General features: G+C 44.4%; 1 protein-coding gene across 3 annotated transcripts; it reads right to left on the bottom strand.

Moving 5' to 3' along the window:
• Positions 1 to 1,132: 1,132 nt before the first annotated feature.
• Positions 1,133 to 41,014, bottom strand: LOC140738234 (ADP-ribose pyrophosphatase, mitochondrial-like). 3 transcript variants are annotated; one of them, XM_073065362.1, is made up of 8 exons: positions 40,971 to 41,014; positions 17,967 to 18,221; positions 14,804 to 14,908; positions 13,480 to 13,566; positions 11,022 to 11,130; positions 8,518 to 8,661; positions 4,406 to 4,490; positions 1,133 to 3,757 (listed from the first exon to the last, which is right to left on the bottom strand). In XM_073065362.1, the coding sequence occupies exons 2-8, from the start codon at positions 18,149 to 18,151 to the stop codon at positions 3,612 to 3,614; spliced, it is 861 nt and encodes a 286-aa protein (XP_072921463.1). In that variant the 5' UTR covers positions 18,152 to 18,221; positions 40,971 to 41,014; the 3' UTR covers positions 1,133 to 3,611. The 3 variants fall into 3 exon arrangements, with proteins under 3 accessions (XP_072921463.1, XP_072921462.1, XP_072921464.1); XM_073065361.1 differs by lacking the exon at positions 40,971 to 41,014 and adding an exon at positions 27,247 to 27,318; XM_073065363.1 differs by lacking the exons at positions 8,518 to 8,661; positions 40,971 to 41,014 and adding an exon at positions 27,247 to 27,318.
• Between the last annotated feature and the right edge of the window lie 20,270 nt (positions 41,015 to 61,284).

The raw sequence follows: 61,284 nt of genomic DNA, 5'->3' as shown, positions 1-61,284 counted from the left end.
ATTTCAGGTTAGGGAACCTTCCCTGGAACAGAAGTGAGGTAGTAACTATATGGAAATTAGGGCAAATTAGGTGGCAAGGAGCATGAGGTCTGACTATTAGAGGCATTTTGTGAAAAGAAAGTGCAAAAGGACATAAGCCTAATAACAGTTAACAATGAGGGGAAACTATTCCTACATTTCTGAGGAAGGTTGTCTTTCTTAAATATTTGACTGGTGTCTCTTCCTCAGACTCTGCTTGACTGAGTTTTCAGCAATTTTTAAAATTCACCTTTAAATTCATTTTGGATCACTCTCTCATGGATGTCGAGGAATGGGTAATAAAGGGCCATTTTTATTACCCATCTCTCACGTCCATGATGGTGGTCCTGGGCCACCTTCTTGAAGCACTGTAGTCCTGGTGAAAGTGCTTCTGTGGTCCTATCGGGAAGGGAGTTCCAGTAATGACATATTTCCAGATCAGTATGGTGAGGCAAACTGGTAAGTGGTGATGTTCCCGAGTAATTGCTGTCCTTACCCTTCACCTCTGCCAAGATCATGGGATTGGGAAGTACAGCTGCAGAAGCCTGGGTAAGTGCAGTCTATTTTGTAGGCGGTACATTCTGCAACTACAGTGAATAACTGCCAAAAAGAATGAACGATCAAGTTGATCATCAGAGTGGCAAGCAAATGGACTGTTTCATCCTGAATGAAATTAAGTTGGTTAAGAGCTGTTGGAGCTACACTCAACAGGCAGCTGTTATCTTCCTGACTTATGCAGACATTGGGAAGCCTTTGGGATGTCAGGAGGTGAGTCGCTTGCTACAAGATACCCAGACTCTGAGCTGCTTTTGTAGCCTGAGTATTTACTGTACGTAATTGGTTCATTTGACTTTCTAGATATTGAGTCAGGGACTTGGAGATGGCAATAATCAGACCCTCTCATTGTAAGTAGTTAAACTGTTAAGAGTATTACTGTAATAATATGGATTGACAGTTTATCTTAATGTTCCAGTTGGCTAAGCAACAGACCACACTGCATGTAGATAGAGTTTGCTACTGCAGGAAATGGACAGTTGATGTTTCAAGTAGAGAACATTCATCTGGATTTTCAACAGGCAGTAACTAGATAACAAATTCAGGCACAGACTCAAAGTGATATTTCCATTTTCCAGCCCAGCAATCATGGAGCTAACTTTAATCACAATTCTGGTCATCTAAAAGTTGAAACCTGCAATTATTAGTTTAGAAATTTCCAGAAACAGAGAGAATGTACATTTAATTATTTAATGAAAGACAGAAAATAAGGAAAATCAGTTTGGGAGCAAATTTGTACTCCAATCTAAACACAAGATTTCACAGTATTCAAGGCATTATAGTGACAGACAATGTATGATTTCAAAAAGAGTTTAACTTCTTAAAGCTTCTTACCACACTCAGCCACACAGTTGTCTTCTCAAGGTGCTTCTCCCTCTACTGATCACAACTGGCTCTGTGCAGCAGACTTCCAGAAATATGTCCAGCTGGAGCTGGCTATTCTATACTCCATGGATACAGTATGTGTATTCTGAGGTCTTCAATACTCTCACATCTGTCTGACTAAACCTAGGTTACTTAAGAGTTTTTAAAGGATGAAGAGGGTCAGGCAAGGAAATGGAATATCATCCCCTACTCATCCTGAGCAACTCCAAAGCAACTGCCTGGGTAGCCCCACATGCCCCCTGCCTGGGCAGTGAAACATCTGTAGGAGGTTCTCAATGACAATAACCCAAAGTGATGGTTTTCAAAAGTGTTTAAGACATTATGTTTGAAGATATAAGGTGACTGCAGATGCTGGAAGCTGGAGCAACAAACAATCTGCTGGAGGAACTTAGCAGGTCGAGCAGCATCCGTGGGGGTGGGGGGAGAGGCTGAGGTAATTGTTAATGTTTCAGGTCAAAGCCCCTGCATCAGGAATCGCGAGTGTGGACAAGAAACAAAAGTTCATCAGCTGTTGTAAACCAGTGTGAGCAATGTTTTGACCACTGTCTGAGCTGAAATAGTCTCCCCTCAGTCTACACAATTAATCCAGGCCACAAGCAGACTGCCTCTCCTCTGACCTCTATCCCCATTCTCCCCACGTCACTCCATACTGACCCCACACTGAGAGTCCCTGACCTGTGTGATTGCACTACCACCTAGTGGGGAGAAATGGCAACTGCGGAAGCCTGGAAAACTCAGCTGGGAGGTCAACACCTGGACTAAAAGTTCTGCTCTACCTAGTTTCACAGCACATAATGGGCCTTTCAGCCGACTGGGTCCAAACCAATTGTCAACGTGCACTAACTTCATTTTATTCTCCCACGACCCACCAGCTCTCTGCAGATTCCACCACTCATCTTACTTCCTGAGGGGGCTCTGGTCATTCAGAGTCTGCAGTACTATGCTGCAGATGTTCTACGACTCAGCGGTGGCCAGCATTCTGTTCTACACCGTAGTCTGCTGGGGCAGCAGAGTGAGAGCAGCTGACACCAAGAAGATCGATAAGCTCGCCAGGAAGGCTGGTTCTGTTCTGGGGGTGGAAATGGATTCCCTGGTGGTTGTGTCTGAGTGGAGAATGCTGCAGAAGTGGACAATCCCCCTCAACCACTCCATGACATCCTGGACAAACAGAGGAGCACCTTTCCTAACAGACTGATTCCACCGAGGTGCACTACTGAACAACACAGGAGATCCTTTCTCCCTGTGGCTACAAGACTCTGCAACTCCTCCTCCTTATGTATATAAGTATATGGTTTCATTACACATCTGTGTTTTGCACTATTATTTTTTAATGCACATTTTGTATTCTTTCGTACCTCAATGCTTACATTTTGTATTTTAAAGTATACATTTCCAACTGAACAACCTTGCAACAATAATTTCCTTCAGGGTAATAAAGTTTTATCTTATCATCTCCATCGTCTTAGGGACATGGGAGGAAGCTACAACAATTAAAGGATACCCCATGTAGCCACAGAGAGAATAACAGCAGCCCTAATGGCAACAAAATGATAGCAGTATTTGGTTCATTGAATCCATTATTAACTGCTCTTCCACAAACCTATGCTTGTACCCAAAAAGTTTAGCATTCACATTCAAGCCAAATGTTGTAGTACAGTCTGAAGCTCAGTGCACCCAGATACATGTTTCTGATTTCCAGTTTGAGTAACTGACTTTGTCCAGATGTTCCTGCAGGACATGTGGGTATTAGTAAGGAACATGGGAACAATCTACTGGAGGAGCTATGAAACACTCACACTGTGCAACGGGCACCTAGTGTATAATGAGCTGGGATCGAAGTTCCTGCTTTGCCCTATAGGCTGTGAGTTGTGGAGGGTGGGTGTGTGTGAGTGTGGTTAATGCCAGCAAAAGAAAGAGAAATAAAAACAGCCTGCATCACACAAGAATACAAAATCTAAAGCCAAGGCATCAATGAATTTTGAACCAAAAAAGTAGAATTAAAGCTTCTCTCTGAATGCCTTCTTGGAAAGGCTCCTTCTCCTGTTGCTGTAGTGATCTTGATAGTGTTCGAGTTTGGAAAGGAAGAGGAAGTTACCACCTTTAGCTTGAGCATACTGTGTTGCTGGCTGTCTAAAAGTGGACAGTATTCACCTTCACCAATGAGCATTCTTTGCCCTTGCTACTTGATGGAGGAAGTCTGTGTGGCTGGCGTACAGTTTCTGCTTCTCCTCGATATCCATCCACTTTACCGCACCAGCATCGTCCCCAGCTTGAAGGTTGAGCTTTCCTACACTGTCACCTGAAGCAAGACAGAAGCCAAGTAACACTACAAGGTCATCAGGAGTTAACTGCTAGAGGGGTGAGACTGACTGTGTGGTCTGTTACTTTACGTACTAATGTGGAGAAAGTTATTAATCAGACTGCGTGAGTTTGTTCACGTAACTGTATTCAGAGTGGACGTGGTTACTGGAACCATGTTCAGGGTCAGTCATTTACTGTAAAGAGCAACACACACAAAATGCTAGAGGAATTCAGCAGCTCAGGCAGATCTATAGAGAGGAATAAACAGTTGACATTTTGAGCCAAGACCCTTCATCAGGACCTTGAGTCCTTGGCCCGAAACATCGGTTATTTCTCTGTAAAAAAACAACCCTAATCATTAACAAAAATAATGATCTGGTCTTAAGATCACTGCTTTCTCTAGGACTCTATTGTGATCCAATTAGCTATGATATTGCTGTGTTACTAACATTGACTACAACATGACCTGGGAAGTTCTAATCAGGAGGAAGAAAATTGGAAGTTAAAACCTCCATTCTTTCAGTTGCAACTAAGTCCAGAGGTTGAACCTGATTCCACAAGTAACAGGCAGTCTGAGTCCTCACAATAAAAAATAACATTTAAATTTACTCCTTGTAGGGACCACAGCCAAATCAGAAATAATTACCTGTCTCATCGTGGAAATTCATGGCCACAGTTTCCATCCAAGCATTATCAGTGTTTCGAGGATCATCAACATATCCTTTGTACACCTAAGGAGATGGAAATCTCACAGTCAAAGTACGCTTATTGTCTAGGTATGTAGTGTACATGTATCCATATACTACCTTAAGATTCATTTTCTTGCAAGAAAATAAAGAAATACAATAGAATACATGAAAAACTATAAATAAATATAGACTAACAAACAACAAATGTGCAAAAGACATAAGGCTCCTGTACCTCCTGCCTGATAGCAGCAGCAAGTAGAGAGGGTGCCCTCAATGGTTAGATGGCTGCTGTTTCCTGCAACATGTAGATGTGCTCAATGGTGAGGAGGGTTTTACCTGTGATGGACTGGTCTGTATCCACCACTTCCTCTCGAGTTTTGAGAAGTGATCATTTAAAGGGACATTTAGCTTGGATTCTAGCATCACTGTCTCACTTGCCCATTGCACTGAGATTAATTAATGAAAGCCTTGGCTACCAGGAAGTGAAGTGAGGGGTGGATAAACCAGTGAAGAAACAACAGGGAGCAGAGTGAGTGTCTATCAGAATCAGGGATAGCATCACTGGCATCTGGATTGAAATTTGCTTTGTGGCAGCAATACAATGCAATATATAGTAATAAAAACTATAAATTACAATACACAAAAAGATAAATTAATTAAGTAGTGCATAATGAGAGGAAAAAATACTGAAGAGGTGTTCATGGGTTCATAACCCATTCAGAAAATTGATAGTGGAGGCTGGTGGCCTTGAAAGAGCTGGCGAGGTTTGCAGCTTTTTCCAATCCTGTGCAGTGGCCCTTCCGTATCAGGCGGTGATGCAGCCAGTTAGAATGTTCTCCATGGTTACATCTGTAGAAACCTGCCAGTGTCTTTGGTGACGTGCCAATTCTCCTCAAACTCCTAATGAAATATAGCCACTGTCATGCCTTCTTTGCAATTGCATCAATATGTTGGGCCCAGGATAGGGCCTCAGAGATGTTGACACACAGGAATTTGAATCTGCTCTCCCTTTCCACTTCTGATCCTTGATGAGGATAGTGCATATTCCTTCAACTTTCCCTTCTTTATGTCCACAATCAGTTCTTTGGTCTTACTGATGTTGAGTGCAAGGTCGTTGCTGTGAAACCACTCAACCAGCTGATCTATCTTGCTCCTGTATGCCTCCATGTCATCATCTGAAATTCTACAGGCAATGATTGTATTGTCAGCAAATTTATAGATGACATTTGGGCTGTGCCTAGCCGCACAGTCGTGGGAGTAGACCAGTGTACTAAGCATGCATCTTTGAGGTGTGCCAGTGTTTACTGAGGATAGTTATTACCAATCCGCACAGACTGTGGTGTCACAGTGAAGGAGTCGAGGATCCAGTTGCAAAGGGAGGTACAGAGGCCTAAACTTTGGAGATTTTTGGTTAGAACTCAGTGTTGAATGCTGAACTGTAGTCAATAAACAGCAGCGTGACATACGTATTACTATTGTCCTGGTGATCCTAGGCCAAGTGGAGAGCCAGTAAGATTTAATTTGTAGTAGATAAGCAAATTGCAGTGGGTCCAGGTACTTGCTTAGGCCAGAGTTGATTCTAGCCATGGCTAACCTCTCAAAGCACTTCATCACAGTAGATGTAAATGCCACTGGGTGATCAGGAGACAGGACCAGAATCAGAATTAATAATACTAGCATCTGTTGTAAAATTTGTTGTTCTGTGACAGCAGTACATTGCACTACATAATAATAACTATAAATTGCAGTATAATGTGTATAATAGTTACACTAAATAAGTAGTTCCAAAAAAAGTATTAAGTTAATTTCATGGGTTGGATGTCCATTCAGAAATCCGATGGCAGAGGGGAAGAACCTGTTCCTAAAACATTGAGTTGTGCCTCCTCCCTGATGGTAGCAGTGAGAAGAGGGCATATCCTGTGTGATGGGGGGGGTCCATAATGATGGGTGCCACCTTCTTATGGCATCGCTCCTTGAAGATATCCTGGATGCTGAGCAATAGTTGTTGAGGCAGATCACCCTGCTCTTCTTGGGCACTATTATGACTGTTGCCATTTTGAAGCAGGTGGAAACCTCCGACAGCACCAGTGAGAGACTGAAGATGTCCCTGAACACTCCCACCAGTTGGTTGGCACAGGTTCACAGAGGCCTGCCAGGTACACCATCGGGGCCTGATGCCTTGCAAGGTGTCACCCTCTTGAAATATGTTCTGACATCAGCCTCCAAGACACAGATCACAGATTCACCGGATGCTGCAGGTATTCATATAGATGTAGTTTTACTCTCCCTTTCAAAGTGAGCATAAAGGGCATTGAGTTCATCTGGGAATGAAGTATCTTTGCCATTCATGATGTTATGTTTTGCTTTGTAGGAAGAAATGGCCTGTAGACCCTGCCAGAGCTGACATGCACTGGATTCTGTCTCTAACCTAATTGGAATTGTTTTGTCATTTTAAAATAGCCTCCCATAGGTCATACATGAACTTCTTGTACAGTTCCGGATCACTTGAATACCACAGATGTAACCCACAGCAGACTACAAGTGTCCTGGTTTATCCACAGCTTTTCATTTGGATATCCCCTCAAAGGCCCACACTCACCCACACAGGTTTTGATGAAGTCAGTGACAACTGGTGGTGTACTCATCCAGACTTGAAGATGAATCTGTGAATATTGTCCAGTCCACCAGCTCAAAGCAGTCCTGTAAATGCTCCTCCAACTCCCTTCACCATACCTTCTTGGTCCTCACCTCTGGTGCTGCGGTCTTTAATCTCTGCCTATGTGTTGGGAGTAGAGGTGATGGGACTTTCCAAAGTGTGAACGTGGGATGATACGGTAAGCGTTCTTGATGGTGTGTTGGCTCCTCAGGTGATATGCTGGTGGTGGTTGTTCACGCTGGCCTGGCTAAAATCTCCCACAATGACAGGGAAGGCATCAGGATGCACTTATTTCTGTTTGCTGATAACATTGCCTATCACTTGCGAGCTTGAACTCCTGGGTTGTTCCCTCTTCTTCTCCAGTTCTGATGAAGGGTCTTGTCCCAAAACTTTGATTGTTCATTCCTCTCCACAGATGTTACCTTACCTGCTGAGTTCCTCCAGCATCTTGTGTGTGTTGCTCCGGGTTTCCAGCATCTGCACAAGAAGGGGGAACAATCCAAGAGTACAAGCTGGCAAGTGTCAGGTGAAGTCAATGAAGAGGAAGACAGATGGGTGTTGGAGGGGGATGAAGTGAGAAGCTGTGAGTTGATAGGTGAAGAAGGAATCTAATAGGAGAATAGAATGCATCATAGGAGAAAGGGAAGGAGGAGGGGCACGAGAGGGAGGTGCTGGGCAGGTGAGAAGAGAAGGGGTAAGAGAGGAGCCAGAATGGGGAATGGAGAACGTGAAACTCTTTAATAAACCAGGTTCTCCAGGCAGGGCTCTCCACTATGTTAGAGAATAATTGATGCAGATTAATCGCTGCAATTAATCAATGACCATTTATCATTGTATTGCATGACCAGCAAATGGGTTTCATGTAACGTTCCCTATGTTTGTATGTATTATCAAGGAGAGCAATGGTAGGCTTACCACCCTTACACACTGTGTAAGCTGAATGGAAGGTTGCTTCCTGATAGGGTTTCAGTGTAGCATGCTTCAGTGGGGTCACAGTTGGTCTCCAGCCCATCTCAAGAACCTGCTGATATTTAACATACAGATTCAGCTTGGAAAAGGTATGGAAGCTGGCAGGAACACATTGGAGCTGTACCCTTGCAAGAATCAACCACACTGGTCCAGATTTAACAATTTCCTCTAACCTTCCCCAATATTGTAGTTCAAACTTTCCAATAGACCAAACATTGGCCACTGGAGCAAGCCAAGCAGCATCTGTGGAGGGAAATGGACAGCCTAGATTTTGTGTCAAGACCTTCCAACTAAACTCAACTATCTACTATAACAGGACCCATAAAATTCCCAAACATCCATAGAGAATGCAACTTTATAAGTGTGCTCTCAATAGAATGAGAGCATTATAGACTTCCCATCTGTTTACCTTCCATGTGTTAGATCAGAGACTATAACACTAACCAACTCTCCAGCTTGAAACAGGGAGTTGATTAATTCTTTCACTTTCTGCTTCTCGGCTTCTGATAGATTTAAGGAGTCCAACGTTTCCTCTCCAAACTCTCGTCTGAGTGTAGCTGACACCTTCTCGCCAGGGTCTACCATTCCCTGTCAGGAGACAAAATGCAATTCAGCCTCAGAAAGGGTCTATAGTTTTCACTCCTGTCCTAATCAGATATTAATCCAACTATTGAAGATACTAATTCACCCCACATAAACAGTCTCCAGACAGGCTAACTGAAACCAGTGTTTCTGAACTAGCAATCTTGGATTCAGCATTACGTTCAAAGCAGTTTAAAATGTTCTCTTCCCTAAGATTATACCTGAAAATGATCATTGCTAAGTCTAACAATGGGTGAGATTCTTAGCACAACACCAGCTTGTGCTGAGGGCTCCCATTTTTCAGGGAATTGGCTGGGGCTTCCTGAGCCACTGAGGCTATTTGACAGAAGCATAAGAGACTTTTATTTCTGTTGTGTGAGCTACAGACAAAACCAAGTGTCAGAGATTTTTTAAAAACACATGATTGCCCTTTCACAGAGCAGTGCTGTGGGTTTGAGGCAATATTTCTTCCATATCTGCTGAGTCATGCAGAGAGTTGGAACAGCATGGTAGTGTGACAGTTAGCGCAAACTATTACAGCGCCAGTGACCTGGGCTCAATTCCCAGCTCTGTCTGTAAAGAGCCTGTACATTCGCTCTGTCACCATGTGGGTTTTCTCCGGCTTCCTGCCATATCCCAAAGATGGGTTAGAAGGTTAATTGGTCACCCAAGTGTAAATGGGCACTGTGAGCTCATTGGGCCAGAGGGGCTTGTTACCGTGTTGTATCTCTGAATAAAATGAATAAATAAAATGTCTTTTTTGAACAACAGTAAAGGAAAATTTAAAAGGCATGTAATTTTAGGACAATTGTTCACTGATCACTGACACTGGTATTTTATAGCAATGTTCTTAGGGTGTATGGGGTGTCTAGGAAGGGATTGTGCCTTTGTGAAGGGGCTTGTCGTGTCCACTCTGGGGTAGCTCACTCACCTTTAGTCCCCACTAGACACTCAGCTCTCACTTGTGGCTTCAAGTTGCTGTTTGTTTGCTACTGCAGCCACACCACTTTGGTAGACCACTTTGACAGGCAGGTTAAACTAATTAAAAAGTTAGCCGGCAGGCCTCATACCCCAGTGAAAAAGGGACACGCCTGTCCTAGCTTGCAAAGTCAGCTCCAGCAGACTGGGTGCATTAGATCAACAGTGGAATCCAATGGCCAGGAGGGTTATTCTGCAATTCTCCATGGAGAGCGAAGGGCATAATAAGGCACAGAAGTAGTCTTGGCCATCCACAGCAACCAAGGAAGGCCCCAGTTGTGTTAATTACTTGTGCCACTGGACCCAGACTTCCGAAAGAGTGGAACTATCCTAGTGCAATGGCTTTTCCTCTTTCAAGACTTTCCCGCACAGGTTTCTTTGTGCAATTCACATGAGACATCTAATCGTCATCCTCGAATATGAAAGACAACCAATTAATCATTTTAGGACGTGGTTGGTATGAAGTTAATAACTCCATCATCATTGTACCAGGATGCAGGAAGGTGAAGAAGATGGGTCCTTGCCTGTGCCAACATCCCCCTCCACCTCCCTTGGGCAAGTCCCCAGGATCAGTGGTTGATTTGCACAATGGATGGTGTGAGGGGGAAATGAAAATATCTCAAGCACAGATCCTCAAAGTAATTAACATAAATAACTAAATGCTGGAAGGATAATTCCAAGGCAGTAAAATCCTGTGGTGTTGAAGAATCATGTCCTGGGAAGGTCTGGTGGCTCTGTGAACAAATGCAGCAACCAGGCAAAGGACTAAACTCTATTCCTTGGTCTGCGCTGCGTCAGCTATGACGACATCAGAGATGCCGCAGTTGTGCTTGGGTGCTCCTGACCCTGAGTCTGAGCAGGGCAGGGTTCACAGAAGCAAGTGTGGGACTGCGAGACTCCATTCATCTGGCACTGTCAGACAACTGCCGATTCCCACCAAGTACCATCAGGGTGCTATGATAAGGATAGTGGTTAGCGTAACGCTATTATAACGCCAGTGACTCGGGTCCAATTCCCACCACTATCTTGTGCATTCGTCCTGTGATCACACGTTCTTCCTCGGGGTGCTCTCATTTCCTCCCACATTCCAAAGATGTACAGGTTGGCAGGTTAATTGTTCATGTTGGTGCAATGGAGTGGTGAGGGCTCATTGGGCCAGAAGGGCCTGTTACTGTGCTATATCACTAAATAAACAAATAAGACAGCAGTCAGGTGAGGTACCGAAAGAACACTACGTCAGAAAATAGGCCACCATTCACCAAAGAAGGATGACATAAAATGGAGACAAGAAATAAAATAGCAGCAACAAAAGTGCCCAGAAGATGTTGTTAATCTAAGCCATCATGGAACACCTAGAATGTGAGTGAAGCCAGTGCTCACATGCTTACCCCAGGAATTGCCCATTCCTTGTTGTCTCTTCTGCAAATTGCCACAAACTGCAAGATTGGCTTCCCAGAGCAATTGTGAATCACCGTTTTTCCACCCTCCTTCTTCCACCTGGAAAGGAGTAGGAGAGAGCAAGAGAGGGAGAGACAGAAAACAGGGAGAGGCAAGAAGAGTCAAATGCACAGCAAAAGCAAGACACTGAAAATCTATCACCATGCACTGTCAAATCAATGCTACGTAATACTGTTAAAAACATTTGATAGTCCAAAATATACTCTTTATTACTAAAAACTCTCTTTAGAATCTCCATCAGACGGCAAGATGAAATTGTAAATCAGACACCACCTCCCTGAAAAGTATTTTCACTAAAGACTGGTGTATGTAGGAGCTAACACACTTCTCTTTCATTTGTTTGGAGGACATTGGATATCTAGCTACATGGTGTGGTACAATGAAGTCCTAGCTTTCATCCAGTGTTGTGTTAGCTAAGAGCAGACGCATCAGTAACAGCTAGCAGTTTAATCAATCTTGCGATATGATGACAACAAAAAAAGTTATTGATTCAGGTCAGCAACCTTCGATCAGAACAAAGAACATTAAAAATTACATGTTTTAAGTTGCAGTGTGGAAGAAAACAAAAAAAGTGTCTGTGATAGGGTGGAGACCATAATAGTCTTTGCATCAGGGGTCAATACTCTTTGCATCAGCCAACCTTCTATTCATGCTAGTATCCTTTCTGTAATATCTTATTTTGTTAAGCAGCCTCACGTGTGGCACCTTGTCAAAGGCCATCTGAAAATCCAAATTCACAACATCCAATGATTCTTCTTTGTCTATCCTGTCTGTTATTTCCTCAAAGAATTCCAACAGATGTCAGGCAAGATCTCCCCTTAGAGACACCATACTGACTTTTGCCTATTCTATCATGTGCCTCCAAGTATCCCAAAATCTCATCCTTAATAATAGACTCCAAATCTTCCCAACCACTGAAGTCAGGCTAACTGGCCTATAATTTCCTTTCAATACACATGAAATGCTGGAAGAACTCGGCAGGCCAGACAGCATCTATGGAAAAGAGTACAGTTGACTTTTGAGCCAAGGCTTTTCATCAGGACTGGAGAAAAAAAGATGAGGAGTCAGAGTAAGGATGTGGGGGAAGGGGAGGGAGAAACACAAGGTGATGGGTGAAACCAGGAAGTGGGGAGGGCTGAAGTAGAGAGCTGGGAAGTTTGATTGGTGAAAGAGATACAGGGCTAGAGAAGGGGGAAGCTGATAGGAGAGAACAGAAGAAAGAAAAGGGGGAGGAGCACCAGAGGGAGGTGATGAGCAGGTAAGGAGATAAGGTGAGAGAGGGAAAGGTGAATGGGGAATGGGGAAGGAGAGGTGGGGGGCTCTACCAGAATTTAAGAAATCTAACTATCAAGTCTCCTATTGCTATCATTCTCCTTGACTTTAGCCTTTCTTGCTGAAACTCAGCCACTGGCCGGACAGCTGCTGCTGTGCCCTGATAGGTCATTCCCCTCCCTCCCCCAGCAATATCCAAAGGGGTAAACTTGTTGTTGGGAACATGAGTCATAGAGCCCTGAAAATGAATCCGTAGATTGCAAAGTGTGCCCACTTTGGAGAAGTTTTCCCTCTCCGACAGTAGTTCTGAGACCTTCCTCTCACTGCTCCACCTCTGTGGTTTCACCTGCTCATGAGGTCTTCAATGATGTTCTTATTAAGATTCTGACCTGATGCAGGGTCTTGACCTGAAATATCAACAATTCTTTTCATCTGAGAGATCCTGCCTGACCCACTGATTTCCTCCAGTGGATTGTTTTCTGTTTAATTTCACTGTGGAATCCTGAGAATTGTACTGTGCCTGGCTGGCAATCTGCATTTGTTTTCTGTGATGTAGAGGAGAACACAATCCTCTGGACACAGTATTTAATGGTGTACTGTAAGTGAGTGGCTACTTCAGTGTCTGAGTGCCTGGATGGTAGGAAATTAAGAGATAAAAGGGCAGATGTAGAAACTCCTGCAGTTGCATGGGAATGTGCCATTAATAGGAGACCTGATGTAAGGAAAGAGTCCTTGGTAAATGTTAGAAGCGTGTAACACAAAATAAGAGAGGGAGATGGAGAGTGAAAAAGAGAGAGAAAGGAGGGTGGCAGGGAGGGGGAGTACAGATACAATGGAGCTGAGTAAACTCTGAAAACAAATACTGGAAGCATAGTGAGAGGTTTAATCAGCATAACTATTACCTTATAATGGAGTTCAGATTTAACTGAATGGCAGAATTGGCACAAGGGGTCAATTTCCTGTTACTGTTCTAATGAGGCTCTTTGCAAATACGAGTGAGTGAACTGAGACGTTACATTTCAATACATTACTTTACATTAATTTCAGAATGAGTTATTTTGAAATACAGAGAGATCTGTAAAGTGTGCCTTAATAAACAAATGAGGTAGCACACACCTTGTCACAATGGGGTCTGCTGCATGATTAGGGCCCCATCTTCCCAGGAGTCCTCGCCCTTTCAATCCAGTCCGTCCACAAGGATTCCTAAGGCATAGAATAACATGAAGGAGGACCAATTAAGTACCTCAGCCAACACTGGCAGCCAGTTTAAACAGGCAACCCCAAACTAGCACAAATCAAAGGAGAGTACAGGCCCTTCAGCCCACAATGTTGCGCTAATCTTTTAATCAAGATCAATCTAACGCTTCCCTCCCACACAACAGTTTTTTTTCATCCATGTGCCTGTCTAAGAATTTCTTAAAAGTCCCTGAGGTATCTGTCTCTACCACAACCCCTGGCAGCACGTTCCACACACCCACCACTCTGTGCAAAATAAAACTTAACCTGACATTCCCCTACGCTTTCCTCAAATCACCTTAAAACTATGCCCGCTCATGTTAGCCACTGCTTCCTTTGGAAAAAGGCACTTGTCATTCTATCAATGCCTCTTATCATCTTACACACTTCTATCAGGACTCCTCTCATCCTCCTTTGTGCAAGGAGAAAAGCTTTAGCTCACACAACCTTTCCTCATAAGACATGCACTCTAACCCAAGCAAATCTCCCCTGTGCCCTCTTTAAAGTGAAACTGTTTCACTTTTTTCCTTCCTTCCTTACCTAACTCAACCTTGCTTTGCCTTTCAGTATCTCACAGTCCACAGGAAGGTGTCCTGCTGTCACAGCAATTTCCACAATGCTCCATAAGCAACTCTGGAATGACATATGGCTCCTCTCTCTTCTAATAGAGTTTGTATAACATCATTCAGTGCCTTCCAGTGGAAATACACTGAAACATAGCAGTTCTCATCAAGATGAAAGGTGTTATGAATTGGGAATGAACTAAAGCATTCCATTACCCAATTCCCTAAGAAACACATTCTATAGAATTATTCTTCTGTAAGTGGTATACTCAAGCTGCCATGTTGCATTAGCAGTTAGGGGTAATTCAGAAAGAGACAATTTGTACCAAATTTCCTCAATGCCTTCCTCCAATGTTATAAAAAAAAAGCTGGGAAGAGTGCAACAGGCCTCCCAACCATTGCATTGAGGCTGTACAGGGAAATCACTGTGTTGCAGATGCAGCTTTTTAACACACAGGAACATAATTATGAACAAAGAGTCCTCCTCTTAAATCTCTTAACATTCAGCTTTTCATGAGCAGAATAAATAAAAGACATCATGTTTCATGAAGAGAGGAAGATCAGAGAAAGGTAGGCTTAAGTACTATGTGGGTCTGGATATACCTATCTACATTAGTTAACACAGAGCAAGGAAGTCACACCTTGGGAACCCATTTATCACTTCATATTTTCCTGTATAGGACCGTCGATCTACGTCACCATCCAAATGATTAAATTTCAGCAGCTTAATCAATTCTCGTTCATTTCTGTAAATTAAAACAAGAAAGATAAGAAAGTGAGTTAGAGTTGCATCACATTTATTGCAAAGATTTGCACAGGTATATGGATTGGAAAAATTTAGAGGGACATGGGCCAGATCTCTGTAAATGGAACTAGCTCAAAGAAACACTTCAGTTGGCAATGGACAAGTTACATTGAATGGCTGGCTTCTATGTTGTATTACAGTACAAGGGTAAGAAATTAATGAATGGGAGAAGTGAAGAAGAGGACGAGAAGTGCAGGTCTGGCACTATGTCCCATATTGTTAAGTATTATTGATCTTATTTCATATTTATTCTTTATCTTGTTATTTCATGCGCTCATTATGTATTGCTATTTATTTATATCTGCATTTGCAGTTTGTTGTTCATTGATCTTCTTTACAGTTACTGTTCTATAAATTTGCTAAGTATGCCCGCAGAAAAAGAATCTCAGGATTGTATGTGGTGACATGTACGTAGTCTGATAAATTTTACTTTCAACTTTGAACTAAAAGATCATACCTGTCCTAATCACAGATGAGTGGATATTCCACACTATTGAGAAATACAGTGTAGATTCAAGTCCCATTATCTGGACTGACATGGAAGTGCAATGCCAAATGACTCCACTGTCAGAGCCGCCTTTGTCCATTTGCCCTCTCAAATCAATGCAAAAGATCTCAAGGCATCAGAAGACCAAGGCAGCCCTACTCACAGTCCTGGCTAATGTTTATCCATCAAACCCCGTCTCAAGAGACAGATTATCTGATCATTTCATTGCCAACTCTGAGACCCTGCTGTGGGAAATCAGTTGCCACAATCCTAACTTTTTAACAGTGACTATACTACAAAGACATCTTTAACTTTTAACAGTCCTGAAGAAAGGTCATTGACCAGAAATATCAACTCTCTATCTCTTCCTACATAAGTTTCCTGACCTGTTTCATTTCAAATGTACTTCATTAGCTAAACAAAGGCTTTGGAAGGTCTTGTATTTATATAAACGATTTTCTCAACAAGTTCTTTCTTCTCATATGCCTCTTCAGTTGATAGCTCTATGGCCTGCGTTACAAGTGTTTAACAGCATATTGTGGGCAAGGAACTGGTAATCAAGTCATTAATTATCCAAAGCTTGTCACCACAGATGGTCAATTCAACAGTCAGATACAGCCAGAAAACAAGAGAACATAGACGCCGGAGCAAGAGTACACCATGTGGCTGTTCCAAAGGTAACTGATCTTTCATTTTAGACCCTGCCCTCTGTCAGACTGTAGAACAAGAGGCAATACAAAATATGCTTCCAGGTTTCAAGCAGATGTATTCATTTGGAATATTTCAAATTCATTTAAACTGATTCATACTCAATAATCTTAAATTTTGGTAAAAACAATTAGATCTGTTTCCTTCAAGAGTATTGCAGCATTCTCTTCAATAGCTGGCATGCAATAACAACATTTAAACTATATTTCATGTGGACAAATACACTGAAACACTTCCTTATCACACAACAAACAAAGGCAGGAGATGTTAGCAGTAACAAAAAGTTTGTTCAGAGATAGATTCAAAGACCGGAAAGGCTGCAAAAATGATTTACAAGGATGTTGCCAGGACCTGAAGGGATGAGTTATAAGGAGAGATTATAAAGGCTGGGCCTTTGCTTCTTGGAGTGTAGGATAATGAGGGTGGGAGGGGGTTGATCTGATACAAGTATTTAAAATTATGAGGGTCATAGATAAGGTGAGTGGTCTTTTATCCAGGGTCAGCGAATCTAAAGCTAGAGGGCATAGTTTTATGGTTACAGAAAAGTTTAATAAGACCCTAAGGATCACTTTTTTTTATTACACTACAGGTGGCAAATACATGGAACCAGCTGTCAGAGGAATTGGTTGAGGAAGGTACATTAGAAACATTTAAGAAGTACGTGAGCAAGAATATGAATGACAAGAGGGATAGGAGCCAAGTGCTGGGAAATGAGATTAGCTTGAATATATATCTTGGTCAGCATGGACAAGTTTGAAGGACCATTTTCCGTGTTGAACAACTTGATGATTCTATAACTGGATGTGAAGAAGGGAGTTGTGAAGTGAAGGCATTTAGGGATGAATTCCAGAAGGTGGTGCCAATGTGGCTGAACGAGGGTGATGAAGCCAGGAGTATAACAGGATCATAGGAACACTGGGTCACTTGAGTTTGTTTAATTAGATCAGGGTTGGTCTGAATTCTGGTACCAGTGATGTGCCTTGGATCATTATTCCTTAGTATCAATTTCAGCATGCAAATAGCATAATCTGCAAATGATAATGAATGTCAATAGGACAGGGGCTGAATCTGCAAATGATAATGAATGCCAATAGGACAGGAGCTGAAGACAAGCTTTATTAGAGAACTAGATCTAGATGCTCTTTGTATGAAGAGTCGATCCAGTTGAGAGCGCAGCTTAAGAACGAGAGAAATGCAGTCTTTTCAGTCTATGCATGTAGCTGGGAAGTTAAAAGAAATATGGGTGGCTAAGATACTGAGACAACAGTTTTGATTTTCCTAATATTTACTGAGAGGTAATTTAGGTTAACCCAGGTATTAACCAGTCCGGTGCCAGAGGATTGACCCGATACAGTTAGATATCATCAGCATAAAGATACAGCTGAGCTCACCCCTGGGGACAATGTCACCAGGACATCAGAGATTGAAAAGAGTCAAAGGATGAGTCAAGTTAAAAACTCTGGAGCAGACTACGATGGGGGAAGAAAAACATACTGCGGAACTATAAGCTCTGGCTAAGTGAAATCAGACTAAGTTGTCCCACTGCAAGAATACAGTGAGCCTGACCAGATCAGAATTCGAATCAGGTTTAATATCACTGGCATGTGTCATCAAATTTCTTAACTTAGCAACAGCAGTACAATACATAATATAGAAATAAATATGTAAGTCAATTACAGTAAGTGTGTGTGTATATGTATGAAATAGTTAGATTAAAAATAGTGCAAAACAGATAATGATCAGCTGTAGTATAAAGTGTCTGTGTGAAATGGAAGCCAATCACACGTCACACTCATCAGCATACCTGTAAGGTGGGTCTGCCCAGGGTGGTTGCTTCAACAGTAAGGAGGCAGTGTAATCGACCGGGTCATAATCTGTCCACGGAACGTCCCAGCCCACTTTATTATCAGGGACAAGGAAACGGCAGATTTCAGAGCCCGGATACACCTCACCACGTGCTTTCACATGAAGGAACTCGAGAATCTCCATGAGAGGCACAACCCCCACGCACCTTGCTTTAAATAGAGGGCGGTGGTGTAACTGCTCCAATGCAGCCAACCTGCCAAAACAGCCAACTGTCAAGTAAAGCACCACAAAATGCCACTGAATTACCATTATTTAAACATTTATTTTAAAACCGTGATTATCAGCAGAGCTTTAAGCTTTTATATTAAATACAGAAGGTTTCTTAATATGACATTAGAGTATTAAATTGTGAGCCGTGCCAGGATTTGCAAGTTGTCATCTCATTCTAACCAGCATGACCTGAGTGGAGATGAGGTGTTATTAGTGTATTGGTAGTTTTGATAATGGTTGAATAAATGATCCAGAGATGCGAACTTAAATCCTGCAGCTAGAACATTTAACATTAGATAATTAAGTAACAGGAATTAAAATAAACATGAATTTACCAACTTGTCAAAAAATAAAGCAATACATGGTATGTTACCATTAGAAGGAAGACCCATCTTTAGCCATCTGGCATATGTGACTTATAACAGCACTCTGAAATGTCCCTGCTCCAAATTCTGCATCCGCAGCCTCTCTCTCTCTCTCTCTCTCACTGTCAGCATTTACCTGGTTTAGCCCATTTACAATTGACTTTTGTACTTGTAAGCTCCAATGAGTAGAGTCCCAACCTGCTTAACCACTCTCTTCATTTTAGGGATCATTATAGTGAAGCTTTTCTCAAGCCCTATAATGAAATATTATCTTTCTTTAATTCAGAGAAACAAAATTGTCTGCAGTCCTCTCGATCGATGTTCCCTCTAATTTGTAGTGGCCAATGTGCACAAAAATCTTGTGCTGTGCAATTTTTTTGCCCAGTGACAACACGTACGCACTGAATTTTTAAGAGGAAGTAAACCTGAAGCTATTCTAAGGATAATAAACTACCAAGTCCAGCTTGTTGTTCATTGTTTAAAATAAATAACTGTCAGTAAGAACTTTGATTTCCTCTGGGTTTGATTGTTTTTGCCCTCGTTCATCTGCACTCTCACAAAACATATGCAGCAAGCCTTTAGCAGGTAAAGAAGGACTGTCTCAACGGAGCTTTCTCACACTGTCCATCTGTGATATGCTTTCTAAATAACATTTTAAAAAGTTAAGTTTCCAAATATCACTCCACTTCTTCCCACTTGCAAATTCTCCAGCAACTTTAGCATCGTGACAATACATGCAGTTAACTCCAGTTTCTGTATTGTACATAAATATTTCTCGTAGCTGCACGTTCCTGACCTCAGGAGCTTTTGGTGTAGCAGTTTCTGCTGTTTCATTAAGCCATTCCACTTTAAATGAACTAGCAGTTCCTTTGTGCTTCACGGTCTTTGCTTCTTTGGAATTCAACACAGTGAATCAATAATTTCAATAGAAGTATAAATAGGCCAATTCTAAAATCTGAAGAAAAATCATTGCAAACTTTGCATTGTCAACAGGTCCTCATCAGAAACTGGAAAAGTAAATGTGATTGTGTACGATCGTGAGATATACTTACCATGCCAATGAGGTAGAGGGTGACAACCTTTTGTGCGCAGTTTAAATTCCTTCCTAGTAGCAAAAGATGTGTGCACGTGCACACCTCAGAGGGAACGTTGCTCTCGATATCATGTCATTACTGCTGTTTACAGTTTCTAGACCATCGGTGAGGATCCCAACCTTTTTTATGCCATGAACCCCTATTAACCAAAGGTTCGTGGACCCCAGGTTCAAGTCACTTTTATTGTCATTTCAACCATAACTGCTGGTACAGTGCATTGTAAAAATGAGACAATGTTTTTCAGGACCATGGTGTTACATGACACAGTACAAAAACTAGATTGAACTAAGTAATAAAAAAACAACACAGAGAAAGCTACACTAGACTACAGACCTACACAGGACTGCATAAAGTGCACAAAAACAGTGCAGGCTTTACAATAAATAATAAACAGGACAGTAGGGCAAGGTGTCAGTCCAGGCTTCGGGTATTGAGGAGTCTGATAGCTTGGGGGAAGAAACTGTTACATAGTCTGGTCGTGAGAGCCTGAATGCTTCAGAGCCTTTTCCCAGATGGCAGGAGGGAGAAGAGATTGTATGAGGGGTGCATGGGGTCCTTCATAATGCTGTTTCCTTTGTGGATGCAACGTGTAGTGTAAATGTCCGTGATGGCGGGAAGAGAGACCCCGATGATCTTCTCAGCTGACCTCATTATCCACTGCAGGGTCTTGCAATCCGAGATGGTGCAATTTCCAAACCAGGCAGTGATGCAGCTGCTCAGGATGCTCTCAATACAACCCCTGTAGAATGTGATGAGGATGGGGGGTGGGAGATGGACTTTCCTCAGCCTTCGCAAAAAGTAGAGATGCTGCTGGGCTTTCTTTGCTATGGAGCTGGTGTTGAGGGACCAGGTGAGATTCTCCATCAGGTGAATACCAAGAAATTTGGTGCTCTTTACGATCTCTACCGAGGAGCCGTCGATGTTCAGGGGGGAGTGGTCGCTCCATGCCCTCCTGAAGTCAACAACCATCTCTTTTGTTTTGTTCACATTAAGAGACAGGTTGTTGGCTCTGCACCAGTCCATTAGCCGCTGCACCTCCTCTCTGTAAGCTGACTCGTCGTTCTTGCTGATGAGACCCACCACGGTCGTGTCATCAGCAAACTTGATTATATGGTTCAAGCTGTGTGTTGCAGCACAGTCGTGGGTCAGTAGAGTGAACAGCAGTGGACTGAGCACGCAACCCTGGGGAGCCCTTGTGTTCAGTGTTGGAAACTTACCTTGTGTATTTCATACAGAAGAGCCTCCAATTTCTTTATAGCATAGCTTTCCGTATTTTTTTCTCCATTTAGATATTTTTTCTTTCTGCCAAAATTAACTTTACTTTTTCCATTTGTTAATTTTTTGCCCATTATTAATATCTCTCTGCAAACTGTATCCTCTTCCCATATATTTTTGTGTCATTCACAAAGTTGTCTGCTGTATATTCCAATCAAAACCCCAAGTGATTAATATAAAACCATAAGATTTAGGAGCAGAATTAGGCCATTTGGCTCTGCTATTTCATCATGGCTGATACAATCTTCCTCTTAGCCCCAGCCTCCTGCCTTTTCCCCGTATCCCTTCATGCCCTGATCAACCAAGAATCTATCAACCTCAGCCTTAAATATACATAAAGACTTGGTCTCCACAGCTGCCTGTGGCAAAGATTTCCAGATTCACCACTCTCTGTCTAAAGAAATTACTCTTCATCTCAGTTCTAAAAGGACACCCCTCTATTCTGAGGCTATGTCCCCTAATCTTAGACTCTTCCATCAAGAGAAACATCCTCTCCACATCCACGCTATTAAGGCCTTTCACCATTCAACATGTTTAAATGAGGTCGCCTGTCATTCTTCTGAATACTAGTGAATAAAGGCCCAGAGACATCAAACACTCTTCATATGACAAGCTGTTCAATCCTGGAATCATTTTTATGAACCTCCTTTGAATCCTCTCCAGTTTCAGCACATCCTTTCTAAGATAAGGGGCCCAAAACTGCTCACATTATTCCAAGTGAGGCCTCGCCAGTACTTTACAAAGTCTCAACATTACATCCTCGCTTTTATATTTTAGTCCTCTTGAAATAAATGCTAACATCACATTTACCTTCCTCAGCACCGACACAACCTGCAAATTAACCTTTAGGGAATCCTGCACAAGGACTCCCAAGTCCCTTTCTGCTTCATATTTTTGTATTTTTTCTCCACTTAGAAAATTGTCAAGTCATTAATTTCTTCTACCAAAGTGCATGGCCACACACTTCACAACACTGTATTGCATCTGCCATTTCTTTGCCCATTCTCCTAATCTGTTCAAGTCCCTCTACTTCCTCACAGTTACCTGCTCCTTCATATATGATGATATCTTCATATCATCTCCAAACTTTGCAACAAATCCATCAATTCCATCATCCAAATTATTGACATATAACACAAAACAGATCAGTCCCAACACAGACCCTTGTGGAACACCACTAGTCACTGGCAGCCAACCAGAAAAGGCTTTATTTTTTTAAATGTATTCATTGACAGGATGTGGGTGTTGCCAGCTAGGCCAGCATCTATTGTCCATCCTTAGTTGCCCCTGAGAAGGTGGTGATGAGCTGCCTTCTTGAACTGCTGAATTTGATCATATTATGATCACTTGCCCCTAAGGGTTCTTTGACCTTAAGGTCTCTAATTAATTCCAGTTCATTGTACAACACCCAATCCAGAATAGCTGATCCTCTAGTGGACTCCACGACAAATTGCTCTAATCTAGTAGGAACTCTAGAAATTCCCTCTCCTGGAATCCAGCACCAACTGATTTTCCCAATCTACCTGCTCTCTTACTATCTTTCCTTTCGGTTAGTCCTGACGAAGGGTCTTGGCCCAAAACGTCGACAGCGCTTCTCCCTATAGATGCTGCCTGGCCTGCTGTGTTCTACCAGCATTTTGTGTGTGTTGTTGTTTGAATTTCCAGCATCTGCAGATTTCCTCGTGTTTGCGCTTTATAAATGTGGTGATATTATTTCACTTATAATTGATTCTAACAGTTTTTTGAGAAAAGATGTTAGCCTTACCAGCCTGTCACTACATGCTTCCCTCCCCTTTCTGCAGGAGTGTCACACTGGCAAATTTCCAATCTTCTGGCATCTATCCAGATTTTTTGAAAGATTATAACTGATGCATCTGTTATGTCAATGGCAACTGCTATTTTAGGATCCTAGGATACCAGCCATCCAGGCCAGGAATGATTACCCTATAAGTTAATTCGATACTGAGTGATGGTAATACTATCTAATTCCTTCAGAATGCAATATTCATTATATCCTAGCCTTTACAGATGGATGCACACAATGTTTAACTCCTCAGCCATCTCTCCAGAGTCATTCACTCAGACCTCGTCATTCAAGAATCAAGGATCACCTTTATTTGCCATATCCATTTACAAGTATGAGGAATTTGCTGTGCTGTGTTGGTGTGAGATGCAACAAAAACATTCAACAACTGCAAAGAATAAAGAATTATGTAAAAATAAAGTTAGAAGTATGGATATGGAACAATGTGTAAAAATAAACAGATATCAGCTCATATTTCCAATTGTAAATACATACTGGTATTTACATATTCTTGTATTCATATATATTTAAATAAGACAATATATAATATTCTTATATATTTAAAGATCCTCCCTGTTTTTATATTCTTCACTGATTTGTCCCCTATTTAATTACTGTATCTGTGATGTCCTCTGGATTCCAAACCCACCTAGTCTTCAGGTCTTCCGCTCTGAATTTTACTGGTCAGGGCCTGAAGGAGACAGCTGGCAGAAAGTGGCTGAGGTGAGAGGATAATCATAAAGGAAAATCTGACCTTTCCTTACCCTTCCTAACTTAGGTGCTGCAAATCGAGCTGCCCACAGCAGCAATGCTTGGAGTGATCACTGCAGTCTTTTTGAAGATCAGCTCTTCATCTGATGTTATACTTCCTTTATATTTCACTACCACTGTGCCAAATGTGATGGGCTTCAATCTGATTTGAAACCTCAAAACCAGTCACCGCTGACAGTCTGTAGGCCACCACAGTGTATACTAACACAGAGGGTTACGTCATGGCCGCTAACTTCAACCCAGAAAATGGACTCTGACCCAAAAAGAATACAGAAAGGTCTTCAACCAGAACCACTACAACATTGCATATCTTATGAGGGCAGGTCGAGCAATCTAGGGCTTTCCTCTTTGTAATGAAGGAGGATGAAAGGTGACTTGATAGAAGCGCACAAGAGGCATAGATTGAGAGGACAGCCAGAGACTTTTTCCCAGGGTGGAAATGATTTAACATCTGACAGACGATGCTGAGGATGTTCTACGAGTTTGTGGTGACCAGTGCTATCATGTTTGCTGTTGTGTGCTGGGGCAGCAGGCTGAGGGTAGCAGACACCAACAGAATCAACAAATTCATTCATAAGGCCAGTGATGTTGTGGGGGTGGAACTGGACTCTCTGACGGTGGTGTCTGAAAAGAGGATGCTGTCCAAGTTACATGCCATCTTGGACAATGTCTCCCATCCACTCCATAATGTACTGGTTAGGCACAGGAGTACGTTCAGCCAGAGACTCATTCCACTGAGATGTAACACTGAGCGACATAGGAAGTCATTCCTGCCTGTGGCCATCAAATTTTACAACTCCTCCCTCAGCGTGTCAGACACCCTGAGCCAATAGGCTGGTCCTGGACTTATTTCCACTTGGCATGATTAACTTATTATTATTTAATTATTTATGGTTTTATATTGCTATATTTCTACACTATTCTTGGTTGGTGCGGTTGTAACGAAACCCAATTTCCCTCGGGATCAATAAAGTATGTCTGTCTGTTAATACCAGGGGGCATAATTTGAAGGTGATTGGAGGAAAGTACAGTGGGAAAATAGCATAGTTAAGTGTTTTTTTTACACAGAGAGTGGTGAGTACATTAGAGGAAATTCAGTACCACTTTGATCAGCACACGTAAGATAGAAAATGGAGGGCTATGTAGGAGGAAAGAGTTAGATTGACCTTAGAGTAGGTTAAAAAGCTGACACAATGTCATGAGCTGAAGGGTCTATACTGTGCTGTAATGCTCTGTGTTCTATGTCCAGGATGTCAGTGAGCACTGGCGACATATTACTTGCTTATCCCTAAATCTCCTTGAGAAGTTGGCAGTGAAAGTCATCTTAAAGCAAGCTTGGGTTAGTGGTTAAATGAAAGTACACTGGTGAACTTGAATTAAGTTGGAACTGGGAGAAGGCTTGTACGAAGCACAAGAAGAAAGCTGCTGCATGGATGTCCTGGTTGTTGCCTGCTGGAAGTAAAGTAGTGTTGGCTACACTGCTCTCGTGCCTCCTTTATTGTAAACTGCATTGTGATGATGAGAAGGCAACATTACAGACGAAGATCAGGGGAAAATGCTTTCCTGGCAGAATAGTGAGTATGTGGAATTCGCTGCCCAGGGAAGCAGAGACTACCTCATTAAATATTTTTCAGACACAGTTAGATAGATTTTTGCAGAACAGGGGAATTACAGGTTATGAGAGAAAGACAGGTAGATGGGGCAGAGTCCACAGCACCATCAGCCATGAATGGTGGAGCAGACACCCATTTCTTATGCACTAGTTAGTATGGTGAAGGTGGTTATGAGTTTCACAATTTGCCATAACGCTCAACGATAGTTTTCTGATGAATGGCTTCTGCCCAAAACGTCCAGTTTATTCCCCTCTATAGAACCTGGATATCTCCAGCATTTTGTGTGTTGCTCAACAATATTTTCTCATGTTAGAGTTATGTAAATAATCTGAGGTAACAGTTTGTTCTCCTCAGTGGCTGGAGTTACAGGCTCTGACATAACAGGGATACCCTGGGTCCCGATGGATGGGTTACAGGCTCTGACATAACAGGGATACCCTGGTTCCCGATGGATGGGTTACAGGCTCTGACATAACAGGGATACCCTGGTTCCCGATGGATGGGTTACAGGCTCTGACATAACAGGGATACCCTGGTTCCCGATGGATGGGTTACAGGCTCTGACATAACAGGGATACCCTGGTTCCCGATGGATGGGTTACAGGCTCTGACATAACAGGGATACCCTGGTTCCCGATGGATGGGTTACAGGCTCTGACATAACAGGGATACCCTGGTTCCCGATGGATGGGTTACAGGCTCTGACATAACAGGGATACCCTGGTTCTCCTCAGTGGCAATTATAGGTATCTCCAATAATTTTGTTCATTTACAGTGAACCAAAAGAACACAGCGGTGTACACTGTAGGAACTAATAGTTTATAGTACTGCAGTAGCATTGGTTGTATTCTAATTTGTTCAGTATTTCTACATAATTTGTTACTCAATTAAATGGTAGTTTGTCTTTTTTTCATCTTTTTAGCTATTTCTATGAAACTTCAGCTAACTGGGGCAGCCAGTTAATTGGGCCAAAATGTACCAGTACCTATGTGTCCCAATTAATAATACACTGTATACAATAATTAAACAAGAGCCGTGATCTTAGTGAATGACAAACAAACTGGAGACATTCGAGGCCAATTCAGGCTCCTATCAGAATATACACAAGTGATACGTTATTATAACAGACAATAATGGCAGAAATATGGACCATAACAAATACAGCAGCACAACACATAGACATCACTTCTGCCTGAGGGAAAATAATTCTGATTCCCAGGCCTGTGTGTTCAATCAACAAAAATGTACAGTACAGAACTTGTCAGACTCCTAGCTCCCTCCTATCCCAGTTTCAATGCCTCTGTGCAGCCCAGCTCCCCGCGGTTTCAATACATGTCACACTTCCCAGCCGTCAAGCACCCACAGACACCTGTTTTTAAAATAAAGTCTGAAACATGAACCCTGTTTAATTCCACCTCCAGCCTGATTTCTCCGGTCCACATTGTCTCAGACATCCTGGACTTCTGAAATGTTTAGTTTCAGAACTACTTCAGACATCCCACCTCTCCCGGAAGTTCCGGGAGTTTCCCGCAAATTGATAGCGGCTCCCTGACGCCCGCAAATTATATACAATATCCCGGAAATCGATTTTTTTTTTTAGAGCAAGCGGGGAGGGTGGGGGGAGAGATATCAAAAATAATGACAGTGTTGCTCGCTGCACTGTTTGCAACAGTGACTTTTCTATTGCCCGTGGTGGGTTAAAATGTAAAAGACATGTTGAGGTGAGTTTAACAGGTGTCATTCCTTCATTAGCATTGCTAACGTTATTTAAACTAGCTGGCTGCCTGCTAAGGAGCTACTCTATTGCAGACGTCCCACCTCTCCCGGAAGTCTCCCGCAAATTGATGGTGGCACTTCCCTGAAAAGAGTTTTCGCAGGGTGGGATGTCTGCAACTACATTGTCCAGATACTCAATCCCGCCTTATTCAGTGCCCACTCTTCTCCCCATTCCCTTTCGTCCCCGCTCTCTCACCTCCGTTTGCCTATCTATCCCCTCTTTTCTGTTTCTTTCCCATTCCCATTCCCATTCCCGTTCCCGTTCCCGTTCCCAATCCCGATTCCTACTATACCCGGAACCTCCCATTACCTTTTCACCACCCGCACCGCCTGCCTCCACATCCAGGAAGTAGTTACCTCGGCAACCAATTGCCGCACGCCACTCCGGACGTACGCATGCTCAGTAGTGTTGGGGACGCGACACTGTTGTGACTAATTAGAGGTCACGAGGGCCATATTTGAGACTGTCAGGAGCTCAGGCCAGGACTGGACGTGGGTCATTCATTAAAACAGTTTTACTCAGAAAGACAATTCAACGCCCTGCTTCTAACAAGGTTTGGTGACTGTTAACAGGTCAACAGCAATTACAAAAAACTTGCAGCAGTATCAGTGCTTTGTTTTAGTTTGTATTGTGAACTGGCGCTTCAATAATTTCCGTTTAAATATTCATTCCCTTCTCTACTATATTCGGAGCATCGCACACAGAATGTTCTCGGAACTCAGCGGCTCAGGCAGTATCTATGGAGGGAAATTTGGAATCGATGTTTCGGGCCAAGACCCTTTATAAAGACTGGAAAGGAAGGGGACAGAAACCCAGAATAAGAAAGTGTAGGATGGGGCTATCACAATTTGTCAGGAGATTGAATTGAATTGACTTTATTCCTTACATCCTTCACATACACGAGGAATAAAATTCTTTACGTTATGTCTCCGTCTAAATATGCAATGTGCAATCATAGTAATTTATAATAAATAGAACAGTCAATGCAACATAGAAATACAGTACACTCAGATCAGTCTGATGGCCTGGTGGAAGAAGCTGTCCCGGAGCCTGCTGGTCCTGGCTTTTATGCTGCGGTACCATTTCTCGGATGGTAGCAGCTGGAACACTTTGTGGTTGGGGTGACTCGGGTCCCCAATGATCCTTCGGGTCCTTTCTTCGCACCTGTCTTTGTAAATGTCCTGAAGTTCACAACTACAGATGTGCTGGGCTGTCCGCACCACTCTCTGCGATTGAGGGAAGTACAGTTCCCATCCCAGGCAGTGATGCAGCCAGTCAGGATGCTCTCAATCATGCCCCTGTAGAAAGTTCTTAGGATCTGGAGGCCCATACCAAACTTCCTCAACCGACTGAGGTGAAAGAGGTGCTGTTGAGAAGGTGCTGTTGGCGAGGCCACACTTGGAGTACTGTGTCCAGTTCTGGTCGCCTCACTATAGGAAGGATGTGGAAGCATTGGAAAGGGTACAGCGGAGATTTACCAGGATGCTGCCTGGTTTAGAGAGTATGGATTATGATCAGAGATTAAGGGAGCTAGGGCTTTACTCTTTGGAGAGAAGGAGGATGAGAGGAGACATGATAGAAGTGTACAAGATATTAAGAGGAATAGATAGAGTGGACAGCCAGCGCCTCTTCCCCAGGGCACCACTGCTCAGTACAAGAGGACATGGCTTTAAGGTAAGGGGAGGGAAGTTCAAGGGGGATATTAGAGGAAGGTTTTTCACTCAGAGAATGGTTGGTATGTGGAATGCACTGCCTGAGTCAGTGGTGGAGGCAGATACACTAGTGAAATTTAAGAGACTACTAGACAGGTATATGGAGGAATTTAAGGTGGGGGTTATTATGGGAGGCAGGGTTTGAGGGTCGGCACAACATTGTGGGCCGAAGGGCCTGAAATGTGCTGTACTATTCTATGTTGTGCCTTTTTCACCACACAGCCAGTATGTACAGACCACGTGAGGTCCTCGGTGATGTGGATGCCGAGGAACTTAAAGCTCTTCACCCTCCCAACCCCAGATCCATTGATGTCAACAGGAGTGGCCTGTCTTCATTCCTCCTGTAGTTCACAATTAGCTCCTTTGTTTTTGCAACATTGAGGGGGGAGGTTGTTTTCTTGATACCACTGTGTCAGAGAGATGACTTCTTCCCTGTAGGCTGCCTCATTATTATTTGAAATTAGGCCAATCAGTATAGTGTTATCAGCAAATTTAATTAACAGATTACAGCTGTGGGTGGCAACACAGTCATGGGCATACATGGAGTATAGGAGGGGGCTTAGTACACAGCCCTGATGGGCTTTTGTTTTGAGAATCAGAGGGATGGTGGTGAGGGAGCCCACTCTTACCACCTGCCGGCGATCTGACAGGAAGTTCAGGATCCAGCTGCACAAGGCAAGGTCAAGACTGATAGCTCTGAGCTTCCTGTTGAGCCTGGATGGAATTACGGTGTTGAATGGGTGAAACCAGGTGGTGGGGGGGGGGGGGGGAATGATGCCTTGTTCTGTATGATGTTTTGTCTGCCACAAAATGCCAGAACTCCTGGTGGTTAGCCATTTCAATTCAACTCCCCATTCCCATTCTGACATGTGTCCGTGCCCCTTACTCCTCTTCAGCCAGATCAGGTCAGGTGCCCTCCAACCTGATGCCATGAACATTGATACTTTTCTGGTAATTCTCCTCCCCCCCCACCCCCACACCTTCTCTCTTCCTCCATTCCCCATTCTGATTACCCTGTCACTCCTTCTCACCTGCCCACTCCTTCCTGTGGTTCCCCTCCTCTCCCTCTTCCATGCTCCACTTCCTCGCCACCTTCTCCAGCTCTTTACCTCTCCCACCGATTACCTCCCAGCTTTCTACCTCATCCACCACCGCCATTCAGCCTCACCTGCTCTCATATGTCACCTGCTAGCTTGTAGTCTTCCCCACCCCCACTCCACTTTCCTTTCCCTTCTCGATGAAGAGTCTCAGTCCAAAACATTGACTGTTTATTTCCCTGACTTGTGTTGCCTGACTTGCTCCAGCATTTTGTGTGTGTTGTATCTCCCAATCTACTCCAAAGTGGCCCTTGTATCTTATTTGACTTCCTGCACAGCACCTTCTCGGTAACGGTGACACCATTTTTTGCATTCTGTTTTCTTTTTGCTACCTTGATGTAATCATGAACAGCCAACAAAAGTTCTTCACTTTAACTTGGTACATGTGACTATAACAAACCAGTCCAATCAGGCTCCGAAGTATCTGAAGATGTTTTGCTGACTTGGAAGTCTAACGTATGTACAATTTATCAAACTTATCAAATGGTGAAAGGCCTTGGTAGAGTGAATGTAGAGAGGATGTTTCCTATGATGGGAGAGTCTAAGACCAGGAGACACACAACCTCGGGATAGAGGGGTGTCCTTTTAGAACAGAGATGAGGAGGAATTCTTCAGGCAGAGAGTGGTGAATCTGTGGAATTCTTTGCCACAGGCCACTGTGGAGGCCAGGTCTGTAAGTATATTTAAGGCAGAAGTTGATAGATTCTTGATTGGTCAGGGCATGAAGGGATACATGGAGAAGGCAGGAGATTGGGGCAGAGAGGAAAATTAGATCAGCCATGTTGAAGTGGTGGAGCAGACTCGATGGGTCAAATGGCCTAATTATGCTCCTATATCTTTACGGTCTTATAGACAGAGTCTGTTGGGGGAGGCTGGTTTCCATAATGTTTTGAGTTGTGTCCCCAACTATCAGTAGTTTCTTGAGGCCTTGGGCAGATCAATAGACGTCTGAAAGTATTGATTATCAGTCACAAGAGCAGAAGCATGGTTTAGTTTGACTACCTGTGATGCATCTTGGGATAAACTTTACATTGTAGGTGGGTAAACTGAAACCGTGCACTTGTGAAGGTGCGGTTACAGCCTGTTACCACCAGTTGGTGCTGTTAAATAGCCTATGGTTGACCAGGGCTCTCGGTGAGTGGAGACAGGAGTCTGCAGCAACACAATCTGCTGGAGGAACTGAGCGGGTCGAGCACCAACTGTGGAGAGAAGGAATTGTCCCTGCCGGAGTTCCTCCAGCATTTTCTGTGTGTTGCTCCAAATTCCAGCATCTATATCCTTCTTCACCTACACTGTCTCCACGATGCACAGTATTCCAGATGTGATCTTACCAATGTTTATTCAATTTTCCTCACAATAAATTATAATGTTGCTAGTTTTCCTAATTCCTTCTGTATAGACAACTTTGCGTTTTCCCTTGTAATATTCCATTTACCATTCCTTTGGTTACTTGTTTAACTGTTCCTAAGATTTTTCTTCTGACTTACAAAATGGGACCCGTCTGCAGAACAAATCTGTTGAGCCCACAATGGTGACCCTACGTTTCCATTTGTCTGTTACTTTAATCCTGTCACTCTGAGCTCTGTGTCTTCACCCTTTTGCACTGTAAGCAGTCGTGTAGGCTCAAGATACTGTACCCGCTGTCTGGCTATGTTACAGTCCTCAGCTTTCAGCATTAAACAAACCAGCCCTTACAGCTCATATCAGACCTGGAGAGTTCTAATGTAAAGTCATCAAACTGGAATGTTAAACACATTTATTTTCCCAGTGGCTACATCCCATTCCCATTCCGACATGTCAACACTTCACCTGCTTGTCATTCGGGGTCATCCAGTGCTCCCCAGTGCGGACTCCTCTACATCAGTGAGAACTGGCGTAGATTGGGGTAACTGCTTTGTCGAGCACTTTCACTCTGTTCACCAAAGCAGGATTTCCCAGTGGACAACCATTCCAATCCCCATTCCCATTCTGAGGTGCCAGTCCATACCCTCCTCAACTGCCGCAATGAGGTTACTCGCAAGCTGGAAGAGTAAATCCTCATATTCTGTCTGGGTAGCCTCTGACCTGACAGCGTGGGCATTGATTTCTCTCACCCAGTAATTTCTCCCCCCTCCCCCTTCTCTCTTTTTCCATTCCCATTCCAGCTCAATTCTTACCCTTTCTCTTCTCCTCACCTCCCTCCTCACTTCATAGCCCCTCATCCATCCATCAACCTACCCCTCCCCTGGCTTCACTTGCCAGCTTGAACTTCCCTTCCCTCGCCTTCTTACTTTGGCTTTGTTCCCCCTCCCTTTCCAGTCCCGACAAAGGGTCTCAGCCCAAAATGTTAACTGTTTATTCCTCTCCATAGATGCTGCCTGACCTGCTGATCTCCCCCAGGACTTTGCAGAATCTCTTGTGTTTATTTCCTCTCTACAGACCTCGACTGGCCATGTCTTGAATTGCCTGTAATTCCAGTTGTTGTGGCACTGTTACAGTATAGCTTTCCTCTCTGCTTTGTCCTCATTAGCCTTCAACTTACCACTGTGCTCCTTCAGAAGTTAACTATCACTGACAAACATTCGGCCAACACCAAGCTGTATCATTCACTCGCCCTTGTCCTCTCCTCCTGATTGATTCGCCTTTATTTATCACATGTGCATCAAAACATGTAGTGAAATGAGTTGTTTGCGTTGACAACCAACACACCGGTCAAGATGGTGTCTGTGTACAACACTCCTACAGTCGACATCTTCTGGTTAGACCACAAAACCATATATTTCACTTCTTTTAAGTCTTTTACATTTGTTGTTTGCCTTGATTCTGGGACTGCTGGAGTCTGTGATTTGCTGTTTGGAGATTGTTTGGGTGTTTCAGCATTCTGCAGTCACAGAGGATTCCAGGAGAGAGGGGCAGTGTTAACAAACCTCATGGTGGGCAGGCTGCAGGATGAGGCACAAACCGATGTTTGACTACATTTTGCCAATTAAACCTACACTGTACACTGATTGAAGCGATGGGGGAAATCGAATCATCTAAGAGAGGTTGACGGTGAGCGCCTTTTAATTGCTCAGGATCGCTTTGCTATGCTACCAGAGAGGGACAGCCTGCCACTGTGCCCGGAGAACGGTGCCCAGGTTTCGTCTGTTTTGGATGTAGACTTGGACTTTTTTTTTCGGTCTTATAGAGTTTTTATTTCCTGTGCTTTTCACCCGATCTTTCTCGTGTTTGTTTGGGGAATATTTGGGGGTTGATGATCACGCTGTCTTTCCTTTCTTTGTTTCATGGCCATCCGGGGAAAAAGAATTTCAGAGTTGTATACTTCGATAATGAATGAACCTTCGTGCTGGGTGCGGCCTGCAAGTGTCACCACACATTCAGATGCTGACGTAGCATGTCCACAATGCTCAACTGAACAACACAGAACACAACTAAACAGAACATACCAAGTAACAAAACAGCAATAGCAAAGTAAGTCCCTTTCCTGCCTCCCACTCACACATGGACAGTACTCCAACCCCAGGGTGGCCACTGGACATCCATTCTCAAGGCTTCACACACTGGCCTTCAACTTCCGGACTTCTGATCAACCTTCAGGCTTTGACTTTTGGTATCGATCCCTGGACTAGCTGATAATGGAACCCCAAACTCCAGACTTGAACACAGTTCCCCTTATTCCCTCCATTTCTGCCCCTTCTCTGAAACTTAATGTATCGCTACGCTGTATCCCAGACTTTTGATTGACCTGGGAACTTCAATCTTCAGTGCTGACCCCCAGACTAGCCAATAACAGGATCCTGCAGCTCAAACTCCTTCTTGCACAGACATGCGCTGACCCGGGACAGCCTGACAATCAGTCTGACTCAGATATGACAGAGGACACAGCCTCTGAATAGAGTGGTGTCCTTTTAGAACGGAGATGAGGGGGAATTTCTTTAGCCAGAGAGCGTTGAATCCATGGAATTCTTTGCCACAGGCAGCTGTGGAGGCCAAGTCTTTATGTATATTTAAGCCAGAGGTTGATAGATTCTTGATTGGTCAGGGCATGAAGGGATACGGGGAGAAGGCAGGAGACTGGGGGGCTAAGAGGAAAATTGGATCAGTCACGATGAAATAGCAGAGCAGACTCAGTTGGCCAAATGATCTAATTCTGCTCCTGTATCTTATGGTCTTACAGCAGAGCCACTGTTGACCAGGGGTGTATGGGATGTCCACCTCTGGTGGTGGGCTTGTCGTGCTCTGCCCAGGGGCAGATCATCCACTTTTGGTCCCCACCCACCACCCAGCTCTCACCTGCGGTTCCAAGTAACTGTCGGCATGCGACAGTGGCCACACCCCACTGCCTCACTCCGACAGGCCGGCTAAATCAAGTGAGGGTAGCCAGGAATCTCCAACCCCAGTGAGACAGGGATATGCCTGCCCAGTTCTGATGGACTGGGCAGACGAAATCAGCTACAGGATCCAACCAACAGGAAGGCGGTGCTGCCGTGCTTCATGGAGAGTGAAGGGCATGAATGACAAGGCACCCAAGCCATCAGCCGAGGAAGTGTCCAGACATATGATTTTTTCGTACCAGTGCACCAACGTTTTTTGAGGCCGAGAGAGTGGAACTGCCCTAGTGCAATGGCTTTTTCACCTGAAACCTCCTCCCATACCGGTTACATCATCGGCGGAAGCAACGGGGCAGCTAACACTGTTGACCAGGAAAAGCATCATATGGAGGTACATTCTCCTGACAGATGCAGTTTGACACACTGGGTAGGTCCAGCTGGGTCTCCCAGACCTGATACAAATATCTGCTAAAAATCCAATAATGAAGAGCATTAACCAAAATTCTAAAGAAAATCTGCAAGCTTATTGGATTAAGTATTTTCAGTGTTTGTGAGCATGCACCTGCATGTGCTCCTGTGAGTCAATGGGATTGTCAGTACTGAATATGTGTGAGTGAGTTGGTGTGGTGGGTGCGTGTGTTGAAGAAAGCATGTTAAAGCATGCATACTGTATGTGTGAATACAGGCAGGTATGTGTGTGTGCGGAGGCAGTCGTATTAGAGCGTGTGTGTGTGTGTGTGTGTGTGTGTGTGTGTGTGTGTGTGTGTGTGTGTGTGTGTGTGTGTGTGTGTGTGTGTGTGTTGTGTGTGTGTGTGTGTGTGTGTGTGTGTGTGTGTGTGTGTGTGTGTGTGTGACTAAAGCTGTGAACTGGGAGTGTTAATGGGAATACTTGTGCATTTGCGAATGTAAGATTGGTTGGTGGGTTGCTTTTATAAATGGGATGGATGAAGTAAGCCCTCATTGGGAGTGACTGAGTTGACTAGGTGTCCTTGGGGGGTGGGGGGGGGGGGGGGGGGGGGTGTGTGTGTGTGTGTGGTGTGTGTGTGTGTGTGTGTGTGTGTGTGTGGTGTGTGTGTGTGTGTGTGTGTGTGTGTGTGTGTGTGTGTGTGTGTGTGTGTGTGTGTGTTCATTTTTAATTTGAAGTATTGGTACAATCAGATATAATCAGTGCCATTTGATAGAAACAGCCCAAGTTTAATTTTTGTTGGTATCTGCAGGTATGAAAATTGGATGGTTTCTATACTGACAGATAGTGACTATTTTGCACCAGAAGGCAGGGTGGAGAATGCATTCCAGGGAATCACATTTAGGTGATATTGTGCTTTAGCATTCCTGGCGTTGTTGGATCTGTGTTTGTGTTTTATGCATTGTATTTGAACTGCGACTGCATGGTTTGTGAACACATCCCAGATCAGCACAGAGTTTGTGAATACTCCCGTGTGTCTGCTAACCTCACGAATAGTTTCAGTATGTTTTTGTGTGGAGAAGTGTGAGGTGGGACGGGTGTGTACTCCCGAGTGTGAGGGAAGGCTGCGCTTCTCAGCTCTCCCACTCTCTCTCTGTGCAAGCTCATTTTGACCTGTAAATGGGAGAGTTAACGATTGCGAGAGTGTTGATTCTGTGAGCAGGGGTGTTGGGATTTAAGTGATGGTTTATGTGAGGGCGAGTTTTTCAAAAGGGCTACTTTCGTGTGAGTGAGAACCAAAAGGGACTTTAAAAGTGTGGGGAACGTGTCTGGGGAATCCAAGCGTTTGTTTTCTGGATGATTTAGTTCCCGAAAGCAATGATGCTTTCTGCAGGAATTCACAGGGTGGCTGTGCAGAGTGGGAGTGTGTGTTTAACGGGGTGGTGAGGGGGGGGGGTGCAGTTTGATCAGTATTAAGGAGCTAGGGGTTGGGGGGGGCAGATGCCTTTGTAACCTGAATGTATGGACCTGTGTTTGTAGTTTACAGGGTAGGTCTCTGGCGCCTCTCAGCCTGGGAACTCCAGGCATTCTCAACTTGTTCACGGAGCGAAACATCTGCTCAGTTCCAGGGCACTGACCCCGGGGTGAAAGGTCGGGGCCTCTAATAGTTAACTTCCCTCTTTTGCACAAATAGAGAAGCCGTGGCAGTGCACATGATGAGAAAAGAAGCAAGGAGTTCAAACGGCCCTTAAATAGCACCATCGCGCCTCATCGGCTTCCCGCATCAAGGGCTCTGCATGCCTGCACTTACAGAGGCTGTCACACAATGTGACCGCTCCATACATTCATCTTGTCTTTTAACAAACAGCCTTGAAACGCGGATTAGTCACTGGAAGAAGTGCACAATATTTGCTGTGCATTTTTTTTCCTTTCCCTCCCTCTCTCCCCCGAAAACCTGGGCTATTGGGTTTCTAAATCGCTTTGCTTATAAACAGATGTGATATTAATTGGGAGAACTCATTTCATCCTGGGAAGTGTTTATCTTTGTGTCAGCCAGTGAAAAGGGCAGTCTCCGAGACATTGATGTGGTCAAACTGTTCGGCTGTGTGTGGGAGGTGGTCTTAATTGTCCAGCTATCGGGGGCAGGATCACTGCCGATGTGGAATGCAGAGACAGCGGGTTTTACAGATAACAGACAGAAGTTGACTAAAGACTTACCCGAGAGTCAGTGTGACAGCCTGACCTGCTGTATCACAGGCTTCAAAGTGTCCAGTAGGTCGTCACTCTGATCCCCAGCTTTTGAATGAACTAAGATCTAATTCAATGAATCTGCTTTGACAGGGAGTGCTGAAATTCTCCCATCAGCACCATCCCCCTTCAAAGGATGTCCCTTCAACTGGAAACATGTGTGGGATATCTTTTACCCATTTTTCTTTAAACTAAATGGAAAGCATCTGAGTGTGAATCGTGTGAAAACGTGTCACCAGATCACAGCTTGTGGCAAAAATCAGTGCACTGCCCTTTTGACCATTACGAAAGGAAATATATTCAGACATATTTTCACCCCTCGTCAGTAAATCCTCAAAAACCAGGCTCTCACTAACAAGTTCCCTCTCTACTAGACCCAATCTCCTCTCTACTAGACCCAATCTCCTCTCTACTAGACCCAAACTCCTCTCTACTAGACCCAAACTCCTCTCTACTAGACCCAAACTCCTCTATAATAGACCCAAACTCCTCTCTACTAGACCCAAACTCCTCTCTACTAGACCCAAACTCCTTTATTCTTAATACCAGACACCCTCTCCCCAGTCCCTCTCACTACCAGACACCCTCGACCAGTCCCTCTCACTACCAGACACCCTCTCCCAGTCCCTCTCATTAACACGTTCTCTCTCTACTAGACACAAACTCCTTCCATTCTTAATGGACCTCCTCTAGTACTGGACCTCTTGGACCCTCTCACTACCAGACACTCTCCACCAGTCCCTCTCATTACCAGACACCCTCAACTAGTCCCTCTCATTACCAGACACCCTCGACCGATCCCTCTCACTACCAGACACTCTCAACTAGTCCCTCTCACTACGAGATACCCTCAACCAGATCCTCTCACTATCAGACAGCCTCGACCAGTCCCTCTCACTACCAGACAGCCTCGACCAGTCCCTCTCACTACCAGGCAGCCTCGACCAGTCCCTCTCACTAACACGTTCTCTCTCTACTAGACACAAACTCCTTCCATTCTTAATGGACCTCCTCTAGTACTGGACCTCTTGGACCCTCTCACTACCAGACACTCTCCACCAGTCCCTCTCATTACCAGACACCCCTCAACTAGTCCCTCTCATTACCAGACACCTTCGACCGATCCCTCTCACTACCAGACACTCTCAACTAGTCCCTCTCACTACGAGATACCTCAACCAGATCCTCTCACTATCAGACAGCCTCGACCAGTCCCTCTCACTACCAGGCAGCCTCGACCAGTCCCTCTCACTACCAGACAGCCTCGACCAGTCCCTCTCACTACCAGACAACCTCGCAGTCCTTCTCATGACCAGACATGCTGAAGAAGGCTGTCTCACTACCAAACACCCTAGACCATTCCCTCTCAGTACCAGGATCCCTCTAGGATCAGATTTACTCATCTGCCCTGAGTTACCTGATTTCCTCCATTACCAGATTCCGTGGTGCCAATCTTTCTTAAGACCAGACCTTCTCTGTTACTTTGTCACTCATCCTCTCCACCACTGTGAGTCACATTGAACAGCCCTGGGAGAGGCCCTTTGGCACACAATGTTGTGCCAATCTAACTAAACCAATGGCATTAATCCCTTCGACCGGCACGTGGTCCATATCCGTAAGATATAGGAGCAGAATTAGGCCATTTGGCCCATCACATCTGCTCCACCATTTCATCATGGCTGATCCAATTTTTCCTCTCAGCCTCAATCTCCTGTCTTCTCTCTCTATCTTCTCATGCCCTGACCAGTCAAGTATCTATCAACCTCTGCCTTAAACATACATTAAAACTTGGGCTCCATAACTGCCTGTGGCAAAGAATTCCACAGATTCATGTCTCTCTGTCTATAGAAAGTCCTCTTCATCTCTGTTCTAAAAGGCCCCCCTCTATTCTGAGGCTGTGTCCTCCGGTCTAAGACTCTCTCTCCGTAGGAAATATCCTCTCCACTTCCACTCTGTCAAGGCTTTTCACCATGAGAAGGTTTCAATGAGTTCACCCCCCATTCATCTGAATTCTCGTGAATACAGGGCCAGAACTCTTCATATGACAAGCCTTTCAATGCTGGAATAATTTTCGTGAATCTCTTTTGAACCCTCTGCAGTTTTAGCACACCCTTTTTGAGATAAGGGGCCCAAACTTGTTCACAATACTGCAAGTGAGGCCTCACCAGTGCTTAATAAGGTCCTTGCTTTTATATTCTAGTCCTTTTGAAATGAATGCTAACATCACATTTGCCTTCCTCACCACAGACTCAACCTACAAATTATCTAATCCCTTTTGTTGGCTGGAGAGATTGAATTTAAGAGCAAGGGGTTATGCTGCAAGTGTACAGGGTGCTGGTGAGGCTGCAGTTGGAGTACTGTGTGCAGTTCTGGTCTCCTTACTTGAGGAAGGATATACTGGCTTTGGAGGAAGTGCAGAGGAGGTTCACCAGGTTGATTCCAGAGATGAGGGGGTTATTCTATGAGGAGAGATTGAGTCACCTGGGGACTGTACTCATTGGAATTCAGAAGAATGAGAGGAGATTTTATAGAAACGTATAAGATTATGAAAGGGATAGATAAGATAAAGTCTGGAATGTTCTTTCCACTGGTAGGTGAGACTAGAACTAGGGGACATAGCCTCAAGATTTGGTGGAGTAGATTTGGGATGAAGATGAGGAGGAACTGCTTTTCCCAGAGAGTGGTAGATCTGTGGAATTCTCTGCCCAATGAATTTACCTCAGTAAATATATTTAAGACAAGGTTGGATAGAATTTTGCATAGTAGGGGACCCTGAGACCTTATCCTTAATAATTGACTCCAACATCTTCCCAGTCACTGAAGTCAGACTAACTGCTTTATAGTTTCCTTTCTTCTGTCTCTCTCCCTTCTTGAAGAGTGGAATGACATTTGCAATTTTCCAATCCTTCAGAACCATTCCAGAATCCGGTGATTCTTGAAAGATCAATTCTAATGACTCCAAATCATTACTGATGCCTCTGTTCTCTCCATATTCATGTGCCTATCTAAGAGCCTCTTAAGTACCTCCAACTCCCACCACCACCCTAGGCAGCACATTCCAGGGACCCAGCCCTCTTTGTGTAAAAATTGCTTGATCCGCACATCTCCTTTGAACTTACCCTCTCTGACCATAAATACATGCCTCTAGTATTAATCATTTCAGCTCTAGGGAAAAAAAGATACCAGCTGTCCACTCTATCTCCGCCTCTCATATTGTTATGAACTTTTATCAGGATTCCTCTCAGCCTCCGACACTCCAGGGAAAGTTTTTCCAGCCTCTCCTTATTGCACCTGCCCTCTGATCTAGGCAGTTCAACTTCTCTCGTACCAACCGCCCCCCCCCCCCCCCACTCCTTTACAGCTAGACCTTCTCCACTATCAGGTCCCCTCAATTGGAGTCTCTCTGGAACCAGACCTCTTAGTTTCTCCCAGTTCTGGTTTCTTCTGTTAAAATGGCCCCTCCATTATCCAGCCCCGTTAAGCTCCAGACTCACCCTCCCCCCACCTCGCAGTTTCATAAAGACTGCCCGGCCATCTTCAGAGGTGAGTCTGGATAGTATCATTAGGCGAATGAAATCCCTTGCCCTCTCGACCTCCACCTTTGTAACAACAGTAATTAAATGGCATTTAGGAGCAGGAATCCCAGCTGATTTTTTCCCTCCCTCTCTTTCTGATGCAAGGGCATCGAGTTGAATTTAATGTTCATTTTTCCTCCCAAGTTAGATCGATCTCCTTCTTAAATATAATCTATGAATTGAGAGTTTGTACACTGGGAGATCATTCCCTCTAGATGAAAAAAGCATACCTAATACTTGTTCTGAACAGCGTTTCGTTAATCACTGGGAGTTTTGATTTAGGGTACCCTGTGAGCACAGGGTTAGATGGAGAGCAGGCTCTTGCCAGTGCCTGGCCATTTTAATCCTCTTAACTACTTCCAGGCTTCTTCTCTCTGCCTTTACAGCAAGCTCTGTGTTATTTATACACTTTATATATCCCCTTTTCATTGGGATGCTGTTTGTTCACACTTCCTGCCTAGGTTTGGATATTCCCAGGTTTTGCAGGGACACACTTTCTGTATATTTCATTAATGTTATTGGTCAGTATGGAAAATCATTTGGCAGATTTTTAGTCAGTATACAAGCACCCACCACACAATAAAACCATCACAGATTCGTAATTTGTGCTCCAAGTCTCATTCAGACTAACGAAACACCTAACCTGTGATTTTTCCTCACTAAAAAGAATAAGGTTTGCCACTCACTCAGTTGTGGATTCATGCAGAGCTCCAGTGCGGTGAGACGTACACTTACGTTGTTCTAAGGTTTCGTGCATACGGAGGACAGCAGCATTCAAAAACCAAGCCTGTGCATGGACTCACAGAGGCAAACGTCCTGCTGTTGCAAAACAACACATTTCAACTCATTTACATCAGAGATTCTGATTCTGATACACACGCACACACACAGTACATACACACACTCGTACACGTACACATGTGCATGTAATGCTTTCCATAGGTGATTGAGTGACTGATTGGTTGTCCTTTGTATCCAGCAATAGCAATTTCAGAGCAACACACACACACACACAAAAAGCTGGACAAACTCAGCAGGTCAGGCAGAGTCTATGGAGAGGAATAATTGGTCATCGTTTTGGGCCAAGACCCTTCATCATGATTGGAGAGGAAGGGAAATGGAGCCCCTTCAAATCTGTGAAGGGGTTTCTTCAAAGTTTCATACCAGTGGGGGAGAGTTTTTAAAGTGGAAAAGGCATTTCACTGAGGCAGTTCCACTCTCTCAACCTCAGAAGTCTGGGTCCAGTGGTGCGTGGAGTCATCACAACTGGGGTCTTCCTTGGTTGCAGTGGATGGCCATGACTTCTACTAGCCTGGTCATGCCCATTGCTTTCCACAAAACATTCCTGGCCATTGATCTCATTCTCCCAGTCCTTCTGCCTTGGAGGACCACCAGAGATACACATAGACAAAATGAAGCACATACTATACAGACAATGAGAGAAATGCACAGATAAATGTACTAACATCGATACATGTAAGTAATAATACACATACACCACAACAACAAGCATCCCTCTGAATACTGACACACAAATGTGTTCGGGCACACATGCACAAAAGCACTGACAAAATCATAGACTGAAACAGACATTTACAAACAGGCATAGACAGACAGAACCCAAAGCTCATGGATATATGTGCATTGTCAGATAGACATACTATAGGCACAGACACTCTGAGGAACACACTCACATACATAAAAGGTCAGCACCACATCAAGGGGCTGAAGGGCCTGTTCTGTGCTATAATACTTATGTATGAAAGAAAACACACACACACACACAGTCACATGCCAATCAAACAAAGGCACACATACATTGACAAGCAGACAAGCGCACATGCACGAGCATGAACATGCAAAGATATGAGTGTATTTACATAACATCTTTGGTATAGGAAAATATCTCAAAGCTCTTCTCGGAGTAATAATCTGACAAAATATGATATTAAGTCTCATAAAAGTATTTGTACAGATAACCAAAAGTTTGGTCAAAGAGGGAGAACTTCAGTAAGTATTAAAGAAGGAGAGCGAGGTTGAGAGCTGGAAGGATTTAGTGCAGGAATGCGAGAGTGGGCTTGGAAAGCTGAGAGAACTACCACCAACAGTGAGGCAATTAATTCAGGGATAATGAAGATTTCAGGGTTGGAGGAGCTCAGATATTTTTCTGCTTGTGGCTGTAGGATGCAAAAAAAAAAGGTCATGGAAGGACCTGAAAGTAAAAAGGAAAGCTTTAAAGGCAGTGGTACTGTTTACATGCAGAAAATGTAAGCTTGTATGCATGGGATTGCTGAGTAAACAGGACTAGACATGAACTGAACACAAGTAGCAGAGGTTTAGAAGACCTCAAATTTATGAGAGTTTATGAGCTCGTGGCAGATGTTAGATTGTTACTGCTGGTGAGAACCAAGCTGGTCGAGAAAATTCAGAGGGAAATGAAAACAAAATAAGGAAGCAAGTGAGAGAGCAGCAAATAGGGAGTAAACATAAAAAGGAGTCGAAAAATGTCGTGAACAGGTGAAGGGTTGTAAGAAGAGAATTGGGGCCTGTCAGAGACTAAAAAGGAAATTCGTCTACACTACATAGATACCTTGAATCATTTTTCACCATGGAACATAATGTTGCTGGAATCACCACAAGGGAAGACCTGATTCCAATTCTGCACGGGCTGTAAAGGAAGAAAATTTCACTTGCTTAAGGTGAATAAAATCATGAAATGTCAGAGGAACTGAGCAAGTCAGGCAGCATCTTTGGAGGGGCACAAGCAGTTAACGTTCTGGCCAAGACCGTTGATCAGGACTGGAAAAGAAAGAGGAAGATGCCAGAATAAGAAAGTGGGGGGAGGGAAAAGCATACAAGCAGGTAGGTGATAGGTGAGACCATGTGAGGGTGGGGGAGGGAGTGATGAAATGAGATTTTGGGAGGTGATAGGTGAAGGTGGAAAAATCAACTGTGAAGAGTTACTATATATGGCAACCAGGATCTGTTGTTGTTTTTTGCTGTGGAATACATTATAAAACATAATTTGAGTTGTAGTTTGCACTATGACTGAGAGGTGTAGGGTCTTTTGTTCAGTGTGTGTCCTGTGCAATGGATTGGGTTTTTATGCATTATATGCTGAATCTTCTGCTAGTTCTGACTGATAGAGTATTGTACGCACAGTTTCTGTTCTCTGTGTGATGAAATCTACCATCCCTGCGTTGTGCAATGTGTTATTGTTATCATGACCGTGGTCCACTTCTATAGCTGTGGAGTGTGCCATATTTTATGCAAACTGTGACCTGTTGTATTTCATGCACAGATTCTGTTGAGGGTGTTATTGTATGTTGTATAAAGAGACTGTCGTTCCCTGCATTGTAGAGTATATTGTTGTATAGTTTGTTCCCAGCATTCACAGCATTATGCAGTGCATTTTTAATATATTGTACACTGGGGCTACTACCTATTGTGTAATGTTTTCTTTTTTATTATATATAGGTGTGTTAACCTTCCTTGTTCTGTGATGCATTATTGTATGCTAGATGCTCTCTCAATGTCTGATGATGCTGTATAAAAATATACAGTTGGTGGATTGTGTTCGGTGCTGTGGATATGTTAGAAATGGGAAAGTTACCTGTGCTATAGGGTGATATATGGTATAGTGTAATCAGGGTCTGTTCCCATGCTGTTAAATGTGTCATTGTATTTTACATGTTGTTTCCCATGTTATTAAACATTCAACACCATTTCAACATTCAAATTCCTGGACAATATTATTTCACAGGACCTCGTGTGGGAGAGCCCTACCTCCTTCATTAACAAAAAGGTGGGACTTCTTCAGGAAGTTGTTAAAATTCCATCTTCCCCAGAACATACTGGTGCAATTCTACGCTGCCATCACATCAGCTATTACTATCTGGTTTGGTACAGCATCCTCTCACAATATGGAGAACTACAGCAAACTGTCAGGACAGTGGAAAAGGTCACTGGCTGCGGCCTACCATCACTGCAGGACTTGTATGTGTCCAGAACAGAGAAATGGGCACAATCTACCCTGCAAATAGTCTTTTCCAAAAGCTCCCTCCTGGAAAGTGCTGTAGGGCTATTAAAAGAAAAACTTCATGCTATTTTAAAAGTTTCTTTTCCAAGACAGTTAATCTAATAAACCATTTTAGTTAGCTCTCCCCAAACCCCCTCTATCTATTAACCCCCGTCACTACATTGCACTGTAAACCATATAAATTACATTTTATAGTGCTGATTATATTGCAATAGATGCTGGTGTTTATGCATCTGTGCATATTTTATCCCTATCTATACTTTAATCTCCATACTTATTTTATATAATTTTTAATTGTTAGAAACTGTCTCAACGACAACCATCCAGTAGCACTTACATCCACTGTGATGAAGCCCTTTGAGAGGTTGGTGATGAAACTCATCAGCTCCTGCCTGAGCGGTGACTTGGATCGACACCAATTTGCCTGCTGTCACAACTGGTCCACAGCAGATGCCATTTCACCCTGGGACATCTGGACAGTGAAGATGCATACATCAGGATGCTCTTCATTGACAGCAGCTTGGCATTCCATGCTATCATCCCCTCAAAACAGGTCAATAAACTTCAAGACCTAGGTCTCAATACCTCCATGTGTAACTGGATCCTTGACTTCCTCCCTCTGGGTTGGCAAGCACATTTCCTCCACAATCTGATTATTGACTACAGGAGGGGGAGACTGGAGGTACTTGAGCCAGGGCTCATCAGGGGATCATTTCAGAGGATTTGTCCTGGGTCCCACACATAAGTGCCATTACAAAAAAAAAAGCACGACAGTGCCTCTACTTTCTTTAAAGCTTGAGAAGATTTGGCATGTCATATAACATTTTGAAAAACGTCTATAGGTGTGTGGTAGAGAGTATATTGACTGGTTGCATCACAACCTGGCATGGAAACAGCAATATCATTGAATGGAAATGCCTACAAGAAGTAATGGATATGGCCCTGTCCATTACGAGTAAAGCCTTCCCCACCATTTAGAACATCTACGTGGAGCATTGTCACGGGAAAACAGCATCCATCATCAGGGACCCCCACTATCCAGGCCATGCTCTCTTCTCACTGCTGTCATCAGGAGCCTCAAAACACATATTGCCAGATTCAGGAACAGTTATTACCCCTCAGCCATCAGGCTCTCAAACCAGAGGGGATAACTTCACTCAACTTCACTGGCCCGTCACTGAACTGTTCCCACAACCTATGAAGTCACTTTCAAGAACCGTTCATTTTCTAAATATTTATTGCTTGTTTATTATTATTATTTTCTCTTTTTGTTTGCAGTTTATTGACTTTTGCACATTGTTGTTTGTCTGTTGGATTGTTTTTTCACTGATTGTGTTGTGTTTCTTTGTACATACAAACAACAATGGTCTCCCGCCTCCCCTCCAATACAGGTTACGTGCGCACGCCTCACTGTCTCCCTGTTGGAACAAGAGGCACCCGCCTCCCCGCCAATACTAGTCATGTGTGCACGCCTACACGGTCAGGACAAGAGGCACTCGCCTCCCCGCCAACGCAGGTCACGTGTGCACGCCTCACGGTCGGGACGAGAGGCGCCCGCCTCCCCGCCAATGCAGGTCACGTGCGCACGCCTCACGGTCGGGACGAGAGGCGCCCGCCTCCCCGCCAACGCAGGTCACGTGCGCACGCCTCACGGTCGGGACGAGAGGCGGCCGCCTGCCCGCCAACGCAGGTCACGTGCGCACGCCTCACGGTCGGGACGAGAGGCGGCCGCCTTCCCGCCAACGCAGGTCACGTGCGCACGCCTCACGGTCGGGACGAGAGACGGCCGCCTGCCCGCCAAGGCAGGTCACGTGCGCACGCCTCACGGTCGGGACGAGAGGCGGCCGCCTGCCCGCCAAGGCAGGTCACGTGCGCACGCCTCACGGTCGGGACGAGAGGCGGCCGCCTTCCCGCCAACGCAGGTCACGTGCGCACGCCTCACGGTCGGGACGAGAGGCGGCCGCCTTCCCGCCAACGCAGGTCACGTGCGCACGCCTCACGGTCGGGACGAGAGGCGGCCGCCTTCCCGCCAACGCAGGTCACGTGCGCACGCCTCACGGTCGGGACGAGAGGCGGCCGCCTTCCCGCCAACGCAGGTCACGTGCGCACGCCTCACGGTCGGGACGAGAGGCGGCCGCCTGCCCGCCAACGCAGGTCACGTGCGCACGCCTCACGGTCGGGACGAGAGGCGGCCGCCTTCCCGCCAACGCAGGTCACGTGCGCACGCCTCACTGTCTCCCTGTTGGAACAAGAGGCACCCGCCTCCCCGCCAATACTAGTCATGTGTGCACGCCTACACGGTCAGGACGAGAGGCACTCGCCTCCCCGCCAACGCAGGTCACGTGCGCACGCCTCACGGTCGGGACGAGAGGCGCCCGCCTTCCCGCCAACGCAGGTCACGTGCGCACGCCTCACGGTCGGGACGAGAGGCGGCCGCCTCCCCGCCAACGCAGGTCACGTGCGCACGCCTCACGGTCGGGACGAGAGGCGCCCGCCTTCCCGCCAACGCAGGTCACGTGCGCACGCCTCACGGTCGGGACGAGAGGCGCCCGCCTTCCCGCCAACGCAGGTCACGTGCGCACGCCTCACGGTCTCTCTCCCGCTAGTCTTGCATTGGTTTCGGCAACGACTGGATGTGCGATCTTGCGCTCTTGAACTTTTGTTGGTTCTACCTACGGTGCAGTGATTTTGTGCTTGAAATATTTAACGATGCCTCCTAAGCGTCCGATGTCACGTCCTGGGCCGTCAGCCGAGCGGCTGAAGAAAAATTGGAAATTATAAACAGCGCGGCATCAGGTGAAGGTAACACAGCTCTGGGACGCTACTACCGGGAACAGAATCTTGCCTTCAAAGATCTTCTGTTGCTTGACAATGCGCCAACCCATCCGAAACATTTGGACAACATTCACCGTAATATAACAGAGCGTTTTCTGCCGCCGAACACAACATCGCCGTCAACCCTTCTTCCCTACGAGGAAATTTATGCTGGAAAAACAAAATCCTGCCAAGCAAACAACCCTCTCCACTTTCTTCAACCCGGTGTCATCTCCTGCTGCCGGGAGTTCTGTGAGTCTTCCTTCACCCCTTGCCGTGCTCGATATGATCCCGACGCCACAACACCCAATCCTCTCCCGGAGCGAACACACCTGCCACTGTTGGTGAGTACTGTAATCCCTCGTATGTTAACTTTCAACTTACGCTGAATATTACCTTAAATTGATGACAGAATATACTGTAATACATATACTGCTGCTTTTGTGTCGTGTTGGTATGAAAATGTGAATAAGTTACAGATAAAGCACATCTGGAACCTAGGTTCTCGATTTAAATGATTGTTCGCACTATGCTTTTCATTTTATGCGTCCAGTGTGAGGAACGTATCCCCCCGCATATAACGAGGATAGGGTGTAGTTACTGAGGTACCCACAAGGAAATAAATGCCTGGGTTCTGTATGGTAATGTGTATGTACTTTGACAATACATTTAATTTGAACTTTGAATGCTGTCTTTTGTATGTTGCGCCCACACACCACAGCAAATGTCTAATACCACATGTATATGGTGATTAAGGTAGATCATTGATCTTTGAAATGACAGGCTGAGGAGCACGTTATTGTACATTTTTCACGAGTCTGTTCTTGTGCTGTGGAATGTGATGTTGTATAAGAAAGGCAGGGTCTGTAGCCATGCTGTGCTGCATGTGCATTATATGCAGGGATGGGTCATCATAGTTTGGAGAGCTTTTGCAGATTGTAAACCGAGTCTCTTCTCTGTGCTGTGAAGTGTATTTTTCCTCTATAATGTGCATAGCTTGTGGCGTGAAGTTTTGTAATACATTATAGGTTGTGACTTTCCCTGTGAGTACATTGTATTATTGTACATTAGATAAAGTTAGTTACCTTTTCTGATGAGTGAAATATGAAATATCATGAACAAGAGGCAGGGCTTGATGGAGTACATGGTAGGGCTCTGAAAACCTGTGCCAACCAACTGGAAGGACATGATCAATCTCTCACTTCTGCAGTCGGAGGCTCCCAGCTGCTTCAGAAGGGTGACAGTCATCCCAGGGCCCAAGAAGAGCAGGGAGAGCTACCTCAGAGATTATCGCCCAGTGACACTCGCATCTGCTGTGATCTCAGGCGGTGACGAGGAGGGAGGTAGAGTGAAATGGATCATCTGACTGAGTGGTGTCATTGTGGAATTCTGGTAGGGTAAGTCGAGGGATCACACACCGGACTTCATCGAGGGATCACACACCGGACTTCATCGAGGGATCACACACCGGACTTCATCGAGGGATCACACGCCAGTCCTCAGCGAGGGATCACACGCCAGTCCTCAGCGAGGGATCACACGCCAGTCCTCAGCGAGGGATCACACACCAGTCCTCAGCGAGGGATCACAAACCAGTCCTCAGCGAGGGATCACACACCAGTCCTCAGCGAGGGATCACAAACCCATCCTCAGCGAGGGATCACACACCAGTCCTCAGCGAGGGATCACACACCAGTCCTCAGCGAGGGATCACAAACCAGTCCTCAGCGAGGGATCACACACCAGTCCTCAGCGAGGGATCACAAACCAGTCCTCAGCGAGGGATCACACGCCAGTCCTCAGCGAGGGATCACACGCCAGTCCTCAGCGAGGGATCACACGCCAGTCCTCAGCGAGGGATCACAAACCAGTCCTCAGCGAGGGATCACAAGCCAGTCCTCAGCGAGGGATCACAAGCCAGTCCTCAGCGAGGGATCACAAGCCAGTCCTCAGCGAGGGATCACAAGCCAGTCCTCAGCGAGGGATCACAAACCCATCCTCGTGGAGGGATCACAAACCAGTCCTCAGCGAGGGATCACAAGCCAGTCCTCAGCGAGGGATCACAAGCCAGTCCTCAGCGAGGGATCACAAACCCATCCTCGTGGAAGGATCACAAACCAGTCCTCAGCGAGGGATCACAAGCCAGTCCTCAGCGAGGGATCACAAGCCAGTCCTCAGCGAGGGATCACAAACCCATCCTCGTGGAGGGATCACAAACCAGTCCTCAGCGAGGGATCACAAGCCAGTCCTCAGCGAGGGATCACAAGCCAGTCCTCAGCGAGGGATCACAAACCCATCCTCGTGGAGGGATCACAAACCAGTCCTCAGCGAGGGATCACAAACCCATCCTCATGGAGGGATCACAAGCCAGTCCTCAGCGAGGGATCACATGCCAGTCCTCAGCGAGGGATCACAAACCAGTCCTCAGCGAGGGATCACACACCAGTCCTCAGCGAGGGATCACAAACCAGTCCTCAGCGAGGGATCACACACCAGTCCTCAGCGAGGGATCACAAACCAGTCCTCAGCGAGGGATCACACACCAGTCCTCAGCGAGGGATCACAAGCCAGTCCTCAGCGAGGGATCACAAACCCAGTCCTCATGGAGGGATCACAAGCCAGTCCTCAGCGAGGGATCACAAACCCATCCTCGTGGAGGGATCACAAACCAGTCCTCAGCGAGGGATCACACACCAGTCCTCAGCGAGGGATCACAAACCAGTCCTCAGCGAGGGATCACACACCAGTCCTCAGCGAGGGATCACACACCAGTCCTCAGCGAGGGATCACACACCAGTCCTCAGCGAGGGATCACAAGCCAGTCCTCAGCGAGGGATCACAAACCCATCCTCATGGAGGGATCACAAGCCAGTCCTCAGCGAGGGATCACAAACCCATCCTCGTGGAGGGATCACAAGCCAGTCCTCAGCGAGGGATCACAAACCCATCCTCATGGAGGGATCACAAACCCGTCCTCAGCGAGGGATCACAAGCCAGTCCTCATCGAGGGATCACAAGCCAGTCCTCATCGAGGGATCACAAACCAGTCCTCAGCGAGGGATCACAAACCCATCCTCATGGAGGGATCACAAGCCAGTCCTCAGCGAGGGATCACAAACCCATCCTCATGGAGGGATCACAAGCCAGTCCTCAGTGAGGGATCACAAACCAGTCCTCAGCGAGGGATCACAGACCAGTCCTCAGCGAGGGATCACAAACCCATCCTTATGGAGGGATCACAAGCCAGTCCTCAGCGAGGGATCACAAGCCAGTCCTCAGCGAGGGATCACAAGCCAGTCCTCAGCGAGGGATCACAGACCTATCCTCAGCGAGGGATCACAGACCAGTCCTCAGCGAGGGATCACAGACCAGTCCTCAGCGAGGGATCACAAACCCATCCTCATGGAGGGATCACAAGCCAGTCCTCAGCGAGGGATCACAAGCCAGTCCTCAGCGAGGGATCACAGACCAGTCCTCAGCGAGGGATCACACGCCAGTCCTCAGCGAGGGATCACACGCCAGTCCTCAGCGAGGGATCACAGACCAGTTCTCAGCGAGGGATCACAGACCAGTCCTCAGCGAGGGATCACAGACCAGTCCTCAGCGAGGGATCACAAACCAGTCCTCATCGAGGGATTACAAACCAGTCCACATCGAGGGATCACAGACCAGTCCACATTGAGGGATCACAGACCAGTCGTCATCGAGGTGTTACATACCTCGTGGGTATCTTGTGACTGTCTTATGACCATGATGTAATTGAGTCACTGCTGAGCATGATGTAATGGTCTTGTGATGGTGGACATAATGTAATTTTCCCGCCAGTGAGAGGTCATCTGATGGCCTGTTCCAACAGGTATAAAACGGGAAAGCCCTGCTGTGGCGCAGGTTAGTTCGTTGTTTAATTTGTCAGTTACTCCGTTATGCTGCACATTCATCTCATGACACAATTTTGTTCTAAAGTGGAGTTTTACTTTCTATCTTAAGTCTGAAAGGTTATTGCCGGCAGTTTTGCCAAATGCTGCCAGTTTTGGTTTGATCTACCTTTGTAATTCAGCTGGAGAGTGAAGCATTTACCAAAGGATCGAGTAAAGTTGGTGTCGTCGGCGGTTTAATACAGGATCGACCGTACTGGATCGTTGTTCAGGAAATATAACCTGCATCCAAGATAACTGTTCCCTTGTAAGAACAGAAAGGGTTGGGACAGTGTTATTCACCACAGAAAAGGTGAGTTCCTTTAAGCCGTTTTTATTTCCTTCATCATGAGTCTTTCAGGCAAGGCATATTTCGGCTGGGATCAGCAGTAATGACACATTGTTGAGGAATTTGTTACTTCAGGATAGTCACTTAATTGAATGTATAAATCATTTGGACCTGCATTTACCACTTTAAGAACTGTTTGCATTTATCATTTTAAGAGCTGTTCGAGTTGCCGTATAGCAGTTAACTTCCGGTTAAGTTAGTTGCTTGTTTACTTTTCATTCTTTTTGTTGAGCAGAGTTTAATAAAATGTTTATTTGTTTATAAAGAACCTGTCTCAATTCTATATTCATTGTTGCCGGAGACGTTTTGTAACAAATGGGGGCTTGCCTGGATGTGTTCCATTTTGAGCTTAAGTGCTTGTTTGATTATCGATCTGATTTGGAAAAGGGTAATTCCCGATTCTTTTGTTTGATTGGTTTGTGGGTGGTATTCGGCAGCAATGAATATTGATGACTTTCTGGCATCGCCAGAACTGGAGTTATTAGCGAAAGCAAAAGAGAGAGATGTATCTGAGGTTTCTAGCAGGTTGGAACTTAAAGGTATTTTGAAGGCTACAACAAAGCCAGTAATTCAGAGGAAAATTGTGGAACACTATATAAATTAGGGTGTTTTTGATGACGCGGAGTTAGATAGGTTCCCTGTAAGTGAAGCAGCAATCCAGTTACACCTGGAACAGATAGCGCTAGAAAAGCTTAGAATAGAAGCTGAGTTAAAACAGGAACAATTGGAAGCTGACTTGGAACTAAGTCAGTTAGAAACTGAAAATAACAAGAGGGAATTTGAACTTGCGATGGAAAAATTAAGGTCCGAGAATCAGTCCTCTGGTTCTAGGAAACAGTTTGTTACGAGTAGAAAAGTTATATTAGCTCCTCCATTTAATGAAATGGAAGTGGGTAAATATTTTCAACATTTTGAAACTTGCTCTGATTTCAGAGTGGCAGAAAGAGAAATGGCCAATGATGTTACAGAGTGTAATTAGAGGCAAAGCACAACATGTTTATACAGCTTTAACTGCTGAGCAAGCACTTGATTATGATATTGTGAAGCAGCATATACTGAAAGTGTATGAACTGGTTCCAGAAGCTTATAAAGAAAGATTCAGAAATTTGAAGAAATCCATGGAAAAAACTTACGTGGAATTTGCCTATGTGTGTTTTGAGAGATGGGTTTCCTCTAAAAATGTGAATAGAGTGTATAATAAATTGAAAGAGTTGATTTTTAGTGGAGGAATTTAAAATGAGCATCCCTGTTGAAGTAAGTACATACTTAAATGAGAGGGACACTGCTACATTGCAGGGGTCTGCTAAATTAGCTGATGAGTATGCTTTAATCCATATGAGTAACTTTTCTCAGGGTAAAACTTTTAAAAAGAAAAATAGCACAGAGAGTCAAGGTAAACTAGAAATTAAATCAGAGGTTAGTGAGAAAGGGAAGGAGGAAGGAAAACATGTGAAGGACAGACAGTTTGGTCCCATTTGTAATTATTGTAAGAAACCTGGGCACATAATAGCTAACTGTTTCCAATTGAAAAAGAAGGAGAAGGAAGCAGTCCCAGATGCTTGTGTGCAACATATTGAAACACCTGTAAATTCACAGAGTTTGATAAATAAACATGAAGCTTTGTCAGAGTCTAACCAAGTTAAAGGGGGGGATATGATCATTTTATAACCAAAGGATTTGTATCCTTGAAAGAGGGATCCACTCTGGTGCCAATAAAAATCCTTAGGGATACTGGAGCTTCTCAATCGCTAATGTTAGACAGTGTGTTAAAGTTTAGTGATGAGTCTGACACTGGTGAGGTAAACTATATACAAGGTGTTGGGAGTGCCCTTATGCCTGTTACATTTACATAGTAAATTTAGGGTCAGGCATAGTTACAGAACCTGTTAAAATAGGACTACAACCCAGCTTACCTGGAAATGATGTTTCTCTATTGTTAGGGAATAACTTAGCCGATGGACAAATTTTTCCTGAAGTGCATTTGACAATAAAGTCAGAGGAACCACGGATGGATTCTAACACAGGTGCCTCCTGTGTTGTAACTGGAGCTATGGCTAAAAAGCTTGATGTGCAGGATGAGGTTGTTACCCATGACTGTTCAACTCGGGATTTGAATTTTGAGGATGTGTCAGAAACTTTCTTACCTTCATTGTTTGAACAAGATTCTTGGAGTAAGTCTGACCTTGAAGATTTGTCTTTGTCTCGGAAAGAGATGATAACAGAGCAGAGTAGAGACCCTGAGATTATCAAATTAAAGGAACAAGCTTTTCCGGATAGTGAAATTGATAAGGTGTCAGTAGGGTATTATTTTGAGAAAGGAATATTAATGAGGAAGTGGAGATCACCTACAATTCCTGCAAGTGATGAATGGAAGGTTGTTCACCAGGTAGTTGTTCCTAAAGTTTATCGGAATGAGATTTTAACTTCAGCTAATATTGTGCCCTTGGGTGGACATCAAAGGGTAAAGAAAACTGTGAACAACGTTTTTCCTTCATCATAAATCTTTCGGGCATGGTATATTTCAGCTGGGATCAGCAGTAACGTCACGTCATCGAGGAATTGTTACTTCAGGAAAGCCTCTCTTAATTCACTGTGTAAATCATTTGGACTTTTACATTTACCACTTTTAAGAACTGTGTTTGCATTTCTCACTTTAAGAACTGTTCGAGTTGCTGTATAGCAGTTAACTTCCGGTTAAGTCAGTCGTTTGTTTATGTGGTGAACTACATATACCTGTCTGGACATGCCCCTTTACTGACTGCTCCAGTGGCTCCTCCCACAGACCCCTGTATAAAGGCGGTTGGAGGCACTGTTCCTCCCTCAGTCTCCAGGATGTTGTGTGGTGGTCTCTTGCAGCTAATAAAAGCCTATCGTTTACCTCCCATCTCCAAGAGTTATTGATGGTGCACCAGTTTACTTTTAGTTTTTTATTGAGCAGTGTCTAATAAGTGTTTTGTTTGTTTATTAAAAAAGCCTGTCTCAATTTTATATTCATTGTTGCCGCATCATAACAATATTAATTTGTAAGGTGCTTATGATAGTACTATGTATATAGTGTATGTTGTAGATGTTATACATCTTGTATTTTTTTAGGTAATTAGTTGATTGTAAAAATTTTGCTCATGACAGACCAAAATTCTTTTTTTGGTGGGAGGTGTTACATACCCCATGTGTATCTTGTGATTGTCTTATGACCATGATATGATTGAGTATTTGGTGAGCATGATGTAGTGGTCTTATGATGGTGGGGTGATGTAATTTTTCTGCCAGTGTGAGGTCACATGATGTAATTTTCCCACCAGTGTGAGGTCATGTGATGGCCTGTTCCAACAGGTATAAAATGGAAAGCCTTGCTGTGATGCAGGTTAGTTCATTGTTTAATTCGTCAGTTACTCCGTTATGCTGCGTATTGATCTCATGACGCAGTTTTGTTCTAAAGTGGAGTTTTACTTTCTATCTTAAGTCTGAAAGGTTATTGCCGGCAGTTTTGCCAAATGCTGCCAGTTTTGGTTTGATCTACCTTTGTAATTCAGCTGGAGAGTGAAGCATTTACCAAAGTATGGAAACCCAAAGGATAGAGTAAAGTTGGTGTTCGTCGGCGGTTTAATACAGGATCGACCTTACTGGATCGTCGTTCAGGAAATATAACCTGCATCCGAGATAATGCTCCCTTGTAAGAGCAGAAAGGGTTGGAGCAGTGTTATTCGCCAAGGAAAAGGTCAGTTCCTTTAAGCCGTTTTTATTTCCTTCATCGTGAGTCTTTCGGGCAAGGCATATTTTGGCTGGGATCAGCAGTTAACGACACATCAAGGAATTTGTTACTTCAGGAAAGTCTCTTAATTCACGGTAAAAATCATTTGGATATTCGCATTTACCACTTTAAGAACTGTGTTCACATTTATAGTTTTAAGAACTATTCAATTTGCCATATAAAAGTTAACTTCCAGTTAAGTTAGTCATTTGTTTACTTTTTTTGTTGAGCAGAGTTTAATAAATTGTTTATTTGTCTATAAAGAACCTGTCTCAATTCTATGTTCATTGTTGCCGGAGACTTACCGTAACAAAAGGGATCATAGACCAGTCCTCATCGAAAGGTCACAAATCAGTCCTCATTGAGGGGTCACAAACCAGTCCTTATCGAGAGAACACAGACCAGTTTTCATCGAGGGATCACACACCAGTCTGCATCCAGGGATCACAGACTGGTCCTCATCGAGGGATCACAGACCAGACATCATCGAGGGATCACAGACCAGACATCATCGAGGGATCACACACCGGACCTCCTTGAGGGATCACACACCGGACCTCCTCGAGGGATCACACACCAGATCTCCTCGAGGGATCACACACCGGACCTCATCGAGGCATCACAGACCAGTTCTCAACGAGGGATGACAGACGTCCTCATCGAGGGATCACAAACCAGTCCTCATTGAGGGAACACAAACCAGTCCTCATCGAGGGAACACAGACCAATTTTCATTGAGGGATCACACACCAGTCTGCATCTAGGGATCACTGTCTGGTCCTCATCGAGGGATCCCAGACCAGTCCTCATCAAGATTTCACAGAGGAGTCATTATCGAGGGAACACATTACTAGTCCTCATGGAGGGACAACAGACCGGTTCTCATCGAGGCATCACAGACCAGTTCTCAACGAGGGATGACAGACCAGTGCCCATCGAGGGATCACACGCAAGTCCTCATGGAGGGATAACATACTGGACCTCCTTGAGGGATCACACACCAGACGTCATTGAGGGAACACATACCAGTCCTCATTGAGGGTTCACAGAGCAGTCTTCATCAAGGGATCACACACCACTCCTCATCGAGCAATCACGCACCAGTCCTCATGGAGGAATTAGAGGCCAGTCCTAATCAAGGTACTACAGACCAGTGCTCATGGAGGGATCACAGACCAGTTGACATCAATGTATCAAACACCAGTCCTCATCGAGGGATCACACACCAGTCCTCATCAACGGATCTTAGACCAATCTTAAAGCAGTGTTCACACACCAGCCCTCATCGAGGGATCACGCACCGGTCTTCATTGAGAGATCATGCACCAGCCCTCATCGAGGGATCACAGACAGGTGCTCATCGAGGGATCACAGATCAGTCCTCATCGAGGGATCAAACACCAGTCCTCATCGAGCGATCACGCACCAGTTCTCATGGAGGAATTAGAGGCCAGTCCTAATCAAGGTATTACGGACCAGTGCTCATGGAGGGATCACAGACCAGTTGACATCAATGTATCAAACACCAGTCCTCATCGAGGGATCACACACCAGTCTTCATCGAGGGATTACAGACCAGTTGTCATCGAGGCATCACAAACTGGACTTCATTGAGGGATCCGAGACCAGTCATCATCAAATGATCACACACCAGTCCTCATCAACGGATCTTAGACCAATCTTAAACCAGTGTTCACACACCAGCCCTCATCGAGGGATCACGCACCGGTCTTCATTGAGAGATCATGCACCAGCCCTCATTGAGGGATCACAGACAGGTGCTCATTGTGGGTTCACAGACCAATCCTCCTTGAGGGATCACAGACCAGTTCTCATCGAGGGATCACAGACCAGTCCTCATCGAGGGATCACAGATCAGTCCTCATCGAGGGATCACAGATCAGTCCTCATCGAGGGATTACAGATCAGTCCTCATCGAGGGATCAAACACCAGTCCTCATCGAGGGATCAAACACCAGTCCTCATCGAGGGATCACAGACCAGTTCTGATCAAGGGATCACACACCTGTCCCCATCGAAAGATCACAGAACAGTCCTGATTGAGAGATCACACATGAGTTGTCGTCAAGGGATCACACACAAGTCCTCATCAAGGGATCACACACTGGATCTCCTCGAGGGAACACACACTGGATCTCATAGAAGAATCACACACCAGACCTCATCGAGCGATCACTAACCACTCCTCATCGAGGGATCACAGACCTGTTCTAATCGAGGGATAACAGATCAGTCCTCATCGAGAGATCACACACTGGAGCTCATCGAGGGATGAAACACCAGTCCTCAGTGAGGGATCACTCACCAGTCCTCTTCGAGGTATCACACACCAGTCCTCATGGAGGGACATCAGACCAGTTCTCATTGAAGCATCACAGACCAGTTCTCAACGAGGGATCACAGACCTATCCTCAGCGAGGGATCACAGACCAGTCCTCAGCGAGGGATCACAGACCAGTCCTCAGCGAGGGATCACAAACCCATCCTCATGGAGGGATCACAAGCCAGTCCTCAGCGAGGGATCACAAGCCAGTCCTCAGCGAGGGATCACAGACCAGTCCTCAGCGAGGGATCACACGCCAGTCCTCAGCGAGGGATCACACGCCAGTCCTCAGCGAGGGATCACAGACCAGTTCTCAGCGAGGGATCACAGACCAGTCCTCAGCGAGGGATCACAGACCAGTCCTCAGCGAGGGATCACAAACCAGTCCTCATCGAGGGATTACAAACCAGTCCACATCGAGGGATCACAGACCAGTCCACATTGAGGGATCACAGACCAGTCGTCATCGAGGTGTTACATACCTCGTGGGTATCTTGTGACTGTCTTATGACCATGATGTAATTGAGTCACTGCTGAGCATGATGTAATGGTCTTGTGATGGTGGACATAATGTAATTTTCCCGCCAGTGAGAGGTCATCTGATGGCCTGTTCCAACAGGTATAAAACGGGAAAGCCCTGCTGTGGCGCAGGTTAGTTCGTTGTTTAATTTGTCAGTTACTCCGTTATGCTGCACATTCATCTCATGACACAATTTTGTTCTAAAGTGGAGTTTTACTTTCTATCTTAAGTCTGAAAGGTTATTGCCGGCAGTTTTGCCAAATGCTGCCAGTTTTGGTTTGATCTACCTTTGTAATTCAGCTGGAGAGTGAAGCATTTACCAAAGGATCGAGTAAAGTTGGTGTCGTCGGCGGTTTAATACAGGATCGACCGTACTGGATCGTTGTTCAGGAAATATAACCTGCATCCAAGATAACTGTTCCCTTGTAAGAACAGAAAGGGTTGGGACAGTGTTATTCACCACAGAAAAGGTGAGTTCCTTTAAGCCGTTTTTATTTCCTTCATCATGAGTCTTTCAGGCAAGGCATATTTCGGCTGGGATCAGCAGTAATGACACATTGTTGAGGAATTTGTTACTTCAGGATAGTCACTTAATTGAATGTATAAATCATTTGGACCTGCATTTACCACTTTAAGAACTGTTTGCATTTATCATTTTAAGAGCTGTTCGAGTTGCCGTATAGCAGTTAACTTCCGGTTAAGTTAGTTGCTTGTTTACTTTTCATTCTTTTTGTTGAGCAGAGTTTAATAAAATGTTTATTTGTTTATAAAGAACCTGTCTCAATTCTATATTCATTGTTGCCGGAGACGTTTTGTAACAAATGGGGGCTTGCCTGGATGTGTTCCATTTTGAGCTTAAGTGCTTGTTTGATTATCGATCTGATTTGGAAAAGGGTAATTCCCGATTCTTTTGTTTGATTGGTTTGTGGGTGGTATTCGGCAGCAATGAATATTGATGACTTTCTGGCATCGCCAGAACTGGAGTTATTAGCGAAAGCAAAAGAGAGAGATGTATCTGAGGTTTCTAGCAGGTTGGAACTTAAAGGTATTTTGAAGGCTACAACAAAGCCAGTAATTCAGAGGAAAATTGTGGAACACTATATAAATTAGGGTGTTTTTGATGACGCGGAGTTAGATAGGTTCCCTGTAAGTGAAGCAGCAATCCAGTTACACCTGGAACAGATAGCGCTAGAAAAGCTTAGAATAGAAGCTGAGTTAAAACAGGAACAATTGGAAGCTGACTTGGAACTAAGTCAGTTAGAAACTGAAAATAACAAGAGGGAATTTGAACTTGCGATGGAAAAATTAAGGTCCGAGAATCAGTCCTCTGGTTCTAGGAAACAGTTTGTTACGAGTAGAAAAGTTATATTAGCTCCTCCATTTAATGAAATGGAAGTGGGTAAATATTTTCAACATTTTGAAACTTGCTCTGATTTCAGAGTGGCAGAAAGAGAAATGGCCAATGATGTTACAGAGTGTAATTAGAGGCAAAGCACAACATGTTTATACAGCTTTAACTGCTGAGCAAGCACTTGATTATGATATTGTGAAGCAGCATATACTGAAAGTGTATGAACTGGTTCCAGAAGCTTATAAAGAAAGATTCAGAAATTTGAAGAAATCCATGGAAAAAACTTACGTGGAATTTGCCTATGTGTGTTTTGAGAGATGGGTTTCCTCTAAAAATGTGAATAGAGTGTATAATAAATTGAAAGAGTTGATTTTTAGTGGAGGAATTTAAAATGAGCATCCCTGTTGAAGTAAGTACATACTTAAATGAGAGGGACACTGCTACATTGCAGGGGTCTGCTAAATTAGCTGATGAGTATGCTTTAATCCATATGAGTAACTTTTCTCAGGGTAAAACTTTTAAAAAGAAAAATAGCACAGAGAGTCAAGGTAAACTAGAAATTAAATCAGAGGTTAGTGAGAAAGGGAAGGAGGAAGGAAAACATGTGAAGGACAGACAGTTTGGTCCCATTTGTAATTATTGTAAGAAACCTGGGCACATAATAGCTAACTGTTTCCAATTGAAAAAGAAGGAGAAGGAAGCAGTCCCAGATGCTTGTGTGCAACATATTGAAACACCTGTAAATTCACAGAGTTTGATAAATAAACATGAAGCTTTGTCAGAGTCTAACCAAGTTAAAGGGGGGGATATGATCATTTTATAACCAAAGGATTTGTATCCTTGAAAGAGGGATCCACTCTGGTGCCAATAAAAATCCTTAGGGATACTGGAGCTTCTCAATCGCTAATGTTAGACAGTGTGTTAAAGTTTAGTGATGAGTCTGACACTGGTGAGGTAAACTATATACAAGGTGTTGGGAGTGCCCTTATGCCTGTTACATTTACATAGTAAATTTAGGGTCAGGCATAGTTACAGAACCTGTTAAAATAGGACTACAACCCAGCTTACCTGGAAATGATGTTTCTCTATTGTTAGGGAATAACTTAGCCGATGGACAAATTTTTCCTGAAGTGCATTTGACAATAAAGTCAGAGGAACCACGGATGGATTCTAACACAGGTGCCTCCTGTGTTGTAACTGGAGCTATGGCTAAAAAGCTTGATGTGCAGGATGAGGTTGTTACCCATGACTGTTCAACTCGGGATTTGAATTTTGAGGATGTGTCAGAAACTTTCTTACCTTCATTGTTTGAACAAGATTCTTGGAGTAAGTCTGACCTTGAAGATTTGTCTTTGTCTCGGAAAGAGATGATAACAGAGCAGAGTAGAGACCCTGAGATTATCAAATTAAAGGAACAAGCTTTTCCGGATAGTGAAATTGATAAGGTGTCAGTAGGGTATTATTTTGAGAAAGGAATATTAATGAGGAAGTGGAGATCACCTACAATTCCTGCAAGTGATGAATGGAAGGTTGTTCACCAGGTAGTTGTTCCTAAAGTTTATCGGAATGAGATTTTAACTTCAGCTAATATTGTGCCCTTGGGTGGACATCAAAGGGTAAAGAAAACTGTGAACAACGTTTTTCCTTCATCATAAATCTTTCGGGCATGGTATATTTCAGCTGGGATCAGCAGTAACGTCACGTCATCGAGGAATTGTTACTTCAGGAAAGCCTCTCTTAATTCACTGTGTAAATCATTTGGACTTTTACATTTACCACTTTTAAGAACTGTGTTTGCATTTCTCACTTTAAGAACTGTTCGAGTTGCTGTATAGCAGTTAACTTCCGGTTAAGTCAGTCGTTTGTTTATGTGGTGAACTACATATACCTGTCTGGACATGCCCCTTTACTGACTGCT

This window comes from Hemitrygon akajei, chromosome 14, assembly GCF_048418815.1.
Source record: "Hemitrygon akajei chromosome 14, sHemAka1.3, whole genome shotgun sequence".
Taxonomy (NCBI): Eukaryota; Metazoa; Chordata; class Chondrichthyes; order Myliobatiformes; family Dasyatidae; genus Hemitrygon; species Hemitrygon akajei.
The sequence above is the reverse complement of the archived record's forward strand: the minus strand, read 5'-3'. Positions and strand labels throughout refer to the sequence as shown.

What these genes read in the sequence shown, in the direction of transcription:
- LOC140738234 (XM_073065361.1), bottom strand. Translation starts at nt 27,278, where the DNA reads ATGTGGAGGCAGGCGGTGCGGGTGGTGAAAAG. An exon ending in GTGATAAATGGGTTCCCAAG is followed by an intron (nt 13,567 to 14,803) that starts GTGTGACTTCCT and finishes TCTATGCCTTAG; the next exon opens with GAATCCTTGTGGACGGACTG. An exon ending in GAATTTCCACGATGAGACAG is followed by an intron (nt 3,758 to 4,405) that starts GTAATTATTTCT and finishes GTCTTGCTTCAG; the next exon opens with GTGACAGTGTAGGAAAGCTC.